Source organism: Rhipicephalus sanguineus, chromosome 4 (genome assembly GCF_013339695.2).
Source record: "Rhipicephalus sanguineus isolate Rsan-2018 chromosome 4, BIME_Rsan_1.4, whole genome shotgun sequence".
Taxonomy (NCBI): Eukaryota; Metazoa; Arthropoda; class Arachnida; order Ixodida; family Ixodidae; genus Rhipicephalus; species Rhipicephalus sanguineus.
Genome location: NC_051179.1, coordinates 144,240,535 through 144,297,288, shown reverse-complemented (window position 1 = coordinate 144,297,288; position 56,754 = coordinate 144,240,535). Strand labels below are relative to the sequence as shown.

Below are 56,754 nucleotides of genomic sequence, written 5' to 3'. Positions count from 1 at the left end.
TCGTTGCACTGACGAAGAGGCTGGTCCTGATGAAAGGAAGTAGGAAGATGACCACGGGTACGGCGAGCGTCGCGACTCCCACGAAGCAGAAGGTTGACACTGTGCACATGCACCCGCGAGAGTGCTGCCTACGGCGATGCGCTTCCAAAACAGATATGGAAGTCTCGTCGTAGCCTCCTCTTGCCGCGACGTCTGCGTCCGGTCGAACGGGGACGAGCTGCTCCTCGTACCCCCTGACGTTGTCAGCGACCGGAGGGATCGGATGCGCGGCGTCGTACCTGCGGTGCAGTCGTGCTTCTGGTGTCGGCGTTCGAGCGCCCTGCTGTGCGCCATCTGCTGCGACCGATGGGGCTGGTGGACGCCTATGACCTCTTGCTGATTCTCTGTTCATCTCAAGTATCACTGATACGCCGTCGGCGGTTTGCTTTGGTCTGCAATCTTCATTGGTTGGTTGATCCTAGAGGAATGGCACAACCCACCACGGGGGATCGGCCACGAATCGTGCGGCAGTAGGATGTGTGAGTGAAAAAAAAAAAAAAAAGAGGGGGGGGGAGAAAAAAAAAGGATAATTCTCAAGAGATAATTTTAGGTAAGCGAAAATGTTATTTGTGTTCGCGGTTTCCCAATTGAATGCTAAAGAGATAGAAAAAAAAAATGGAAGAGAAAGAGTTAGTTAAATAAAAGCATTAAATAAATAATGAACGATAAATGAAATAAATAAATCACCGGTGTGTACTAGATATTGACACGGCTGTATAGATAAAAGACAATGACGATGGGGAGGTTTTAGAGACTCTAGCTAGTGGGGCAGGAGGTTTCAAGAAAGAAAGACAAAGAAGACGTTCGGCTGTACAGCTGCTTTTGAACACGCTGTCTCTCTGTTGCAAGTTGTTCTTGTCCTTTGTTCGCGTTGCACCGCGACACTGGTGGAGGTGCTGGACCGCAACCCTGCCTGATGCTCCACACTCCCACTGGGAGCCGTTCATCCAGCCCGGACGCACCTGCCGCAACTCCCGTGCATCGCTTCAGTCGTCGGCTGCGAGGCCTCGCTCCCGAGCTCACCCCCTCGCAGGAACCCGCCCCAAGCCGCCGCTCACCCCTACCAATGGCCAACCCCAGCCCTCAACAAGTACTCCAAGGCTGCGGTTCTCACAACCCATCTCAGGTAACACTTTTTCAACCACTGGTGCCTGATCGGTTTGGAGGTGGCGCACATGAAGACGTTGAAGACTGGCTTGAGCACTATGAACGTGTTGCCAAGATTAACCAGTGGTCTGCTGAGCAGAAGCTCTCCCGTGCCTATTTCTACCTTGACGACAGCGCTCGTACGTGGTACGAAAACAGAGAAGGCAGTCTGTCAACATGGAGCAACTTTCAACAGCAGATGATTGACACCTTTGCCAATGTCGACCGACGGGACCGTGCCCAGCAACTACTAGAGTTACGGGTTCAAAAACCCAATGAATCAGTCGCGATGTTTGCCGAGGACATGGCCCGTCTCTTTCGTAGAGCCGACCCGCAGATGACTGATGATAAGAAGTTGCGCTACCTCATGCGCGGCGTAAAAGAGCAGTTGTTCGCTGGACTTCTGCGCAACCCGCCAAGCACCGTAGCGGACTTTATCAAGGAAGCTACGGCTATCGAGCGGGCACTTCACCAACGATGCCGGCAGTACGATCGCTTGTCCAGCAGCGCCCAAATTCATGCCGCCGCCATGACATTTGACAATCATGACTCCTTGCGTGACTTGATAAGAGAGATTAGCGAGTTTTAGTATAGCGGGAAACGCTTACGTTAGCGTTAGCGTGTGCCTAAACGCTAACGCTAAAACGGAACGCGCTGCGTGTCAACTGGTGGTCTTTTAGTACAGCGGAAGGCATTCCCGCTAACGCTAACGCAAGCACATACGGCGCAATCTAGACATAAAAACACTAAATGCACTGTAGAATCCACAAAAGCGCCACCAAGTGGAGCTGATCCAAAGTCACCACTGTTGCGTCTCCATGTCGCGTTTGCAGAAGTGCTGAGTTCTGACACATTGGTATTCTAGGCACTATAGTTTCTGTCGACAAGCCGCGTTCGAGAATTCTTCAAGACCCCTATTACCTGGCCTTTTTAAGCTGGGACGCATCACGCGTGACATTCATGCACTGCCGCGAAAGGCATGAAGGGAAGCGACGCCGGACATGTATGTGCTTGACTTGTGGCTGTATCTTGGAAAGAGGTGACTAAAGACAGCGTCGCCATCTCTGCGCTGCTACAGAAAACATGAGCGTACCTTGCAAACAAATCTTGCTAAGCCTTCTGCAGCGCAAATCCACTTTGTATCTGAAAAACGGAGCTATTTTATCGGCAGTGCACGGTTGGCGAAGCCTCATTACTCAAGTCTAAATCAAATACGAACATTATTAGGGAATGAATAAGTTTAGTAATGCAGGACGACGGCTACAAAGATTCGAAGTGGACGGCTCTCGCTTCAACAGGCACCGCCATCTTGCCCTACGTACGGGATCTCTTGCGTGCGTTAGCGTTGAACGCTATATTCCAGAAATAGCGTTCGTACGTAAGAGCTCGGGCTACGTTTACGTTCTGCTCATGCGCAGTTAGGAGCACGCAACGCTAACGCTAACGCTAAATCCTTGCGTTTGCTGTTATCCGCTATACTAAAACTCGCTATTGTTCGGGAGGAACTGCAGAAGTTACGGACGCCGGTAGTGGAAACACCCATGGCGTCTGTAGTTGAAGTCGTCCGCGACGAAATCCGCCAAGCATTCTCGGCGGCTGACACTGCTCACGAGCAGCGTCCCATGAGTTACGCAGCCGCCCTTCGGCGCTCCCCACCCGTCCCGCCGTCGTACCACCAGGCGTCTGCAGCCATTCCTTGTTCACCGCCGCAAGAGGACACACCGAGGTGCCCTGCCGTCCAGCCGCCATACGACCAGCCGTCTGCTGGCATGCCACGGCCTTCGTTCCAAGAGGAGTCGTTGCGACGTCCACAGCTTCGCAAGACAGACGCCTGGCGCACTGTAGATAGGCGTCCACTTTGCTTCAACTGCGGAGGTGTAGGCCACATTTCCCGTCATTGCTGGCACCGAGTCGATTCGTTTCGCCCTCTCAGGCCATGGTCTGACAGTCGGCGCGCCAACGACGACTACGTATGGCGCCGCGACGACGCTTCTTCTCAAGGACCTCCATTGTCACGGCCCCATTTCGCCGACCGCCGTACCGACAATGACGAGAGCATGCCTGATTACCAGTCGGGCTTGGGACATCGACCACGGTCTCCGTCTCCGGCCAACTCGCCTTCATCGCACCGCCGCACTTTTTCTGACCTCAGAGGACGGAGGTCACCCAGCCCACGCCGGGGAAACTGAAGGCGGCGACCTCCGGGGGTAAGGTTGCAGGCCGTCAAGACGCCGAAAAAAAGCCCCCATTACTGTCACCACAGGACGCCGTAAAGCCGACAAGACGTAACGCCGACGAAACTGTCACCGCAGACCTTACCGTTTTTGTGGACGGACAGCAAGTGACAGCCTTAGTCGACACTGGTGCCGACTTTTCTATTATAAGTGAAGACCTCGCCGTACGCCTCAAGAAAGTAAAGACGCCGTGGAAGGGACCTCACCTAAGGACTGCAGGCGGCCAGTTACTTATGCCTATAGGAATGTGCACAGCGAGGATCGACATCGGTGGTTCTTCTTTCGTGGCGGCGTTCGTTGTTCTCACCTCATGTTGCAAAGAGCTAATTATTGGGATGGATTTCTTGAGAGAATATGGCGCCGTCATCAACATCCCGGACAGTTTAATTACGTTCCAGAACAGCCCTGATATAGTCGAGTGTTCAGAGGCGAGAAATACCCCTTTGCGTCTAACTGACGATGACGTGGTCGTCCCGCCACGGTCATGCACTCTTGTTTCGGTGGCAGGGGACGCACTGTTTGACGGCGAAGGCATTGCCGACCAAATCAGCTCGCTGCTATTTAGCCATGGCATTTCAGTTGCACGAGCTATTGTCAATATCACTGCTGGACGCACGAACTTACTCCTCACCAACTTTAGTGCTGAGCGCCGGCATCTTCCGAAGGGCACAGCCGTCGCCTACTTCGACAATATTGTAGAAGTAGAAGGCTGTTTATCGGTACTGGACGTATCGCCTAAACAAGAATCAGTACCCGTTCTTGACGTTGGCACTACTTTGCCAAAGGACGAGCGAAAGCGACTTGTTGAGTTGCTAGCCAAATTCCAAGACTGCTTTTCATCTACATCACAAGTTGGTCGCACGCCGCTAACCAAGCATCGAATAATTACCGAAGACACAGCGAGACCTATTCACCAGAATCCTTATCGCGTGGCTCTGAAGGAACGTGAAGTGATACAGCAACAAGTAGCGAAAATGCTTGAAGACGACGTGATTCAGCCATCGCAGAGTCCCTGGGCGTCACCTGTAGTGCTAGTCAAGAAAAAGGACGGCACCCTGCGTTTTTGCGTGGACTACAGGAAGCTGAATCAGGTGACCAAGAAAGATGTGTACCCACTTCCACGTATCGATGACTCCCTTGACAGACTTCGACACGCTCGCTACTTTTCTTCAATGGACTTGAGGAGCGGATACTGGCAAATTGAGGTAGACCCGAGAGACCGGGAGAAAACCGCTTTTGTGACGCCAGATGGCTTATACGAATTTAAAGTTCTGCCATTCGGTTTGTGCTCAGCGCCCGCTACTTTTCAAAGGCTCATGGATACCGTACTTTCAGGGTTGAAGTGGAAAACCTGTTTAGTTTACCTTGACGACGTCATAGTGTTTTCGGCAACTTTTGACGAGCACCTGAGAAGGCTGGAAGTTGTTTTACGAGCCATACGGTCTGCGGGCCTCACGTTGAAGCCAGAGAAATGTCACTTTTGTTTTGAAGAACTGCAGTTTCTTGGTCACGTCGTCAGCCACGCAGGTGTTCGGCCCGATCCTGAAAAAATTGCCGCCGTTGCACAGTTCCCGGCACCGTCCGATAAGAAGGCTGTCAGACGCTTTCTGGGCCTTTGTGCCTATTATCGACGGTTTATCGCAGACTTCGCACGCATCGCGTCACCTTTGACTCGCCTGACGAGAGACGACGTTGCCTTCGAGTGGAACGCCGAACAGGAAGCTGCGTTTAATGATCTGCGCCAACGTCTTCAAACACCCCCAGTGCTAGCCCACTTCGACGAGGAAGCCCCCACGATGCTTCACACTGACGCTAGCAATGTAGGTCTGGGAGCTGTGCTAGTGCAGCGGCAGGAGGACACAGAAAGAGTGATTGCCTACGCAAGCAGAACGCTCACACGCGCAGAGGCTAATTATTCGACAACAGAGAAAGAATGCCTCGCCGTGGTATGGGCAGTTATGAAATTTCGCCCGTATTTGTATGGCCGCCCCTTCAAAGTTATTAGCGACCATCATTCACTTTGTTGGTTGACTAATCTCAAAGATCCCACCGGCCGATTAGCGCGTTGGAGTCTCAGGCTGCAAGAGTTTGATATGACGGTCATACACAAGTCAGGGAAGCGACATATGGACGCCGACTGCCTGTCCCGATCACCAATACAGTCGGCTTCTCTATCTGATGAGGATGAAGCTCCATTTCTTGGTGTCCTCGGCACTTCCACCATCGTCCAACAACAACGTGATGACCCCGAGTTGCTTGGTTTAATTAATTACTTAGACGGACGGTCTCAGAGTGCACCAAGAGTTTTTGCAAGAACATTGTCGTCGTTTTGTCTACGAAACAGCATCCTTTATAAAAGAAACTTTTCATCGATCGGATCTCCCTATTTGCTCGTCATTCCTGCAACCCTTCGTACTGAAGTGCTTCAAGCATGCCACAACGAGGTGACTTCTGGCCACTTAGGCTACACCCGCACGTTGGCAAGAGTTCGGCAAAGATACTTCTGGCCAAGACTCCCGACATCCGTGAAGCACCACATTCGTACTTGCCTCGACTGCCAGCGGCGCAAGTCGCCTCCGACGAAACCAGCCGGTCTGCTGCAACCTGTTCAAGTCCCACGAATGCCGTTTGACCAGATCGGAATGGATATTTTGGGTCCACTTCCTACTTCTACTGCAGGGAACCGCTGGGTTATCGTCGCAACGGATTATCTGACCCGGTACGCCGAAACAAAGGCTATCCAAAGAAGCACAGCAGCGGAGGTCGCGAGATTTTTCATCGAAAATGTTGTACTGCGGCATGGTGCACCAAGCGTCGTGATAACAGACCGTGGAACCGCATTCACGGCAGCCCTTTTAGACGACGTCTTGATGCTAAGTGGAACGACTCACCGTAAGACCACCGCCTACCACCCGCAAACAAACGGGCTAACAGAGCGCCTAAACAAGACGATCGAAGACATGCTTTCGATGTACGTGGATGTCCAACACAAAAATTGGGACGAAATCTTGCCCTATATCACGTTCGCATACAATACAGCTAAACAAGAAACGACTCGCATGACTCCATTCAGCCTCGTTCACGGACGGGAGGTACGGACGATGTTGGATGCGATGTTACTACACGAATGGGACGACACTGACACGGACGCCGATATGTTTACTCAACGCGCAGAAGAAGCTAGGCAGCTCGCACGCTTGAGGATCCGCCAGCAACAAGACTACGACGCAGGCCGCTATAATGCCCACCGCAGGACAGTAACCTACGAAACCGGCGACAGAGTGTGGGTTTGGACGCCCATACGAAAACGTGGACTCTCCGAGAAACTGTTAAGGCGATACTTCGGACCATATCGAGTATCGCGACAGCTGAGTGACGTCACCTACGAGGTCGTCCCTGACAGTCCCTATTGCACGAGACGTCGCCAGCACCGGCCTGAACTTGTGCATGTAGTACGCATGAAGCCGTATGTGAGCGACTGACTGTGCGTTCCCATAAAACGGTGGTCCTCGTTTAGCATCGGGGCGATGCTCTTTTAAGAAGAGGCAAGTGACACGGCTGTATAGATAAAAGACAATGACGATGGGGAGGTTTTAGAGACTCTAGCTAGTGGGGCAGGAGGTTTCAAGAAAGAAAGACAAAGAAGACGTTCGGCTGTACAGCTGCTTTTGAACACGCTGTCTCTCTGTTGCAAGTTGTTCTTGTCCTTTGTTCGCGTTGCACCGCGACAATATATTAGCATGGCAGTCTTTTTGATTCGTTTATATAGTTAATTACTGCCTCACATATGTCCCTGTTGCAGTGACCCAGTGCCGACGCCCCCAGGGAGAGTAATGCCGTTACGGAAAGCTCAAGCCCAAGTTTTCGGAAAGGAGGTTCAAGAAATCTTTGCCTTAGATGTTGATATCTGCGACATTCTGTGAAAAAAATGCTCTATGGTTTCTGCTTGCGAACAATAACAACATTGAGGGGAAGGAACAAAACCAGGCCTGTGTAAGTAAAAATTTAAAGAGGGAATTCTGCATCGCAATCTAGTTAACGTAACTTCTAATTGTCTTGTGCCACACCATGAACTATGCCATGGAAACCTAAGGTGCTGAAAGTCTGCCCCGTTTAGAACAGAAGATCGTGTGTGTTCCTCTCGAATACAAAAATATCGAAATCGTGCGATAGTATTTTGGGAGGAGGGTCTTAGAACCTTCAAGACCGGGCCCTGAATTGATGCCGCCGCCAATGTGTCCGCTGCTTCATTTAGAGTTATTCCAGTATGACCTGGTACCCAAACCAAACGGACAATACGTACATGATTGGGCATATATGTATATAATTCTGACAGGCAGCTCGATGACTTTGGTACTGTCAAAGCAGTGCAAACTGACAAAGAGTCGGTCAATATAACCACTGAAGAAATAGATGCTGGGAGTTTGCGCAATGCCAGAATAATTGCCATTAATTCTGCCTGGAATATTGGCGTAAAATCGGGCAGTCGAAGAGAAAAGGACCAGTTTAAAGCTGTTGAATAAATGCCCACTCCTGCCTTCTCATCTGCAACGGAGGCATCTGTGGCTATGACTGAACTTATCCGTAGACTCTTAAGGTGGTCGCTCAACAAGCCGTTTAAATATCTAATAGGCAATAGTTTAGCATTTTTTGGAAATATATCATCAAATTCTATTATTGTTTTATGATTGAGTACACTTGGGAAACTTATTTCGCGCATTGTTACTTGTAACGGCTCCAACAGCTGCTGTACGAAAATTATTTGAGGGCGATGTAACCGAGACCACTCACAATAAAAAAATCTGGACGGTTCGCAAAGAAATATATATTGCGAGCGTCTCTGTGGGGAGGCATAGATGTTTAGAAATGTCTGGACTGTTAGAATACGAAACCTAGTTTGCAGAGACGGCAGGTATGTTTCATGGTAAAGGATATTATTAGCTACAAACTTAGGAAGACCTAAACATATCCGTAATGCCTCACGTTCTATAGTTAGGAGAGGGCGTAATTTATAAGCGGGTCCCCCACAGAATAACACACATCCAAACTCTAATATTGGTCGGATGTACATGCTATATATCATTAACAATGTTTTTCTACGCATTCCAAAACGGACGCCGCTGATTCGCCTTAACAAACCAAGTGCACGTAATCCTTTGGATGCAATATATTCAATATGTGGGCTCCAATTAAGATTGGTAGTGTATACTATGCCTAAATATTTTAATGAATCTACCTGTGGAATAAAATCCTGCCCATACATCAGTGCGATTCGCACAGGAGCTGTCAACGGGAACGTGAGAAGAGCACTCTTGTTAACATTAAGAGACATGTGCAGGTCACTAAGCCATACTTCAATCTCATTCATATATGATTGTAGAATATTATATAGCAAGTGTATATCATTAGAAGCTGAAAAGAATGCAATGTCGTCCGCGTATACATACACTTGCACGTCATTGTGAGAAGGAATAGAGCTTAGTAATATATTAAATAAAATAGGCGAGAGAACCGATCCTTGAGGAACTCCCCTTGTTTGTTTGTAGTGTTTAGAAGATAAACCGTTCTGCGAGCAATAAAATGTGCGTCCGCTTAAAAAATGTTGTATCCATGCAATTATATACTCAGGAACGTTAACATTTCGGAGTTTATTAATCAAGATGGCGTGCTCTACACTGTCATACGCCTTAGCAATATCTAAGGTTACCAGTGCGGCGTACTGCTTTTTGTGCCGAGCAAGTTTAATTCTGCTTTCTAGATCAACATGTGCACACCATATAGAGCACCCAGGTCTGAATCCAATTTGGGAATCACTCAATATGTGATTTTCTTCTACCCATTCTTCAATATGCCTATATAAAACCCGCTCTATTAGTTTTACAAGGTTTGAAGTGAGCGAAATAGGTCTAATATTGTCGATTGCATAGCCAGCGCCCTGTTTTTTAAGTAGTGGAATTACTTTGGCGACTTTCCACTCGGGATGAATCCATGCGTTTTCTATAGAAAAATTTATAAAGTTAAGAATGTCGCTGGGAGACAAATCAAACAAAATTTTATCATGCCTGTAGTTATATTGTCAGGACCTGGAGATGAAGCTGGCAGTGACTTTACTATTTCTGATATCTCTTCTAATGTGGTTGCCTTATATTCATTAGCTTTTCCTGTAACTGACAAATGATAGGGTAATAACGATGCAAAGCGATCTTCCAATCCCTTCCCAATTGCCTCCAATGACTGCAACAATTCTGCGGGTGATAAACAAACCGATTCTATATTTATTGGTGGCGGAACAATCTTTCTGCATCGCAGAAACCTAAAGAGTGCTTTCTTATTTTTGGTCTCTGACATATAGCTGTAATGTTTGGAGTTATAATCTTCTTTTGCTTTTTCAACCGTTTGTTTAAACGTGGCAGCAGTATATTTATAGTCTTTCCAATTACGTGGGCACTGGTTGTAGAGTAACTTCTTCCAAGCTGCTTTTCGTCGCCTATAGTCGCGATCACAGTCTGTGTTCCACCATGGTGAGTGCGTTCTATTTTTAGTTGATTGCATTCTCAATTCGGCTTTTTTCCTACTGTCACCTAATAGCTGACATAAATGAATTGCCTTTACCTGATCACTTAATCCTGTCTGTTTATTTAAGCCTGATCGTAGTGAATCTTTAAATTTGCTGTAATTAACATAATTTCGAACATGTTTGGTTAACGAAGTAAGTGGGCACACTATTTCAAATAATATTGGTAGGTGATCACTGTTTGTGGCCGATGTGATGGCAGACCAGGACGAAATAATGCAACTCGAGCTTGAAAAGGTCAAGTCTATCACAGACCTTGATAGGCCAGATACATAAGTTGGAGTTCTGTAATTCGCGCAATGAACGTCATTCAAGCTGGTCCATTCTAACAACCGTTTACCACACGCATCGGATCGGTAACCCCACGAAATGTGGTGTGAATTGAAATCTCCTGCTATGATTATATTCTTTCTACATACGGCTACTGCGGAATCAAGTAAAGTAGTGTTCAGAACACCTGTAGGGAAATAAACATTCACTATAGAAAATGGTGTATATCCAGGAATAGCTACGTCCAATGCCAAAATTTCACTTTCTGCCGACGTTGACCGATATGAAATTTTCGCTCTATGGCCAAATTTCGTAGAGATGAAAAACGCTAGGCCCCCTCTACCAGAAGGGCGATCCAACCGAAAACAGTGATAATTATTTAGATTAAAACTTTTTTCTGTAGATAACCAGGTTTCTTGCAATAGAATTAAATCAGGAGTAAGTTCTGCACAAAGTTTTAACAGGTCAGTTGCTGCAGCAAGAAGTGAGCGGCAATTCCACTGAAGTACTTTTAATGACCCTATGTTGAAGGTAGGCCGGCGGTCTCAACTGCTTTCTGAAGAATGTTGTCTTTCAAGAAATCATCCTTCGTTAGTGGACTATTATCCTGACATTTTTTTGTCTTCAATCTATGTAGAAGAACAGATTTCGGGGAGTGGGGGGTAGCTCGACGTTTAGCGGCTCTAGTGTCCAAATCCATACTTTCACTACTTTGTGAAGTGGTCTCGGAGTTATTACCATCCTCCTGTTCTAAACTAAATGTGGGAGAATCAGTGTAGGCAAAACTGCCAGACGCAGTTTCTGTCGTGATTTTTTCATTTATGCCCTCATGGATGGTTTTTTCATTTATGCCCACATGAATACCTGTATCAGGAGATGCTCGCCCTGCAACCTGCAAAATTTGTGACATCTGAGCCGACAAAACTTGTCCGATTGTCTCTGAAAGATTTGAAAAAATTGTGTTCAGTGCTTTCGACATAGCCTTTTCGACAGCAGCTGCCACGACTTCCCCTATAGATGCATCCATGGCTTTAGAATGCCGAGCAGCAGCTTCAGCATATCCACAGGATCTCTCTAATACGATAGCCCGAGCTTCACGGCGTGAGCATCGCTGCCTGTCTATGATTTCTAAAATTTGAAGCTCTTGAGCTCTCGCCAGGCAGTTTGCATGATCAGCAGGGTGCGAACCTTGACAAAGACAGCATCTTTCGCTTTGGGAATTACATGTTCTAGTGTCATGGTCTTCTCCGCATATGCGGCACCTAGGAGATGATCGGCAGCCCTTAATGGTATGACCATAATGCCAACACTGAACGCATTGCAGTAGACGTGGAGTAAGTGCTTCAACTCTATAAATTAAGGGCCATGCCTTAATCTCTGTGGGCCTATTTATGCCTGCAAATGTCACAATGACCGACTCTGTGGGGACTCTCTGATTATCAGAGACGCGAGAGCATCGGTACACTGATGTTGCCCCGGCCGCTGAAAACATTTCCAAAACCTCTGAAGCGCACAGGCTCGAGTCAACTCCGCGGACTAAGCCTTTAACGCAAGCGAGATGAGCAGGAATAAATGGGCTCACCGGATGGGATGCAAACGTTGAGCACTTTAAGAGGTCAGAAACACAGGCCTGGTCCGGAGAGCAACACAGAACTCCGCCCCTGCCAAACTGTCGGACATCGGTGATGTTTTGGTAGTGTGGGGTAGCTTTCCGCAACTCCTCCTGAATTACCTTTGGGTTTTTGACACGGATTAATCCCCCGTTGGTCGGCACTAGTGCTACTGGCACGCTGTGAATACCACTGCGCAAAAAAGCCTCTATAGGCATGTCATCATTGGGAAGAGAGGCCGTCCAGAGGAAAGACCTCTGGCCAGGGGAGGAGAGAGACATTAGGTACTCACAGTACGATCAGGTCAGTAAAAAGGGGAAAAAATAGAACGAAAACTCACAAATACACTGCCGCCCGACACGCGACCGACACCCCGACAACAGATCGCACCAAACCACCAGGCAGAAAAATCACTGCTGCGAGAGCGTCGAACAACCGGCCCTTGCGGCTGCCGAGGAACAGTGTTGCGAGAAGCCAATTCTTCTTCTTCTTCTTCTCCGTTCCAGTGGCTTTATCTAAACAAGATGGTTGGTTGGTTGGGTCCTAGAGAAATGGCTCAATCCACTACGGGGGATCGGCCACGAAGCGTGCGGCAGCAGAATTTGTGAAAGTAAAGAGAAAAAAAAAATAAACAGAAGGATTGACCAATAAATGGGCGTGTTATCTTTCTTTTTCATTAAGCCGTGAAAGTTTCATATTCCAATGTGTGAAAGAAAGGGAAAATTGGCATCCGCCTCTTTGTAGCAGACAGCCACAAGGAAATCCTTAAGGATCTCATGCGATTCATCAATTCAGGCTTAGACAAAGATGCAAAGGTGGACAAGGCCGCGGACATAGACGTGCGCCACAGATATAGGTGAACGAGAACAAGGGTGCGAGCACAGACAAGGGCACACGCAAAGCACAAGAAACAGAAAGCATGTATAATGTGGCCCCAGAAACACAGCGCACCTAAACTAACTTCTGTGAGCCGGAATGCAATGACACTCAATTTTCTAGTCTCAAATCGTGACGATGCTAAACGTGCGCAGGGTTCCCTATCAATGGGGGGCAAAGGTTCATCGCAGCGCCCCCCCCACCCTAATAAGTGAATGTACGGGGCAGATTTTGCGCCCTCCTCTTAGGTGACTAGAAGGGTCAATGTACAGGCAGATTTAGCGCCCCCCCCCCTTAGGTGATTAGGGGGGGTGCCCCCCCCCTTGCTCCCCCCCCCCTGTGCGCACGCCTATGGTGACAATGCAAGGAAAGAGAACAGCGTGTGCCACTGCGGCCGTGTGTTCTCACCTTTTCCCAATGGCTCATTCTAAAGAGAGATATATTTCCATTTTCTTAACTGCTTCAATTCGCCAGCCAATAAGCACGGTGGTTCAGGGAGCATTGCGGATGCGCCTAGTCCTTAATTGACCAGCCACATGCACGTCTTTGTTCCTGGCAAAGAGCGAACATCCCGGATAGATGCAACACAGTGGAAATTGCAACGGTTGACATTAGCGTTCGACAACGACCAACGCGTTGGATTACTTAGCAGTGCAGAATTTTGCTAGATTAGACGTGACGCGGAAAAATAACTGGATTAACTTGGTCCTGTGTATTACCTGGGCAGGAGGGAAATAATTGCAGGTGAACGCTGGGCTACACACTTGACGACAGTGTAAGTGAAGACAACCGTGACGTAATCTGCGCTGAAAAACTGCCCTCCGCGAACAAAGCCGCCACCACAGGAAGCCCTGGGATGCTATTCTGGACACTGTCAAATTTCGCCATATTGTCAAATTTAGTAATGGCGACACTTTAAGCCAATCAGAAAGGCCGTAGCAACTCTCTGGGCCAATCAGAGTTGATTAATGGCGGAATCTGACAACATGGCGGAATTTGACTATGTCCAGAATAGCATCCCCTATAGCGGCGCATGGTTAGCTGACACGCCGGTAGCGCGAATGAAGCCTAATTATAAAGTTAAACCTCCTACGCAGAGCAGCAATCACTGCCCGGCATGCCCGGTGGCATGACGTGAAATATCCATAAAGTTATGGCGTCCCCGGGAACGACAGCCTGAGTACATGTATGCTCGCAGAAATCCCGTCGTCCACCAGCGTCGACTAGTTTGCGCTATGTCTTCGCTTGACGAGTGGCCCAGATACAGAGCGCAGTGGGACTCCCGATGTCACATCAACGTACACAGAGCTTTTGCCGTTTAAAATGACGCATTGTCGGCGTGGACACACATAATTTTCTGTGTTTCTAAGCAGAACACAATCTATGTTTAGTAGTAAATGCATTACCGTGCCCTGCGCCTTACGGAATTCTAATAAAATACAGTCGGTTTGCCCCCGGAATCTTTGTTAGATAACAGATCTTGACAAAATTCAACAATTTGCGTGCTGCTTGACAACCGCTTTCGGAACCTTTGTTGATCATTTGTTAAGAAATTTTTCATTATTCCGGAGAAGAAAATGTGTCCCTGCTCCTGCCCACTATAGAACTTAGAAGAACTGGTCTGTAAGTTCCAATATACTTTTGCTACCCCCCCCCTCCCCCTGTGGAGTAGAACGATGAACAGTCTTCTCTTCCTGTCAACAGGTAGGAGGCCTGTCAAGAAGGATCGCTTATAAATTATGCGCAAGTACAGCGAAATTAGTTCAGCACAGCGTCTCAATATACTCGCAGAAATTCTGTCAAGCGAATTGCTTTTGTTTCATGTATTCACTTCAACAGCTTTTCGATGCCAATTACGCTAAGCTTGATCGCGTTCACTGGGGATACGCTATTGGCGTAGTATCAAGAGGTATATTCCTGTATTGGCGAAAGGACAGACAGACAGACAGACAGACAGACAGACAGACAGACAGACAGACAGACAGACAGACAGACAGACAGACAGACAGACAGACAGACAGACTTCAGACTGACTGACTTCAGACTGACTGACTGACTGACTGACTGGCTGACTGACTGACTGACTGACTGACAGACAGACAGACAGACAGACAGACAGACAGACAGACAGACAGACAGACAGACAGACAGACAGACAGACAGACAGACAGACAGATAGATAGATAGATAGATAGATAGATAGATAGATAGATAGATAGATAGATAGATAGATAGATAGATAGATAGATAGATAGATAGATAGATAGATAGACAGACAGACAGACAGATAGATAGATAGATAGATAGATAGATAGATAGATAGATAGATAGATAGATAGATAGATAGATAGATAGATAGATAGATAGATAGATAGATAGATAGATAGATAGATAGATAGATAACTTTACTGTGGTCCTGAAGGAATCCCCCCCCCCCCATTTTATAGGGGGAGAATCGTGGACCGCTCCCACCTGGGGACGGGGAGGCCTAGCCTCACCGCCGCGTCATATATTCAAGATAATTGTTTAAGCAATGCACCTTGTCTGTGGCATCTATAACAGTTTGGTTACTATATATGAGACCTATGTGACATCAGATGGCGCGCAGTCGGTGCTGAAGGCGACTTCTTGGGCTCTTACTGTGAACCGATCTTGTGCGTCTGAAGAGCTGGCCAGCACGCTCTGACACCTGTGTGAGACCACAAGCTTCTGGGGTTCTTAGATGACTCCCAAAGGAGATTCCGTGCAGACATTGCTTCTTTTATTGCGTTACGCCACGAAACTGCGAGTGAAGCCGTAAATGCAAACTTCGTTCTTGAGATAAATACAGAGTCACGACTCTACGCCAGGAAATAAATACCAGCATGGGCACGACAACCATATCCTATGCAAGTAATCCTTGCGTAGCTCATGTTCAACGCACCGCAGCTATCGTTTGTTCGATGCGGGTGCATTAAAAGAAATTAAGCCGACACTTCTTTATTCTCCGTATTCCTTTAATGCCCGGAAGTATATAATGTACCGGTGTGTACGTACGTATTTCCTAAATAGGCGAAAAAGAGAGTCCTTATAAATACGCAGAGGCTACGTGACAGCCCAGTATTCTTCTATCACCATCACAGTTATTCCTAGGTAAATACAAAGTGGGAAAAAAATATAAAAAAATCTCGTATTTCTGGAAGCACGCCTAACATGAAGCATAATTATTTACACCGTAGGACAAAAAAGTATTAGCAGATCGATGAACATTGGGGTCTCGATGACGCTTTGGCTTCGAGCTTGGGTGAGGGCCGACTACGATGGACCTGGTCCGTTGGCGAGCCAAGGGCCCCGGCTACAAATGGCCCGCCTGGTCCGTTGAAGATCCTGCGTCAAGGGTAAGAAGGAAGGAATGGTTGCAATTCCTTGCTAATGATTCAGGAGAGAACACAGCGCACTGGCGCTCGATTCATAGCGTCTCTAAAAAGATATATAAGAAAGGCAAGGCTATTCCGAATGTTCGAAAATTGAAGCAACTCTCTTCACAAATCATGTAATCTACACACCGCTTGTTACCGGGCTAATGCCGAGTTTTAACACTACGTTTAACGCTCGAACCATCATGTTCATAATGTTCCTTGTTCTGGTAATATATTATAAAAATGAATTACAACTACGCCTATGTCGTAAAGCAAATGCCAACGATGGCACGTTATTTGTGACCGTCGTTTGACTGATCACATTTCGCGAAGTCATAGGTGACCTCTTAATGTCAAACTAGCTGTCGCAATTAATACCCGCATCGATTTTAATCACGTAATCACAAGTAATTTGTCAAGCCAAGAATGCAAAGGATCGGTCATACACCGAACACATGAGTTTGCGCACTTGCTCGCGCGAAACTCAATGCCGTCATAGAGCGTAACACCGTTCAGCACATGAATGTGTCATGGTAGACGCACAAAAGCACGAACATTCGAAAAAGTGCAGTTAACAACAGTGCTCCGACAAAGAAATGCCGATAAGTACTCAAGTATGCGAGCATATTAAGTTATTGCATTTACGTCTTCTGTTTTGTCTTCTCTCCGCGCTGTGAATTCACTAAGCGTTCATTCTGTATATAGCGCTACCTCTGGCACCAGGGGCGTAGCCAGAATTTTTTTTTGTTTTTTGTTTTTTTTGGGGGGGGGGGTCAACCATACTTTATGTATGTTCGTGCGTGCGTTTGTATGTGCGCGTGTATATATACGCAAGCAAAACTGAAATATTTCGGCGGTTTTGAACCCCCCCCCCCCTGGCTACGCCCCTTTCTGGCACAAATATTCGTAGTGTGTGAACTGCTGTCAGTGCGAATACGGATCACGGTATAATAGAAAGAAAACGATGACACCATATTTGTTATGACACATTAGGTGACATCACTACTTTCTACCGAATTACGTACATCCAATACACAGGAAGGAAAAGCGAGGCGCTGAGACAGACAGTGCCGGCATTTCCTGTCCAGAGTGAAACCCCACTCACAGGAAACGGTCCCCGCACTGCAGTCGTCCGACAAAAGGCTCCACCGCAAGCGCGTGGCTTCTCTTACCGCTACTTACCCTCGATATTGCGACAAAGGGAAGTCGCTTGCTAGGTGGAGGTGTAGATGTATGCGTGTGCATGTGGAAGCACGCGTTAATATTTGCGCGTGTTTTGTGTGAGTGTAACGACGAACGACAGTAAACTTACCTACTTTGTAAAGCTAGTAAATAAGTAAACAAAAGACATTATGCCGGACATTCTGTTCGTCTAGCGGTAAATACACTAAAACATCACAATATTCTTGAATTCTTAAGTCATGTGCATTCTCGGTACAGCACATGCTACGTACACTAACTCAATCTGGGTCGTTGCTATAGACGTCAGACTCTGCCCAGGCGGCGCTGCGAAAAACACCGCCACCAGCGCCCTCATCCCAGCCCAGGCGCTAACTGGGTAGTACAAAGAGAGCCGCCGGCAAGCGAACGTGCGTAGGCCACAATAGAACCCCCCCCTTTCTTTCGTTGGTGCAGAGGCGCGGTTCCCTGAAAACCAAGGACCTAGAAAGCTCCTTCCGCCAATCCACGCTCCGAAAAACTAGGAAGCTCGTCAAAGCGAACTGCGGATACAATGCAAAAGAATTTCGTTATTCCGGCGCGCTGCAACTCGCAAGTACAAGCGAGCATCGCACGACATCGAGTTCGAGGCAAGCCCTCAGACGTCCGTTCTCTAGCGCCTAAATGCGTTAAAATCGGGTATACACGTAGCCAAAGCGATGAAGTACATACACGATCAATTTGCTTAGCTGCTGGAGCTTTAAAGGAGAGCGTTCAGGAGTCAACGGTCGCTTGAATTGCAAGAATGAAGAGAAGAGACCCGTAAGCATTTGCACAGGGCGTCGTTCAGCTCTGGAAACGTGCGAAACACGAAGACGAAAAAAAAAGAAAACAAGAAGGCGGTGAGCCAGTCGGCGAGGCGTGCGCTTTGGAGAAGGCAGGGGTGCTTATCTGCTCGCGTGAACTCTGCAAGGCCATCGTGGCGTGCCAGTAGAGAGAATGCGAGTGGCTGGACTCCGCGGTCACTGCCGAACGCCAAGGAGACAACGAATGTTTAGCAAAATTAGATATCTCGTCTGTGACCATACGCGAGAGATGTTGCACACACGGTAGGGAAGAGCTCGCGCGCTTTTTCTTGCAAAGTGACACCGCCTTTAGTGAGCACATCGTAATAATCTGATTAGCAACCCAAATCCTGCTGCCTGATTAACTGCTGACCCCAACATTGCCAACTTCAAGAACGTGTACTAACACTATGCTATGTCATCCCGCGGACACCTTTCCGTCGTAATGCCTCATGGCCTTGAAAGCGTGTATAATAAATAAAAGATAGATAAATAAATAAATAAATAAATAAATAAATAAATAAATAAATATTCGTATATAAATATATAAGTAGAGCATATTCTGAATGAGCCAAGGAATGAATACAGTAAGATTTAGAAACACTAAAGAAGGACGTCCGGGATGGAAAAAGAAAAGTTTATATACATGGCGTCACATTGACGAATTAGCCGCATCCTCTGACGCCTGATTATAGAAGTAGGGCCGTGGTCTTCGTTTCCACTGCTAATAATCAACCTATTACTGCTGTTTCTAAGAATTCGTTCAGGTTAGCTGAATCCATATCGTCTGATATGGTGTTCACAGGCTGGCAAACTCACTCATGAGTCGACTCACTCAGTCTCACTCAGACCGGGCCGTGAGTCTGAGTGAATTCGTGTGAATAATATTTTGGTGAGTTCGAGTCCGAGTGAGTCCAGCTGAGGGCAATTTTAGTGAGTCTGAGTGAGTCCGATTGAGAAAAATATTAGTGAGCCTGAGTCCGAGTGAGCTCTAAACGCGAAAGATACTTCTTGAGAGAGTCTGAGTGAGCTCCACCTTTCGTCGCCGACCTACGGTCCTATCTATTCACATTCAGCATTACTATCAGCCTAATATCGGCTTACGTTTATACTCAAGTTCATTCAAACCTACCTCAACGCCCTAGCATTCATGCGTCTCCTAAATATTTACTGATCGGAAGCGTGAGTTAGGGGGCCGGGGTGCCATGACCTCCCCTTCTCCAATCTGTTTAACTGGAAGTTCTTACTAAAAAAAATGTTTCATGTGAGTCGCGTATTTCATAGAAATATCCTTACTGGATTGAGACCACTCAAAACTGATAAGTGATCTAAAGGTACAAGATCAAAAGGCGTATCGTAGAGCGCCAATTATGTGAGGTACTGGCGTTAAAGAGCATTGACACCGTGATCGAAAAAGCAAATTTTACCCTAACGGACTCGTGAGTCGGCTCACTCAGGCTCACTCGGACTCAGGTCAACCCATGAGTTTTAGTCTGAGTCAGACCGGCTGACTAATATGTTGGTGAGGTTTAAGCGAAATTTCGATTGGCGCTTAAAACTGGATTATACTGTTTATCCTGACCATATATGCTGATGACCGCGTGAATGACACGACGAATGTCGACACGTCGCGTGGAGTAGTCGTAGTTGGAGCAGAGCAACGGGACGAAAAACGTGGTAATAACGCCCTCAAATGTGAAAGGTGGCTGCAACTGACATTCTGACTTTACCGCACAGTGGCCGCGCAGACCAAGTATATATCGATCGGAAAGACCCGTACACGGGCCGACAGGCCTCCGGGGCACCGGAACGTTAGCAGCCCACGCCGTGCCGTGTAGCAGATCACGTTCGGAGGCGTCTCGCTCGAACACGCACGACGGTGGGCCGGTTTGAGTCGGATACCGCATTAACCAAAGGCGGCAGCGCAGTTTTGTATTCGTTCGTCGCTGGGGGATACGTTCCGATACACGGGTGACCTTACTGCTTGCAGCGATTACCATAAGCTGGCAAACTTAATGATGATGATGATGACCAGCGGTTATCTTGCCAACGTGCTACATGCCCTGCCCATGCCCATTTATTATTCTTGATTTCGACTATGTCCTTAACACCCGTTTGCTCCCTAACCCACTCTGCTCTCTTCTTGTCCCTTAAGGTTACACCTATCATTTTCCTTTTCACTGATCGCCGCGTCTTCGTCAATTTAAGTTGAATCGTCTTTGGAAGCCTCAAGGTTTCTGCTCCGTGGGTAATTACCGGTAAGACGATGATGTTAATGATTATGGGTATAGATATAACACACGTGTATGCTGCCTTGGACATCCTTACAGTGAGGCATGATATGCATTCTATGAACAAGGGTAATAAGTATTAATTACCCTAGTTGCCACGCATGAACGTTGTGACATTACAGTGGAAGTAGCCAAGGCATTCCGAGTAACAAAACAGTTGAGCCATCCAAAAGGAACCATGACTCGGCACAATACGATACAGTACGCGCTATCACGTGCTTAAGGGACACTAAAGTGATTTTTTTCCCTTTAGTGTGCTCTTTAACACTAGCAAGAGCACAAATTTCGACGTGAGAAGACGCTTGGTAAACTAGCAAACTCGCAAAAATAAATCCCAGGTCGCGACGCCACGATGAACTTCCGTTTCGCCTTTCCTGACGCCGTCTACTAAGGTCCACATGGTTATTAATCGGTAAAAATGTGGTTCATTGTCCTCCCATGGGCCAAGTATCAGGAAATGTTGTTGAGTATATTTGGCCGATATACGAAAAAAAAGCACTGTGAAATCTGCGACGTCGCGTCGATGCCGATGTGCAGGAACTTTGGCGGCAACTTTAAAAGTGAAATTTGACCTTCATTTTATCTTCTTTTAACAGACTTATGAAGGTGACATTAACGAGTGTAAGTTTTTCGAAACGATAGTTTATCAGTCTAAGCTGATTCATAGTTTCACTATAGCGTCCCTTTTAAGAACTGACGTCTGCTCCCTATTTCAACTGATAATGCGCTTTTTTTTTTATGGTACCTAGAGAAACCTACCGCAATTTCCAAGTAAGCGGCCCAAATCGCGGCGAGCTGGTTTCGACGTCATCTCTCCTGTCCTACAGCGGAGACCGCTCCTCTCCTCGGAGGCTAATCTCTTAAGCACGCATGCGCACGCACAAACTTATGCGTGCTTACTACACGAGTCGCTGCGAAGTACTTCCTCGCCTTGAGTTGAAGAAGGGCACGGTGCTGCACAGACAGCGGTAAGATGACGTGCACGTTCAAAGGGCGCCTTACGTAGGCTTATCAGCGTCCAAGCAACTCGAAGTCCCCTTCTTCTCGCTTACAAGTGGAAATTCACACAGCGATAAGATAAGGGGAAAGACGTACGCGCTGTCACACGCTGTAACGTTTCATCGACTGCGCCCCCCCCCCCTCTCTTATCTCTGCACAAGCATAAGCACACATGTGGCGTACACTAGCGAGAAAAAAAGAGAGCCAATGCTTCAAGATCGTGTTTTTATAGCCACATTAAAGGAATGAACGTACATACTGATCTGCGGCGAATAACTCAGACGCGTTCGACAGAAGGCACCGCTTCGTGTAGCTCTCTTGGACGACGGGACAATGGACCGCTTGACACGAAGCACTTGACGTCGCGTATATCAATCCCGGCGCGAACTCGTACGGGATGTCGGCGATACGCTCAGCGCAATGATTGGCCCTTGGCCATCGCTGTAGTCAAGCGAAGGCACCTTCGTAAAAATACGACTACCGCGCGGAGCAGCAGTTGCCTCACAAGCGAGACCTATGGAATTCATAATAATGAACGACTGCAGTTGAAGCCATCCGATTGCTAAATATGATACAAACAGCTAAAAGTGCTGAAGTTGTCGCATCTTCCGCAGGAACTTTGTGAGCTCGTACTGTATGCGTTGGTAACCGCAAGAACTGTCTAGACCAAGGCTCTCAAGCGCGCAGCCGGCGGGCCGCATGCGGCCTGCACATGACTGTCTTTGTCCCATATTTTCTTTATTTTCTTCATAATTATGTTCATGAGCTACAGAGTCATGACTGATCTAAAGCATTTTTGTCGTGAGGCACCTCGAGCGGCCTCCATTAGTTGAGACGTAACCATGAAACAGCCCTGTATTTCAGAATCGGCGCCCAGATTTGAGGCCTTTTTGAGATCGGTATCGATATCTTGTTGGAATCCTGGCGCCGGATCCCCTTCAGAAATGGCCCATATATAAGATATGGGAATGTCTTTCAAATGGCAACGTTAGTTGACTTTGTGTACAAGACACCCCTCCCCCCTCCCTCTTCCGCTCTTACCTTCTTCACTGTCCCGGCCCTTGCAATACTAAATGTCATGCCTGCGGCCCGCTACCTGGGGTGAGTTTGAAACACCTGATCTAGACGAAGGGGTGCCAAAGCATGAGGCACATACATTGCTGTACCACCGTATCCTTGTCATCCGCAGTATTTTCGAAGGCCATCTTCGGTGCCCATGGTTACGCTTTCTGCTACTCAGAGTTATCATGGGATGCTTGCTTCACAACCTGACGAAAGTGCCGCGAATGAGATGCTCGCAATACCCACGCAACAGCGGGTGTCTCATACAAGACTGCGAGCCTCACTACGTCCACCGCCACCCTGAACAGGCAAAAAAAAGAAAAGAAAACAAAACAAAGAAACCCACAAGTCAAAAAGCAATAACGAAGCATATAAACTGATAATAAATACTTTTCCGCCAAGAACTCAGGGCTAACAGTAAGACTCTTAAAACAGCAAATAGGCGCTCGTTTCACATTTTCAATACGTTATAGTTGAGCAAAGCCGTTACAAAAGAAGCCAGCGGTACTGCCCACTGATAGATCTTCGGAACAATGTAGACCTACATGTCGGGGTCTGAGTTCTTTCGCCTCTGCGAGTGACTTGTCTAGCGGGACGAAAACGTTGAATATTGAAGCGACTGCCTCGAGGCAATCGTAGAATTGTGGTTGGATAGGGAAGTCACATGTTTCCTTCTTGTCGCAAATTTTTGAAAGGTTGCAACACTCGCATGTGCAATACCAGCATTGCTATACATATTACGGATGACCGGGCAGAAATCCGTAGTAGTCATCCTTACTTCTTTGGGCAGTATGCAGCAGGGACTTGCTCGCTTTCGTATTCTAGAGATATCTAGGTCAATGCGGTAGTGTATATAAATCCGCGAGCCTGTGCAATTGTTGACACAGCTGGTACAATATAGAAAGGAGGAAGTTGAACAGAGGCCCCTTTGGACTTATTACTCGCTTTGGCTTGATATCTTCGCCTCACCACTCAAGAGGGCGTGGCATTATTGCCCTCAACCGCTGTTACAATGCCGAGTCCAGAAATTTTGTGCCAGAGATCCTTCTGCGCTCGTTACACGCCAACTGCACGGCTGCATGAAGACCAGCAAACGAACCTTCGAGAGCGTGAGCCGTCGGGACAGCTGTAGTTGTTTATTTACGGGTATCTACAGTTGGCCTTGTCCTTTATGTCAAAACAGATGCAGCCGCTTTCTGCGTGCCAAGTCCGCTGCAGGTGCAGACACGTTGGACTTTAAATATTTGGGTGTACCTTTTCGCGTACAACTTTTCAGCTGTCTGAAGGACATTGGGTTTAGGATTGAATGTACGCGTTAATACGAGGAAATAGTTCTTTAAAGGATTAAGACCGGATAACTGTAGGCAACAAGCACTTCTTTCTCAGTGGGACGAATCATGTGGCTGAGGTAGTTACTATGCTCCCGGCCACAGGCCTTTATCGTTTCTCCCTCTAAGCTTCGAACCATTGTTGAGAATAACCAAAACAGCAATTACAAAATCAGCTTTTCCCATTATGCTGCATCACAAGCAGGAAGAAAGCTTGCTTCCCTCACAATGCAACGTAGAGCTCACTGATAAATAGCCAAACTGGTTAAACAGCGAATGCCCAGCGAATGACTCTGCACAAGAAATGATACAGAAATAGAGACTGTTCACTTAGGGCCGTAAATAGTCACATGCTGTCGCTTCCTGCTCATTTTCGATCACTGCAAAGCGTTCTAAACGGCGATCGGTTTTCACAAGGTTCAAAAAGTCCCAGTTATAAACTGGAGGGCGAGATATTTATCTCCACGGCAAATGCTAGAGAAATACGTGAAATATCGCCGCTTTTAGTTTCATCCACCATATAAATTGCAGTAAAAGCTAGCTTCATGGTTAAAATAACAAGCGTTGTACACCCGTGAACAAGCAAAGAAAAAGGCTTCACTGGACGACGACGAAGACTCCGCGTTACAACGCTAGCGTGATGAGAAGCGCCTGCAGCTGGTAGAGAACGCTTCGTGCTGCCTCCCACGTCACCACGTCTCAGAAACGCTGATAGCGCGAACGAACGCAAGAGATGCTCAGATGAACAGCACGCACAGAGAGCCGGCCACGGTGGTGTAGTGGTTATGGTGCTCGACTGCTGACCCGAAGATCGCGGAATCGAATCCCGGCCGCATTTTCGACGGAGGCGAAAATGCTTGAGGCCCGTGTACTTTGATTTAGGTGCACGTGAAAGTACCCCGGGTGGTCGACATTTCCGGAGCCCTCCACTAAAGCGTCCCTCATAATCCTATTGTGGTTTTGGGACCTTGAACCCCTGCAATTATTATTATTAGCGCGCACAAAGAAGCTGCCATTTCGGCTTGTCCTCAGTGTATGTACACTCGACCACAAAATCTTACGGACCACGCGAGCGCGTGCCAAACTGCCTGCTTGCAACCACCTAGCCGTGCGTCACCAACCGTCAACAACAGCGCTTAGCTGGAAATGCGTCGTCTTGTTATTCACTGGTATATGTCAATTTTCCGCTGCAGCGCAGCGCATTGTTCGTTGTTTTCACGCAAAGCGCTCCTCTGGTGTAAGGCTGTGACACCTCTACGCTGATTGCAACATCACAGCAATCACGGCGTGCGTGGAGCGGGGTACGGCTGCGTGGATATCAGTTTGTACGAAGGGTTGCGACTGACAACAGTTACACAGATATACGGCTCTGAGACAAAAGCACGCAGCCATGGCTTCCGAAGGGCGCGTCGCGTTAAAAAAGATGAACATAGAAAAACATGTGTGCTCAGTCAGAAAATAAACAGGCCTTCGATTTAAGGAGGAATGCGTCTTCGGCGACGCGCTGTACTGTCGATTGCCGCTGACGTAGCGGTAATGTATCGAAAAGGCTGTTGGACACGCGCTCGCGTGATGCATGAGGAGGAGGATACAACGTTTATTAATGAGAAGAAGAAAGAAAAATAAATAAAAATAAAAGGAGGGGAAATTTAAAGGGTGGGTTCCCCATTCCAGGACACCAGTGGCCGCCGCTGCTCGCCCGGCTTGATCCAGGAGACCCCTTTGGGTCTTCAGGTCAGTTCGGGCGAGGACGGCCACCCAAGGCTCCCCCAGCATCGTGAGTATCAGAGGCGACTGTGCCTCCATAGGTTTGCTCTGACATTCCCATGTGACGTGCTGCAGCGTCGGTGCGACTCGCACCACGGACATTGGTTCGGATGCATGAGCTTTTGCAGTGGACGGTACACAGCGTTCTAGAAAGCGGAAGCTAGGCTTCCAGCTTTTACAAAGAACGGCTAAGGACCCGCGTGCTGTGAAACAGGGGAGGCCAGCCATGAGAATGCTGGAATACTTGTCCCGATCAGCTGGGTACCGAACTGGCGGATCTGTGCCTGTCATGGAACGAAGTGTCATAGAAAGTCATCGTCCGGCACAAGTACTTCAAGGTGACATGGTGATCATTGAACAGCAGCTTTAGTCATTGCATAGATTGAACCAAAATTTCCTCAAGAAGACAGTTTAGATAAACGAGAAGAAAAGTCAGCGCAAATAAGCTTTCTGATGCTCAAGGTAGAGTTACCTGCCCTCTGTGGGAACGTACTGACCGAGTGAGAAAACTGGTTGCGCGCATTCTCCCACTAAAATGATTATTAAATACGCAGTAAAAATGTTTGGTTAAAGTTAAGTGCCGTAATCTTGTTGGCTAGATGTCATGCTGCGATCAAAATGAAGAGGTATAGAAAAGTATAGTAAGTAGGTGACATCGCAAAACCATGAGTGGTTGAATTTTAGAAGGCATTCATCATAAATTACTATCCGGCCTTTTTTTTCTTACAGTTCACTTGTTCCCTTCGCCAATATTACGCCCATACTAGGCGTAGAACATTTCTGAGAGCAGTCCGCCACGGTGGATCAGTGGTTACGGATCTCGGCGAAGGTCGCGGGTTCGATTCCGAGCCCCGGGGGTCGCATCTCGACGGAGGCGAAATAATAGGGGCCCGTGTACTGTGCGATGTCAGTGCACGTTAAAGAACACCAGCTGGTCAAAATTTCCGGTGCCCTCCGCTACGGCATCCCTCATAATCCTATCGTGGTTTTGGGACGTAAAACCCGAGATATTATTTTTAATTCTGAGAACAACTCTGGCGTTCGTTCTGCGTGCAAATGTGAACGCAGATCTCTTGAAATACATGACTAATAATTCCCTGTGCAGTTAAAAAGTGCGTCGGCACAAATGAGTAAGCACGTCCTGCACGTTAAGATTACGCACTTTTCATGCAGAAATACCTGCGTAGATTAGCTGCAGACAAGTGCGCAAATGGCACAAAAGAGCGTGGTTGCCGAACGGGCGTCTATACACCTTTACGCTGGATCCGATTGCCGCCGCTGTCATGCTTCCTTTCTCTTTCAGGTGTCGAGTAACCGATCACACGAGCGCAAAGGCACACCGTTCTTCCGCAACTGCTCGCCACGTGAAAGAATAGGCCTCCCGGTGTGTGTGCTGACGTCGATACCATCTCCCCTCCGGTTACCCAGAGCTCTGCAGGTATTGTTTTCATGGAGGATGAAATTCGTTATTCCTGTTTCAGAAATGTAGAACACTTTCCGTGTGGCTGCGTATCACCGCATCGTAGGACAATGCAAGAGCGCCTGAAGCTCATCTGTCGCGCCACATTTGACAGTATACCATGTAGGGCAATCCGCTGCTGTAAGTAGTGGGCGGAATCAGAAGACGCGGCTGCCCTTCGCTGACGATACAATTGGATATGGGATCTGCTAACTCAGAGAAAAAGGACAGCTCGGCCTAAATTCGCTTTCATTTGCTACACTTCGGAACACTAGGTTCAGGACGTACAAAATACCTGCACAAAGACGTCGGCAAGCTTGGTAGCCGCATACGCTGTCGAACAGGCAAAATGTACCCAGCTTTTCTTTGCTAGACGTGTCACTGAATAGAACGCATTACTAGCGAATTGCTCGCTCGTGACGCTGCTGTACTGATATTTCGATAGAGTTTCTATTTTGGGGCCATTATTGCTCTACGTCTTTGTCTGTCTGGTCTATTCCTTTCTACTATGTTCTCTTTTGATATGCACAATCACTTATGACGATTGTAATCTTACATAATCACTGACTCACTTCAACTGCCTCCTCATGCGTGCAGTATTGTGAAAGTAAGTAGGCAGTGCAACTATTGATGTAGGATGCCATTACTGGTTCGAGCGGCTCTCCATCTACCTTGTGTAGTGGATCATCCACCCCTGAACTGCGTATTTAGGAAGGAGAATAGAATCTAGGAAACAGAAACCGTACAAATAATTCGCATGTCTCTCGTAAACGCTCATGCGAAACATGCGCGATCGTAAAAGAAATCCAAATGTAAAAACTTTTCGGTGAAATATGGCAGAGTAGGTAAGCATGCCCCTCCGGTTTTTAATAATAATTGTTTGTTATGCATAAGCAATTTCATGAAAATACACCCTCGTCGCTGACGATGTTCAAGAGTACACTTCAAATGACTAACGATGTAGCGAATTGGTCTTAGCCTTGTTCCCGAGAGAACCTTTCGGTATTGTTCCTGAATTAGTTTTGTCGACTGCGACGCTTACTTTATGAAAATTTTTCGTGCAGTTCTACATTGCATAGCTAGGCGGTAACCACGGACGGGACAACTTTTTTTTTTCTTTAATGAAATTTTCTCCGACCAAGTCTATTGGCACAGAATTCATTTGCTCAATGTGTTTTGCTAAAGAGGTCCTCTTTAGCATGGAGCATAATATGCGCGCGAGATGTGCGTGCCATGAAACACTGCATCCTGCCAGTTCCGGTTTCGCTGAAAGCTGACATGCAGACGATAAAGTGTGTGTGTGTGTGTGTGCGCGTGCGTGCGTGCGTGCGTGTGTTCATTCTTATCCGCAGCGTAACATCGGAGCACATGTGCTCGTAAACGGAACCTCAGGTGTGTTACTCCCCCCTAAGCGATAGCCCAAAAGGGCATTAACCTGGTCTGCAGGCCGCATTTTAACGCGATTGTGTGAATGCAAATAGCGGAAAAAAAGACAACTAAGAATACGTGCAGACGCGAACCTATTGCACACGATCACCAAAAACTTACCGATCACTGTAACCCACAGATAACCGTTCCTGCGGTTTTGTTCATGTCGGCGCATTATGTACACTTGAAGGAGCACTGACACAAAAATCTTGCACCGTGTTTTTTTTTTTTGTTGTTGTTGTTGTTGCAATAGGTAGCTTATGGCCCTCTTATCACGGCTGGAAAACTCGTATATTCGAGTGCGCGACCGTTAACTAGACATTTCAAGAGCGCCCAGTCGCAGTTTCGGTTTCAAAGCGCACCGAGCTAGGCAGCAGCAGTTCCGGTTTTCGGGTAAACACAGCCGGCCACGTGACCACACAAAGTTCGTCTGCTGCGCCTGCACATGCTGTGCAATGTCGTCGCCATCGTCATCGTCGTCCGAAGACGACGATTTTTCGCAGGCAGAAGTAGCCGCCTTGTTAGACGTGACCATTTCTGCCCGTGAGGGCCATCTACGGGAAGTCTGCATGTGCACGGTTGCGGCGAAACGTGATCGCGATGGGCAAAAGTCAACCACACAACATAACCCCGGCATATTCACACCTATCGTGGAGTCAGTGCCGCAGTATCAACAGAGGTGGTGCGTAACATCTGCCAACGAGCACGACGAGCGAACAGCGAAACAGAGCGCTCACAGCACCCGCAAGGCCGCAGGTACCGCAAAGCGCGTGCCAGCAACCAGCCAACACAAACTCGTGACGTAGGCTTTGTTCACGCGAAAACCGTGTTGATGTCGACGTGGCGAGGTGCTCCGCATCTCGCTCAGTCGCGCGGCGTGCACTTTAAAACTGGCTTTAAATATGTTACAGGCTATATTTGCCCTTGATATTTCGTCGATTTCGTGTGTGAACCCAAATAAATCTATCTCACTCCTTAATTCGCCTTCGAAATTTTATTGTCAGTACTCTTTTAACGTTTTATTTCAATTCTTCTGCGCATAGACGCAGCGGAACTGAAATAAGTAGCCACAAGCCGAAGAGGATACAAGTATCCAGCTGCGAAGACGACGAGCCGGTCGTTGACGCGGAGACCGCCATCCCGCTGCGCCGATCCAAACCGGTCACGGTACTTAATCATGCCAGATTACGCGTGCGAGACGGCGGTTTGAAGACGGTGATAAAGCTTTTTCTCTTGAAGCACCACCGCGACTGTCGAGAACCGCAGGTGGTTCCTAACTATTACGCGGTGCATGACCCCGCCGCTTAGGAGCTTTGCCCGACCTCGAAATAACGTGCGTTTCCTTTCCCGGCGCGCTCTAGCGGAACATCCGCTTGAGAAGCAATATGCAATTCAAATAACGAGCGTAGGTTGACGCTACGACTTGGCAGCGCGCGTCGACTATCTTTAGCTGCGTATCTTTATCTATATCTTTAGCTACCCCGTAAACGCATACCAAGCCTCACCAAATACCCGATAACCAGCAAGTGAAGTGGTCCGAGAGCTGTGGAAAACGACATTCTGCCACGCAGAATGTCGTATATATATATATATATATATATAATATATATATATATATATATATATATATATATATATATATATATATATATATATATATATATATATATATATATATATATAACGCTAAGCTACCTTTCAAGTCAAATGAAATCAAGTCATATCACATCAAACGTTTATTTATTGTGCATAGTACCTTTACAACGTGACGATGTGACTATTGAGCATAAATACGAGTAATGCGAGGGTGGCATTGTAGAGCGAATTACAAGTATGAATTACTAGCTGGAATGCTAATTAATTTAAGTTTTTTAATTACTGTCCCAAATGATGTCTTTAACCATCTTAATATGCCTGTGTCTACAGAAGAAGCAATTGTGAAGGTGTCGAAGAAATATCGCCTTTCCCCGATTTTTCAGCATTTTGGACGCATTTTTTTAAACACACTGTATATGCAAATACAGTTTTCGAAACGTTAAAAGAGGGCACCGTTTTCTTTTTTTTTTTGCCACACGCAAGTAGGCGCAGCTCAGAGCTCGTGTAGCAATATGGGGAACGCCCTTCAATTACCTTGAAAGAACAAACGGACTTGAAACGACTACTGATTCGGGCTAAAGCCTAAATAACTGCTGGTCACGTACAACCATGCCTAGTCGTTACGCAGGCCGCTGAATGCCTCCAGGAAAACCGCTTTTGCGGTGAAAAGGCTCAATGTCAGTGATGACGTCTCTACGGAAAATGCACATGAGCATTTAGTGAAATACTTATATGCTCATAGGAATCCCTCCGCGTTCTCGTTCGTCTGACTGAACGCCATCAGGTCGCGGTGCCGCTGTCTGTGTACTCCCGGTGACGTCTGCCGTATCACTGTGTTTTGCAGGGAAAAAATACTTTTAGTGAATACGTATAGCAAGGAAGCCTGAGCAAGTTGACTCGCGCTCATACTTCATAAGAAGCTTTTCCTCACCCGCCCAGGTGCTCTAGTGGTTATGGTGCTCGACTGCTGGCCTAAAGGTCGCGGGTTCGATCCCGGCCGCGGCGGTCGCATTTCGATGGAGGCGAAATGGTAGAGGCCCGTGTACTTAGATTTAGGTGCACGTTAAAGAACACAAGATGGTCGAAATTTCCGGAGCCCTCGACTACGGCGTCTCTCATAATCATATCAAGGTTTTGGGACGTAAAACCCCAGATATTATTATTATTATTAACTCAACGTAGTGGCCGTCACACAGAGCTCTAAAGCCAGTTCGTGAAGCAGAAATCCACACAGGCTCAACAAAAGGTAAATAAGAACAATGAAAAAAATATATACGTTGTGAAATAAATAAAGGGATTCACAATAAGTCAAGCAAACGTGCACTAGAAAAGAAAAGCGCCACCCGTATTATCATAGTACTTGCGTTTCACGTAGCCTACAGCTGCACCCTTCCAACGCTGAGCTACCTTTCAAGTCAAATGAAATCAAATCACATCGTATGAAACGTTTATTTATTTTGCATAGTGGCGTTACAACGTGAAGGATATAAAGAAGAGGGTCCCAAGGTCAGGAGACCGTACCAAAAGCATAGTGACGCAGCCTCGGTTCTTAAATCTATCATCATCGTTAACAGGCCCCTGAGGGACCTTTTCGTAAAGGCTATAGAAGCGTTTCGAACTCGAGCTCCCAGAGCGTTCGTGAATGGGTGAGCGCCGTTTCCCGGCTGCCTTGCGAGGACTGGCGCCGGAAAGGCGGCTCCCCGCATATTGTAGGCGTCGCGAAATTACCATCCGGGTGCGTCACGCCGGTAGAAAACAATGACGCTATTTATGAAACAAAGGAAAACAGTTCTCATATTTCTTTGTGCGCTCTGTACGGCGCGGCAGGTGCGCGGAGCGTGTGACCTTGCACCTCCGCGGCGTCGGCCGGCGTGGTCGCCTTTGGAAAGAAGTCGACGGCGCAAACAGCTGCGTCTATATACGTACGGAGTCTTGTAGATCGTTAAAGCGCGCGCATGCGAGACGCATTCTGCGTTCTCCGTGCCTACTGCAAACGTACGTGGAGAACAGTGAAGGAGTTGAAAACGGTCACCGTCATGCAGGGAGATGCATGCGCGTAAAAAAAGACATGCTGTTCAGCGGGAGCACTAAATTATCTAAGTCGACATCTCGGAGTTTCCTCTTAATATAGGCACGTTCGAGTGGTATATCTGCGCGTGTTCTTTTCCCTTTTTTGTTTATTTCGTGAGGCGGATGCTTAGTTGTTGATAGTCGTTTGCTTGTTTGAGGCTTCACACTTTTCCGAGTCAGCTGGGGAAGAGAAAAAGCACACTGATGTTGACAATTACGCGTGAACCTATCCAAAGCAGCGCCCCAACGCAGTGCCACGTGTTAGGTTATTTTTCCCAAGAAAATATGAAACAATGATTGAATAAATGAATTGAACCTTTATTTCATGGTAAAGGACAGCTCTCGGCCGCAGTTTGGTGTTAGGTGGGGAATGGATTGTTGGGCGAACAACGTCCGGATGTTAAACTTAAAAGATAATACTCCCTTTCTAACCCCCTTGGCAGGATGGAGTACTAATACGCGCGGTAGCCCCTCCACTTTCAACCAGTGACAGTAAAGATAAGTATTCCCAACATCGTACCCTCGCTGATTATCCTTATCACTCTTTACAGCGCTTGCTTTGGCGGAACGCTCCGCTGCGTAAATCATCGTATGACACTGCGTTGTCAGTGCGTGAACCATGCCAAGGAACGTTAAATACTGCGTCGCCGTGGCTACTGCACCGCAGTTAAGTCAAGCAGAGAAAAAGGAAAACCATTTGGATGCAGCTGCAACATACGGGGGGGTGGGGGGGCTTTTCAACTGTAGCAATATTCGCAGTGATTTATTAAGGCGAAAGCCTTAGATGCCTCATCAAGCGCGAAAATTGACGGTCCGCGTCCCGCGTCGGCAGCGTCGGGGATAAGACGACGAGTGATGCAAAAAAAGTCATCACGTAATGACGTGATCATGACGTCTCCGACGTCGCGCGACGTAACGTCACATGATGACGTCATCACATGAGATCGCAGCTTGGTCAAACGTGGGCCGATCAAGGAGGCAGTGCAAAACCAGGTGAGGTGCCTCCGATCCTGGAGGCTGCGAAAAACCACGTTAGGTGCAGAAAGCTTTCGGAGGGTGGCGGGGCATGATCAATAAGGGGAAAGACCCTTGATATAATAAGGGTAAAGGTAAGGGTAAAGCCCTTTCAAGCGGTAAAGCCCCTTGAATAAGGGTAAAGCCCCCTTGATCAAGGGGCTATAAATAAGGGACCCTGCGAGTGTTGTCGGTTCTTTTCATATATTTTCTGTTGAAACTCACGTTGTTATGCTTTACAAAGCGTCCGTAAGTGTTATTGTAGTGCATGAGACCCATAACATTTTACGTGGGAAGTCACGTTACCTGACGATGTCCTCTTATATGACTGAACGGTAACAACGCATTCGTAACAAATAGGCGATACTTTACAATAAGGCCCTTTCTCTTTTATAAAAGCGCTGTTGTCAACAGTGTGATCGACTATTCAGTTTTTTAAATAGGTGAGTAGCCTTAGATCAGACGTTACGGTGTTGAAGGGCTACGCATAAAAATCGACGCTCCGTTCTTGGCCAGAGCAGATGTGACGATTAAAAAAGCTACCTATAATTTAGGTGCTCTGCGTCACTTAATACAACTTTACGCTTGCAACTGTGACACACGCACGCGCACGCACACGCACGCACGCACACGCACGCACACACACGGCAGCTTCGGCCTAATTGTTTTTAAATGTGCGGTTTTACGTGCCGAAATCACGCGACAGTTCATGCTAGGTGAACTGACCATCCTTGTCGATTAGGCACCAGCAATTCAACACCCAGCCGACCTTTGTGCACCATCCCACAGTCAGCGTAATCATTCGTCGCCATATGACCCGTGGCCGCAAGAGATAACCCACACTGTTATCAACGCGAGCGGGAGCCGGTCTCGTGTCGAGCCGCGACAACAAAGGTCACGTTTCTAAACACGGACGAGACGCGTGGTCTCGTTCGACTGCATGTGGCATCAGCTGTCGCAACACACGGATGATGCACGTGACTACGCGAGTAGCCCCCCGTTAGCGGAAAACCCCGCTAGTGATAAAAAAAAAAACCCACAGCAAGCCCGACTGGGCAGAAGATTGCAAAACACACACGACTTTCCGATGTTTACGAGAATAGTTTTCCTCTCTTATCGATGGAATGTACCGAATGTGTTGTGAGCGAACGAGCAGTCGTGCGGAGTAGAGCCGTGTACCAAAGGCGCGAAAGGATATGTGCAGGATTCTGCCGTGATGAACCACGCAGAGTTCGTGGCCCTCTTCTCGCCTTCCACTTTTCCTTCTTTCCGTATTATACTTCCTCGTGGTCGTTAACAGAGCGACCATCCGTGTGCATTTGCTTATGACAAAGCATCTGCGTCAGCGGTCCTAGTTTCAGACTGCATTATTTTGCGGACAAATCTGGGTGCCAAGGAATGGTCAGATTTTTTTTTCCTGCGTAGCACAGTTCGGAAACAAAAAAAAAATAATTCCATGCCACAGCGCTTTGTCGAACGAGAGGGAAGGGATATACAACACGAAATAGTCATATCGTCTCGTTAATATAAAAAAATTACACCATCTCCCGCTAAAGGGGACCATGAGGCGATGCGAAGCCGGAGCACTTGCACGATAACGTTCCGTTGGCGTTCATTGGGCATGCTACCGACCTCGCGTCGTGGAGCGCGAAGAGGAACGCTACGCGCGTCGTGTCTTCCCTCTGGCCTGGCCGCTAATTCTCACAGGGCGAGCGGGTAACGCGGTCGACAGGCGCGCGAGAGTGGGGGAGCGTAGGAGAGGGGAGATAGGGGGAAGGGACGCGCATGCGCTGACGTTCATCGCGGCGTTGCGCAGGAGAAAATGAGACGCGTGAGAGGGGGGAGCGCAGGAGGGACAGGAGAGAGAGGAGGATGCGCATGCACAGCAAGGGTGGTAACGCCGCACACCACCACCACCACCACCACCACCACCGGATTGAACTCGGCCATAAGATGCTTCGCATCTAATATATTTCTTTTCATACAGAGCAAAACAACGCTGCGGACGGTGCACCTGTAGTGCAGCCACTGTCCTTGCTTTTTGTATACGAACTGCTTTGCGGACAAATTACGTCATTTAGTACATCTGCAGCTTGCGGACGTAAGGTGACGTCACGGCATGTACGTGCTATTTGTGCACCTTTGGGCTTCACGGGTGCACCTTACTGCGCTCTATTGCCGAGTAAAAGGAGGACACTGTCGCCAAGACGCATCGCTCCGCTCGTTAAGTGCAAAGTAGGTTTAGATGTGCGCGAGCTTCCGCTAGACAAGAGCATTATAAGTGGCCACACTTACGATATGGCGTATGCCCATTCGTGTGTATCCATCTTTCATGAACTGCGCACTATAGTTCTTTTAATGCGAGCACTGCGGGAAGCCTCTCCGCCATTCCTGTACAGCTGCTGCTGTATGTACAAATCGACGGATTACCGACACAAGATATCCTCTCGACTCACTTCCAGAGATGCTCACGGAATAATACGCAAGCGCGAACACACGTACGCACGCACACTCCACGTCCATAACATATATTTGTGGTGACTGCAGTCAACTTCGTGACATGCATGTGCGCGGCTCCCCAGCAAGTACTCCATCACTGCCAGAGGCCTCGTTAGAAGCATGGAGTATAGAAGCCTGTTTATGAGCCCGCCTCAAGACATCCTGGTAATGTTGGTGTAAGCCCCAGTTACAGTCAGTGAACACATCTGCGCCTACTGTATCCTAGTACAGGACGAAAAATATGATAAGGTCTTCGTGAAGGTTTCTCATTGCATCAGTTGCCGAAATGACCACGAGCGTCGCGAGCAGCGCGTCGAATGTAAAGGTCACTGGAACGGGAGAAAGTACCGCGAACCGGTCCCTGCCCGCGGCCATATTTTGGTCCAGCGCGGCCGCAGCTGCGGCGGCGCGGGTGTTGAAATTCACGCGGAGTGACGTACTTTTAACGAATTGCTTGCGCTCCTTGCAGCCCCGAATGAAGCTAGGCGCTGTTCTCATAACTGATTCAGAAAGAATTGCAGCAGTTTTCCACTTGCCTACACGCGCACGCACAGCGTAAAAACCGCGATAAATAAATGAAAACTGCGCGGCATTTACCGCGCTCGTTGTCGGTATTTATTAAATGCGAAGCATTTCTAGCGAACTTCTGCGACTTTGAACATAGCTAGCTATCTATCTATCTATCAGATCTATCTATCTATCTATCTATCTATCTATCTATCTATCTATCTATCTATCTATCTATCTATCTATCTATCTATCTATCTATCTCTATCTATCTATCTATATATCTATCTATCTATCTATACTATCTATCTATCTATCTAATATCTATCGATCGATCGATCGATCCAGCCATCCATCCATCATCCATCCATCCATCCATCCATCCATCCATCCATCCATCCATCCATCCATCCGCCGACGACTTTGTGCTCTCCTGGCCGTTTCGTTAAATGTACACCAAATTTGGTATGGCATAACATGACAGTATGAAGAATACAAATTACAGTGATGACATGAAATAAATGATATGCATGCCATGTACGGCATGATTACATGCCACGCTCATGGTGCGCTCGCGGCCGCTTCGCTAGCTTGATACACACCAAAATTAGTATGGCGTGACAAGAGTGTTGACGAACACAAGTTACTGGTTATAACGTGCAAATCATGACAGGTTATCCCAGGTAAAAGATGATTTACATGATATGGTCTCGGGGCACTCGCGGTTGTTTAATGAATGCATATATACCAAAATGGATATGACGAGATATTTCTGTTGACAAACGTTAGTGACAGGTGGTAACATGTAAATCATGCCTTACATGATAGCGTGCCAATGTTTCGTGTTACCACCTGTTATTTAGTTGGCCATACAGTCACGTCATGCAATACCGATTTTGGTGCGTATCAAGCCAGCGAACCGGCCGCGACAGTATCATGAGCATGGCATGTGAATCAGCCTTCATGACATGCGTGCCATTATTTTCATGTTACCACCTGTTATTTATGTTCATCATACATTCACGTCACGCAATACCGATTTTGGTGCATATGAGGCCAGCGAACCGGCAGCAAGTGAACCATGAGCATAGCATGTAAATCATGCCTTAGATGACACGCGTGCCATTATTTCATGCTACCACCTGTTATTTATGTTCGTCATACAGCCACGTCACGCATACCAATCTGTAGCAGTCAGTTTTCATGATGCGCTGATCATTATATCTGAGTCCAAAGGCGTCAATTTTACGCCAAACATAATTAAGAGCTGCCCGGCAATGTTACTGTGCATGAACTTTTTGCGGCTACCACGCGAAACAAGCTGCGCTAGTATAGGCGCCTTTATATACGCCGGCAGATTCTCTGTTTTTCAATAAGAGTTTTCTCTCTCTCTCTCTCTCTCGCTCTCTAGTGCAGGGGAGACGCAAACATTCCCCGAAACAACATATGCGAATTCTCAATGAAACGCTTGCCTCACAAAGTCGGGTACTATTCCTGGCAACAAACTTTCACGCCGTATTCTGTGCAGCCACACAGCCCGTCGCTTGGCATCTTTTTCCCGCTGGGAATAGCAAAGAGGGATTTGCCGTTCCCGCGGCTGCTGCACCCAGGCATTCTTGGATGCCTCGACGGCTTGCGATGAAGTGTCAAAACGATACGGGATGTCGTAACTTCCTGCACTCTTTTCTGAGGCTATAAGAACAATCGCACTCCAAAAGCGCCGTGCGGTCCGGCGGGCCGGGAGACACTGCGAGGCGAGCGAGCTGTACCATTGTGTGTGGCGAAGCCGCCGAAAGGGCAGGGGCGGCGAAGAGAAAAGGAACGCGGTACTTTTCCCGTTACAGTGACTTTAGTCGAATGTAAGCTTGCGATGGGCGTAGCATGACTGCTGCATGAAAAAGCGCGACACGTAAAAGCGAAGAAAACATGACGCGCGCGACAAGCGTTCGAGAGACTAAGTATCTGAGAAAAACCACAAACAACCGAGTAACACAACAACGGGAAACTAACTGCTCGACGAATCCGTCACTGGCTGCGCCAGCAGTTTCGCTTTCTTTTCATTCGACCCCCACGGCGAACGGGAGCGAGCGGGCGAGGGAGAAATTGACATTTCCGGGGTTAGAAGCGTGGGACGGGACCGTGAAGGCTGCTGTCGAGAAGGCAACACGTGCCACGCGATGCGTGAAGGCTGTTCAGTGCCGCTTCTTCCCGTCAAACGCCGAACGGAGCCTCGCGCTCGCGGACGCGTGCCAAGGAGGGAGAGCACGCGCTGTACAAACGAGAGCCAAGACAAGCCAATCCAGGATCTGAACGCGAAAGGGGCTGGGACATAGAAAAAGGACGAAATCACGTCCGCTTACTCACAGTAAAGTTTAACGTTGAACGAAAGCGACAGTATCTAGGATGCAGCTCATTGTTAAAGGGGAGTGAGGTCAAACTTTAGAAAGTGTTGTGTATAAAGTGACGAACTGTCTTGTGGAATATATTATCATCTATCCAGTATACAGCAGTCATAGCTGGTCGTCTCACTGTAGCGAAGGCCGCCTTGCAGTAGCAGACGTGAGCGTTCCGATTGGAACCATTGACATGACCATATAGGATGGCATGCATCTGTCCGCATCAATGGGACAGAGTACATATACACAAAAGGTATTATGCCTTAAGAGAAAGCCTATATATCAAAGTAAAAAAAGAAGTCCTTCGTTAGAATGTTTTATTAATAGTTCATTTATGTAGAATACTACTGTGAATTTCGACATCATACGTTCCTTAATAAACGAGAATACGAAGGTGAAACATTCATTTTCGAATCTCGCGTCGACACGTCCGCAAGAGAATGTAACAGTGACGTCACAGATTTAAAGAACGTTCTTGCAACTTAGCCCTGAATGGCTCTGTAAATTTTCCCGAAACATGCCAGTCTAAGTATTTCGCCTTGTTATACGCAATGTAGCTCATTTCTACCCATGAAGAGTTATGCGGAGTCATGAAGAGTTATGCACACGCCGACAAAATGGTGACATCACGAGAGTTGGCGCGAGAACCTCAGTGGGCGATGTCGCAGCCTATACATTATATTTTTCATGTTCTCTTTCTAACCAAGCGCAAGCTTCTCGCGCTAAGATCGAGTGCAGATCTTGTATTGCGAAGGGGTTATTTATTATTGCAATGCGTATTGATTTTCTGGTTATAGTCCCCTTTATTATACTAAATGCGGCGGTTACTTCGCTGGAAGTTTAGCTGGAACGGCCTGTTGAAACTTTTAGTGCATTACACTTATGTGCAGATATAAGGGCACCATGCCGGATGATATAGCTGCAAATTTAGGAGACATTGTGCACTTCTCAGGGGAAGTAAATCGCAGCTGCCACGCAAAGCTGTATCTGACACAGCAATAGACCGCGCTCTAAAGTTTTACAATTTACATAGGAGGGCCAAGGTTGCAAAAAGAACAAATGAAGAACTGACAGCATCGCCTCCAGAGTTAAGCAGTGGCAGCGATTACGAGTTGTAACTCAACCATAAGAGATACGAAAGTCCCGAATTTTATTCCGGGGCGAAGGTATCTAAAGTAAAGCTTACTTAATTTACTTATGTTATGCGGGCTCCTTTTTAATCGGAACGGAAATTAATCCTAACCGAAGTAGAAGGAGACTGGAAGTGAGGAAAGCGAGAGAAAAAAGCACTCGCGTGTGACCTGACTTTCATATTGGAATTCATGTTACTGTTTGTCGCTCTTTAATTATATCGGAAGATTTAGTACGACGGGTGTACGTCGTAAATGAAATGCTTTATGGTTATTGTTTGCACGGCTGCCATTACTGGAAGACAATTCGTACGTGATGCATGTAGTACGCGACCGGTGTAGTTGGTCTTGGTTCCCGATGTATAAGAGCGTACACAAGGACGCAGATTGATTGCTCATTCTCAGGAAACTCAGGTAGATGCCATAAAACCTGGCTGACGCCACGTCACACACAACTAAGAAATCAAGATGGCGATATGCCTCGAATGGCCTTGGGAAAAAAAAAAACGAGTTGGCGATCCAAGTGAACACTTCGCATAACAAAAGTCACATCGAGACATAATAATGAATTACCAAGTAATTCAGGGGATACGACAGGTGGTCGCCGTGCTTCTCGCCAGTAAAGTGTAGTGTTTCGTCTGCGTCGTTTGCCCACTTTGTCATTGTGACAGCTGACCAACTCAGCCATTTGACATTCCCATTGCAATTCTCTACAATCGCTCCACGTGCGAGGCATAATTAACTCGCACCACGTTTCGAAAACACGCTCGCCTTGAAAAACAAGTCCTGCTTATTATTATATGTTTTTTTTTTGCTCGACCTCATGGTATACACATCTGGACTATACACGCGGGAATGCATACCAATTTGAGTTTAGTGTGATCGCCGAGCTGGAGGCTTGCCGCAGGTTGATGGCTATGTAATGTGCAAGCTGGTATATTTTACCCTAATGCATGTGGAACGCTTGTTGCGCCTGTTTCAGCCAAGGATAAGCTTCACATGTTATGCTTACTGTAGACACCAGTAGCGGAGCCAGAAATTTTTTCCGGTGTGTGAGTGTGGGAGGGGAGGGGTTTAAGCCATGCTTTATGTATGTTCGTGCGTGGCTTTGTATGTGAGCCTTATGTATTGCCGTGCGCACTTCTTTTTATATTTTTATGTAACCGATCCGTTACACGTATCACCACTGCCTTGCGCAAATCGCGCCCGAGTGTCTGGGAACCTGCGATTGTTTTAGAACCTTCCGATAAGACTGTGCGCCGCACGCGAACGATACAGTTTATTCTGGAACTAACCCGGCCACCAACGATCACGCTGGAATCTTCGATGCCGCAGGTATAAAAGGCCGACGCGCTTTTATACCGCTTGGCAGATCACTCGACGGCCGACGCTGCTCTCGGCGCTATCCCTGTACAGCTTGAATTGCTTGTACTTTAACCCTTCATTTTCCCGGTACAAGTTCGCCCAAGTAAAGAGTTCCGTATTTTCCGAGTTCTACTGGAGTCTTCTTCACCGCCACGGCCACGTCACAATATACACATGCAAAATTGAAAAGAAATCAGGGGTGGGTTGTGTGAACCTTCCTGCGCAAGCCCCCCCCCCTCCCCCCACCTCTCCTTCCCCTCCTTCCCTTATATACACCCTTCGTGGTAGCTTAGCGGCTGAGGGGTTGCACTTTTGATAGACGAGCACGCGCCGGTCTGATTCGCGACCATGGCTACCTCATTGCGGTGGAGCCGAAGCGCATCAACTACAACAACAACAAAAAAACTGTGTACATAGCTTTAGGTACAGGTCAAAGAAGTCATCTCTAATCTGATCCCCCTCCCCTTTTTGTACAGCATGCCTCGTTAGGACAGTGTTGGTTTAGGTCGCGAAACCGGAACACTTTTTTATTTGTTGTAGATACTATGTGAGGACCATGTAGGTAAGTGTGGCGGAGTGTCATTTCGTGCTCTCCATCCCACGAAAGAAAAAAAATTCGGGGTGCGGCGGCACGGTGCCGGTGTGCCACCCCCTGGCTACGCCACTGCCCTATTGGCATCGATGGTAAGAAGAAACATTGAGCCTGCTTTTTTCTGTGTTCTATAGTCTCACTGGAGCTCATTGTAGACTGCGCCAGCACGAGAACGTGTTACTCGACAGTATCAGCAGTCCGATACGCGTCTGTGTCGGTATAGCGATAAATTATAACAGTCCGACGAATGAGCCTACCTTTCTTGTTATTGCTGTTTCAGACGGTCGCCGGCAAAACAATCGAGAGTGATGAACAAGCAGCGCGCACGAGTGACTCGAAGAGCACGCCTTGCCGTCGCCGAATATATCGGCATAGCGTGACCGAACTCGAGGACGACAGCTGCGGCGGGTGAAATTTCCAGAGGCGCCGGTTTCCGGGTTATGCCATTTGGGCGTTGCAGGCGACGCGCCCGCCAATGACTGCTGTGGGGCCGTATTCTGAGACGATCACTTTAGGAGTTATCGCTTTCCAGAGCGCGCTGAGTGGCTGGTTCAGGGTAACTCGTAAGTATAGTCGCTTCACCCATTGGACGAGCGATATCACACGTCACGCAAAGCGATACATCATTGGACACACGACATCATATACGTCACGCAATACGGCACTCTCACCGAAAGTGACCGTTTCACAATACGGTCCCTGGAGAACTTATTTGCCATTTATATGCGAGTGCACGGCGAACCTTCCCGCGATTTGTAAAGGAGCAGTGACCGGCGGCACCCTGGCCTGCCGTACTTATTGGCATGCCTTAACGTGGCACTAAAGTGAAACGATAAATTAGTTCCGGCTAATAAATTATACCGTGAAAACTCTAGTGTCGTTAATTTCACCGCCATGGGTTTATTATCGCAGGAGAAAATCGATGTCAAATGTGTCGCTGTTAAATTTCACGCTGAAATCTCCGATGGTGACGTCACGTATTTCAAATTTTGAGTGTTTTTTGTTTCGTATTTTGGCCACATTGGTTCAATGAAATTTCCTGAAACTTGGTATGTTAGGTCTCTGGCACACTCAGAAGACAACACACAATATTTTTACCTTTTAGGAACAACGTAGGCCCTAGTAGACGCCGTCAAAATTTTTGTCGCCACTGCGACTTGCACAGGAACTTCAAGGTGGCGTTCGCACCCGCATTTCCTATTTGCACGTTTTCTCGCTTGCGAAGCGTCTTTTCTCAGCAAGCATGATGTTTTTGGTATCATGAAAGGGTAAGTTACTAAGGCGAAATCAATTACTTTTCTTTTTAGTGTACCTTAAACAAGCATTTATTTCCCTCTCTTTTTTTCTTGTTTGATATTAAAAAAAACGTGATTTTCATAAGCAGCCTTGAAATATTCAATGCGGGTATTTGAAAACCCCATGCATGGATAAACATATCCCCTCGGATGGCCATGTCGTGTTATCTCTAAACAACAAGATTTGGAAGACCGCATATATTCACTCGCATTGTACCTACGTGCCCTCTGTGTCCGTGCAGCGCTTAAGCTTCCGTTATTACAGCAGGTATATTGCTCAGTGATGATATCTGGTGCAATCCCAAAATTTAATAAGAGAGTCAGAACAGCGTAGAAATGCGGTGAACGAAGTGACAGCGAAATTGTTGCCATTGCGAAAAACAGGCCGCAGCTGTCACTCAATCAGCTCCACACCCAACGTCCGCAGCTTTCAATGTATACCTAATTAATTTATTGAATTAGTGACTGATTACAGAATAAGCGTACGTCCTATAGAAGTTCAGGGCTCCGCACAAAAGTTTATTGCTTAGTTATCTTTATTTGGGACCCTAAATGCCTCCACCGCTTTCGCGATGCGGCCGCCATGACATGGACTTAAGTACGCGACGCTGTGACCCCACGACTATCCAAGGCCTAAGGGCAATGCGCTTTTTACATGCAGCTTGTCTTATGCGGATGACGTCTGTGACGTTGAAGACGTGGTAGTAACGGCGGATCGTTAATTAACGGGCAGACATTTGTGTCATGGCAGATGAACCTTGCCTTATTTAAGTTCTGGTTTAGAGACACATGAAAGATTGAGACGAAGAGTAAAGGGCAGCATGGTGTGAGCGTGCCCTGTTGTTTTTTGCTGTTTTTCTCCTTTCGTTTTTCTTTGCTGAATCTGCGTTAATATAAAACGCTTAAACACCGTTCTGTTACAACTCGCCGAACCTGCTGCTTTTGTAACCGTCATTACGATTGGAATGCTATCACAATTCAGAAAGTTCTTTCTGGTTAAAGGGACGGCAACTGGCCTTCACATATGAACAATGCATGGAATACTTCCACGGTATCGGCAAAATTTTGCTGAAAAGGGATGCTCCATTTTTTTTAATATGCCGTAAATATGCTAATGAAATCCCATTTCACGTGTTCTGTGTTGTCAGGATGACTGATTTCCGTTGATGAACGCTTGTGTTGTGAGGCTAGTTCTAACTGCATTAGAAGGTAGTCTGGTGTGGAGGTTCCATCTATTGCAACGAGGCCAAAGCGAACAACCAGCAGGATCGAAATACACATAACAGGCTAAACACCCTTGCGTATGCAACAAAGATGCGTATACCACTGTATGCATGTGATATCATCGGTTATCTCTGAATCAAGGAAAAGCCCCGTCCTCGCTTGTGGAGTTGCATAATGGGTTATACGGTCAAAGACCGGCGGCGCACACAACAGGCAGAAACGAGGAAACACTGCGAAATAGGGCCAGGCCTTGAACGTGCGTGAGAACAGACGCACAGGGAAGAAGATGCGTGAGGAATGTTTGACTAGGACACTCTAACCTGCAACACTCAAGCGGCAAAACAAAATGCCATGTGACCCGAATGACTGCCACTTGTGCCGGCCGAACTATTAAAATCGTGTCCCCTTCGGCCTTATAGCCGATCCATATTCACACAATGAATTTGTTCGCGAGTGTCTCTATACAGAGAATGTGGTGTTCAAAAGGGGCAGTCATGACGCCATTTAGCCTTCCTCGGTGAGGAGCCAAGAACCCGTAATATTTTTCGTATGTGAATTACGAAAGCTGTGGCACTAATCCATATTCTCATTGTTACTTCACTAGCGGCCATCATCCTGCGCAAAATAATCGTTTGAAAACACGGCAACTAAACCGCACGTTATTTGCATCCATGGGCGTACGTCAGAATACACCTTAAAGGGCCCCTCACCAGGTGACCTAACGAATTTTAGTTAGACATTGCAAGTTGTTGCGAGCCCAATAAAGAGCATTTTGCCACAAGAATTTTTCTAATCGGTCGGTTAGAAGCTGAGAAAAACAATAATTTGTAGCGGCGCGAAACCATGATGCGAGGAGGCGAGATGCAAACCCTTGCCCCTCGCCCCGTGTAGCCTTCGCAAGCCAAATCCCTTCCCTGCCCCCTTCGGCACGCGAGCAGAAGGATCACATAACGCATACGCATGAACACGTCATGCGCACAAAATGTCACGAGCGCATGACGTGCCCGAACCAGCCCGAGCCCCCGAGACGCGAGCGGTGTTGTGGCGGCGTTCTCTGCGCTTCATCTCTGCAAGTTATGCCGAATGCGCCCTCGCCGATCACTTGGCTTTTAACCTATTACTGAGCACGAGAGCTGCAACATTTGTACGGACGCGAGACTAGCGGTGTGCCGCATGAACATCTAGTTAGACGCGGGAGGATAAATGAGCCTAATGAGCGCTGGAACGCGGTAGAAAATTAGTTTCTTTGCAAAGTGTGGCGTCTGCACGATGCGCAAAGCGCGAGAACACGAACGCGTGCGAAACGGAGGTAGATTAGTCTCGAATCTCGCTGCGATTCGCAGTAAAAATTAAAAAAAGAAAACGCATACATTTCGTTAGTGTGTTTTATTATTGCTCTCAAGTTTTATAATCCATTCAAGCAACAAATTACACAAACTACACGTCGTGTCAAATAATTATCGCAGTGTCACGCGCTACTGTTGGCGACGTCAGAGCACAGTCGTCTACGTAGAGGAGCGACGTCACAGCACTACCATCTACGTAGGGCCATTCTCTCATGTACGTCATCCCCTCATTCTCTGGGCGCGCGGACGCGAGAAGAAGGGAAAGCAGCGTTCAGCATGAAATTTGACCCATTTACGCGGCGCGTAGCGTTGCAAATTTTGGCAGACGTAATCGTGAACGCCCAGTGCATGCATTGCGCTCGTTAGCTCAAAATTGTCAAACCTGGTGAGGGGCCCTTTAAGTGCGAGTTTGGCAGTAGGTTATTTTAATATTGCACGGCTCAGTGAATCACGTTCGTCCATTAAAAACTGCAATAACACTTGTCACTCCCACTTCTGTACATTTGATAAAGTTTATTAGAAAATATGGCGTTACTTTTTTCCCTACCTTTCTTTTTTTTTTCTAGCGTTATTTTTTTCCTACCCTCCTCTTTTTTCCCTTCTCTTCTGTAACCTTCCGCCACGTCTTTCAAGCACAAATAATGGTTCTTCACTCGTATTATATTGTATTATCTTCCTACTGAATTACGCTTTATTTATGTTGTACAACTTCTCATTGTAGCCTGCTGTAACCTATTCCCCTCTGTAATGCCTTGTTTGGCCCTGAGGGTACAATATAAAACAAAAGCAAAAAAAACAACAACTTGAGAGCTCCTTCTTGGAAGACCGACGACATGCCGCGCGGTCTATCTGCGCGACGATGTTTGCCGTGACTGTTTAAAGTCAACATTTGAAGGAACACAACACGTATCGCGGTGGCCATAATCTCAGCTTTTTTTCTTAAATCTCAAGAACCTTGGTGAAAGCGTGAGAAGAAAGCTATTCAACGTCTGCACGCTACGCGAAATAGGGGCATTTTCGGGGAAGGACAACTATTTAAGCGGTGAGTAGCGAAATTGTTTCCCCGCAGTCAGTGACCACGTAGCATTCATTGTTCTCAACACTCTAAAAAGAAGAACTCCTAGTTCGTGTCTCCACCAAGGGCTTGCGCACGCTGTTGCAGATCATGATGGCCGAATTGCAAGCATCGCAGGCACGGCGCACGAAATACAGGGGCGTGTCTGCGTATTCCTTGAAGAAAAGTTATTGCACTCACTGGTAAGAGCAGCGAAAACTTACGCGCTGATGGAAACTTATATAGCAATGTGAACGTGTTGTCCCGAGGTACCTTGGCTGAGACTTTCACATCACCAATTGACGCGACCAGCATTGTTAAGCAGAATTTCATACTGTCTGGAAGTGGTATCCCAGCCATAGGAGGTTCCTGTCATGCCTGTGCAAACATCGGTCATTCGAAGAAAAATATTTCGTTGGAAATTTTGACACACTGCTGCTGTCTAGATAGAGAACATTACAAGGACAATCGAAAAAAGAAAAACGAAGGAATTTTATTGCATGCGGATTCTCTACTATCTACAGCGAGAACTTATAGGGGTACTGACACGAAAATTTTCGGTTGTCGTTTGTCTTAATCAAATGAAAGGCCGAGTCTTCAAGAGCCTAGAAAAGGTAGTGCTAAGCGCGTGTGCACCCTTAAAAAGTAATCACAGTGTGTTTTTAAAAGCTTGTTTCGGTTCCTACTGTACCCTGACGTCAAAACACGGTATGAGCTTCTCGTCACGTGCACGCACAATATATAGTGACGTTTCCGTGGCTCCGTTAGTGAGGCACAAGCAGACATTTCGAATGTTTTGGTGACGCACAAGCGGCCATCTTGGAAGTTTTGGTACCTGACGTCATCACAAATAGCCAGGCTGCTGCGCGAAGTCACCAGAATTAGCACTGTAGCCTGACGTCAAGCTAGTGTCGGTGTCGGTAGGTGAGCCATAGAAAAATGTAATTTAATATCAAAATTCGCACTTGCTCAGAACCATCTCTGCACACACGAGATTTGCATGGCACAGTAAACATGTCTTCGAAAAGGGTAACAGTACCCCTTTAAGGCAAGTTTAACCTTCACCAATTGATGTAAACCAAAGGGTGTTTTCACGTACGGTACATGTTAAATATATTTTCACATCGCAGAGAGACAATAAAACGGAAGCGATTTCTCCGATTATTTTATCTGGCCTGTCTAAAGCGCTTCCATTGTGCCTGGAATGTTTCTTAAAGAATTGGTACAAGCATTGCATATAGGGTGGAACTGCAGATATTCGACGGCTCTATATAGACTGTGCTTTGTTCAAAATAAGCTCTCGTCTATTACTGTCTTCTCTTACGATGACAGTACAATGAGTGTTTTTGCTCGTAGGGAATTGTCATTTCTGCGACATATGCGGCACAAGGTCACTTCTGAATCGGAGACAAGTACTCACAAAAGCAACTTACGCTAGAATCACGGTGGTAAGTTCGGCGAGTGGGTTGAAGTTCATTTCGTTGAAAGAGCACGTTAAAATAGTAGAGAAAAAAATGGGCGTCCACATGGTCCTGTGCGCCTATCTTGTTGTCTCTAGTCCTATAACGCGCTGTGTCAACGAAATTGTCTTACGCTAGAATTTTCCGTAAGAGCAAATTACAGCCAATTGTGATAGTGGAGGCTGCTGGCGACGACGAAAATCACTTATGGACCGAATGTGTTGCGGACAAAATAAAGCTTGTAAAGACGGTTGAAGTATTCCATTAACACATATCCGCTATGGATTGTACGTAATAACGTTGTAATAACTGGAGGTGAAAATTTCTTTTGAAAAGGCGTAAAGATTTATGTGGCAACTCTACGAGCAAGCTGCCTCTAATGGCGATAAATGAATAATAGTTATAACGAACAAATTGTATCAATCAAGATGAAATCTCGTAGCGGTGCAGGATTTGGGATAGATGCCCCTCAGCTCTGAAGGCGACTGTCTTGAAGAAGTGGCACAGACACAATTTTTAGGCATTGCAAGTATTTTAGTTTCATTTTAATGTTTTCATCACCTAGCATCTGCAAGCCAGCGCCACGACAATTCATATTACCACGACGAGTCGAAGCAGTAAGCAAGGTTTGCGAACTCTGCGGCTGAAATCGCCGAAACTGCGTCCGTGTACTCTGGGTAACTGACAGCGGACGAGATAGCTTCTGATAGTACGTCACGAACGGTTCTCCCCGCGTCACGTAAGAGCGTGTTTACACGTCATTGTGAAACTGCGCACTCGATATGTCGCTTTTCTAGGGTTCTCGGCACCATTGTTTCTAGTGAAAGCAACAATAAGCACATTTCTTCATCTCGTTTGAATACTCCTTTATCCACTGATGTAAAAACATCCACGGCTGCAGAAAGTGAACATATCTGAATCATATGAATGTTTTGTAACGGCGGTGCACATCAAATGTAAAACATTTTGTATAAATTCTTCTTTTGGAATATTTCCAGGTGAATTAACAGCACTCTCTAGAACGCTATGTAAAGTCGACATGGAAGATTGTGTACATCGGGAAAGTTCCGACATCGAAAAATTAGATGTCAAACACGCGTTTCGGTGGTCGCGGAATGCGCATACTATGGGGCCCTTCCAGTCACTGACGAACACTATAGAAGAAGATAAAAGATGCCGTGCCGAAGCCACCCCAGAACGACGACGACAGGGAAGGCCATAACGACAGAGTTTCCTACAGTAAAACTTGACGCTTGTGCATCATTCAGACAACTCCCAAATGAAATTCTGCGTGAATTTTCTTTTTCTTTTAGCAAGTGCCGCGAAAGGCGACGCCGTGCACACTCGGAATGTCGAGCCATCAAAGGTTCACCAACCTCCGTCCGCGTCTCCCACCGACGAGAAGGCAGCGACCGTCCGTGCCGTTTTTTTTTTTTTCCCGCGTCGGTGTTATCTTCACCGGGCTGGAGAACGCGACAGCAGCGGAGGCAGCGCTAGCCCGACAGGCTCATCAGAGCCGGTACTTTCGGTCGAAGAAGGGCGACTCCCAGCGGAACGTGGTCTGGGGCCCGACCTTGTAGTTTTCGACGACGGCCCTGTACTTCCAGCGGCGCGGTATGCACAGCGGCGGCAGCACGATGAGCACGAACACCACGGACACGGTGCCGGGGAGCAGCAGAAGCCAGGTGAGTATGCGGAGCGCCCATGCCGAGCAGTTGGAGTTGATGAGCGTGTACGTGTTGGGCACGTAGGCACGCGTGTAGGGCAGCGCGGCGACGGGCGTCAGGAAGAAGGCGACCACGGCCAGTACGGCGAGCACGTCGCGCGCTATGGTCTTCAGAAGCGCGAGCAGGGAGCGGGCCACGGATGACGCCGATGCGGAGGCGGCGGCGGCCATGCTTGCCGCTACTGTAACCACCGACGAGCAGAGGCACGGGGCCGGCACTGTAGCTCTTCGACTCGTATGCGGTGACAGAGCACTGTCGGCGACAGCGGATGACAGGGAGCCGGCGAGCGGAGCGGCCTGCGAGCCGGCGGCGCCGGGTGACAGCGAGCAGGAGCAGACGACAGCGGAGGGCAGGGATACACCGCAGCCGGTTTGAGAGACCGCCGGCGATGAAGAGCGGCAGGGGCCGCTTCTGCTGCAACGCCGTCGGGTGAGGAAGAGGAGCAGAGGCCCGCAGAGGAAGAGGAGGAAGGAGCGCGGCAGAGGCTTCCCGACGACGGGGTGTGACTCACCGCGCCCCCGACGGGGGGAGACGGCAGCGGCAGACCAGATCGCCGTCGCCAGGGCTGCGCCGATGCGTCGGGCTGCGCGTATTCTGCCGGCTGGTGTGGCGGCAGCGAAGTCAGGAGGTGAACGAGCTCACGGAGCGGCGTCGTGACTATGCCCTATTCTTGTAGTCTGGCTCGTGCGCAATAACAGGAAGGCGCGTGTTGACTGCGTGCTGATGCGGAAAAAAAGAACGCGTTGCACGGCAGTAGTGAGCGGCGGTCGCTCCGGGAGGTGTTTAACACCGCTGATGCGGTCCTTGAACGTCGCTCGGTGATGAGGTCGTTCTCCCGAACTGCATCGTGAGGAGTGTAACGACGGGACGAAAACCAAAACGGGTTGTAGCATGGTGAGCACTAGTAAATATATACTCCAAATGTTCACCAAAAGGATGTCTAAGGCTTGACTGATGACGTGCAGTAATGTTGTTTCATGAGAAACGGAAACAGCTTCATTGATTCTGCCTGTTGGAAAGAATTCATGGCCGGCGCCAGCGGGGGGCGCTGGGAGGCAGCTGTCCCCTCCCCCAGAAATTGTCGCCTCTCCCCCTGTGTCCTCCGCCCACCCCCCCTCCCCAAGAGCAAACACATTCAAAACACAACGCATAATTACCCTGCTTTCTTGCCCCCCTGGAAGAACTGGCGTGTCGTGGGTGCGTCCCCCCCCCCCTTCCGAATAAAAAAAATCCTAGCGTCGCACTTGGGAAAGATGTGCCTGTACTGTTACTGTTAACCGTATGCTTGACTTATGAATTGAGGGGTTCATTCATTCATTCATTATATTTAGATGTAGCGAGGAGGCAACCAAACGTAATAAGGTAACGAGACGTGCACGGGGCCCAGGAAGTGAACGAGAAAAGGCAGGAATTGCACGGCGCGCGCAATGGACTACAAGCTCGGCGTGCCTACTGTCAGGTATTCAAATCTGTTACGTAGCATGTGCGTATATAAGTTCGCGTGGATTTCTGAGTCGGACATAGGCTAATCGAGGCTCCCAGGAGTTTTGCTTCCATAAGAGGCGGATAATCCAAGATTCTGTTCAATGCCACGCTGCAAAACCTTGGCGCTGCTCTTGAGGTCTGAACGGGGGGCAGAGATGAAGGATAAGTGCTTCACATCTCAAGTGAAAGAATATTGGCGAGCCAGCCATTACAGCATGACATTGACCGGCTTTAATGCAACACGGGGTACACGAAGGGCGTGGTCGAGGACGTCAGTGCATTAATTTTGGTTAATACGTACACGGAGCTCTCTTGCATTCTTCATTCCCACATCGATGCGCCTGTCTGTCAAGCACAATCGTTTCATTTTGTCTACCTCCAATGTGATCAGCCCGTTCCTGCCGCGCATACAAAGCAGGCAACTCAACGTACAGTTAAGTGTCGGCATAGTGTCTTTCAATAAAGGCCCATTTTCTCCCCCTCATGGTTGAGTGTTCATCATAGTCAGTCATGGCTATTAAGCAGTGCTCAATATATCGACAGTATCAATTCTCAAACTTAGGATGTCGACATGACACAGAAAATATGTTACGTGACCACGACCGAATAAGCAGCGGAATTACACAAACTGTTTGGTCTGAACTAAACTTGAAGGCATTCAAAATTTTATTATATCCCTTTGCGAACACTTTGTGACTGCTGAAATGCTGTTCAGGTAATTTTCAGAATTTTTCGCAATTATTTTCATTCATCAAGCGTCAGTGGCCGCAGCAGTTATCACCGTTCCACCACTGTTGCTCCACTGCGTTTCGTGGTCAAACCAGTGAACCAGTAGTTCTTGAGGCGCATTTTTTTGCTAGAATTCGTTTATTTTGAAAGATCGTTCGGGATCAACTGAACTAAAACGGCGTGTTTGTATATTTGAATACAGATAACGATGCAGCATAACTGCGGCTTCTGGGCTACGAGGAACCCAGTGCTTCTTCTATGGGCAGCTGAATAATGTATAGAGCGCACGCAAAATCGTCACTCGATCTCTGTGAGGCAGCGGCAGCCGATAAGCCTTGGACGACACCCAGGTCGCCGCCTGACCTCCACACGTAGATTCCTGGATCCTAGTAACGGCCGCTCCTAGTTTTCCCGAAGAAGACTGGCCTTTATATATTCCTTTGATTCATGCCATAAGGTCATGGCTGCTTAAAGAAAAAGACCGATAAAAAGATATCTTGGGCTAGAAGAACAAGCGCTCGCAGTCACATTTTAAGTACAGCGAGCTCTCAACATCCATGAAAACGTATTACAGGGGCACTTGATTCATTGTATCATTCGGTGCTTTACCGCCTGTATCACAGTCCTTGTAATGATGCCCCTTCCTGCCCTCTCGATAGGCGCCCTCGAGCAGAAGAATTGCAATAGCTGCGAGGACTGTTGCGGTTATGGCTGACGCGGATGCGAGAGCTTGCTCTCTCTGTGTCGTGCGGAAACGTTAGTACTTCCACAGAGCTTGAGTAACTGCGATAGCGCATATCTGAACGGAACGGAGACCGTATATTGCGAAATGTAGCAACGCGGTTGCCAAGGCCGCAGGTTTCCTTACTGTCGCCTATTGCGCGAGCGTATATAGACGAGCTGAATTCGGTGAAGGCTTTAAAGAGGCATCTCACTGCTACCGCTCGACATTTTGTTTGCCTTGCGTGCGCCCCATTGGGCTGACTATGGCTCCTGTCGACATCGACGACACGTGCTCGACGACCTCTTTCGTCGTCACACCTCGTCACACCAACGCAGCTTCGCTATTGCCGGAGTGTGAAGAGTATACCGCTTGCCTGCGAAGCCGATGTAGAGGAAAATTGACCTTTGAATTGGACAATTCAGTACAGTCGGTATACGAGCCATCCGCACTGTAAAAAATAAAAAAGAAAAGGAATGAAAAAGTCACGCAGCCACGCATTCGCTAAAGACGACTCGAAGGCGAAAGCCATCTTCATCTTCTTTTTCGTCTCAGTTGACTGTGTTGATCCCTCGCCCCTCCTCCCTCACCCGAAAACTTTCCGCATCTCACGTGGTTCTGCACACCCTTCGGGATTATCGGAGGCTTGCGAGCTCTTCGCACCTCGGGTGGTTTTGCAGTGGCTCCGGAATCGGCCCACCATTCACCAAGCGGCAGTTTCATGTGATGACGTCATAGTGACGTCACAATTTTCGCGATGTATGGCTCCATGATGACTCCATCTCATGATGATGAATTCTTGTACCACTCTGTGTTGACGCTACCGTCGCTGACGTTCGCTTTCCGCGTTTGATTTGGTATCTCGGGTTTTCGTATGAATAACGGTGGCGAGATGTAGACGGGCAGTACTGCGTAGTCGCAGTAGCGGAGTTCGGAACCAAACGAACAGTTGAAGTCGGGAAAGGCACTTTGTAAGAATACACCTTGTCGACTGTCCATATTAAAGTGCGCGCTGATTGGATATAAATCCGGAATTGGTGGACTGCGTCAGTCGTAACCGCTGCTACCGAGGTCGCTCGAACCGAAGCGCACTGAAATGGCCAGTCCGCTTCCTGGGCTCTGACGGAGTATCAACGATGCTGCCTTTTTTTCTTTTGCATAAGGCTGGGATTGTATTATGTGGGCTCTGATATGACAGTGACGCTCGTACATATAGTACATAGCGCCGAATGCATAATAATAATAATAATAATATCTGGGGTTTAACGTCCCAAAACCACTATATGATTATGAGAGACGCCGTAGTGGAGGGCTCCGGAAATTTCGACCACCTGGGGTTCTTTAACGTACACCTAAATCTAAGTACACGGGCCTCAAACATTTTCGCCTCCATCGAAAATGCAGCCGCCGCGGCCGGGATTCGATCCCGCGACTTTCGGGTCAGCAGTCGAGCGCCATAACCACTAGACCACCGTGGCGGGGCTAGCGCCGAATGCAGGCGGCATTGTTACGAGCTGTACGTTACTTAACCCTCTAATACGCAGCACATACAGCGCTGTGAAAGTTGCAAATTCTACATGTGTGACCTGGGTAGCCATACTTAAGTGCCAATAAAAGAACACTATCGTCCGTTTGTGCACGATGATTCAAGTGGGCGATGCGTGCGTATCGAATTAAATATCGGCAAATTTGCGTGTCATAGCCGGGCAACACGTGAACGCTGGAGAGCAAGCACGTGCAGTACCCACGAATTGAAACGCTGTTTTTTTTTTTTTAGTATAAATCTGCTATGAGCAATTGCTCGTGATATCCGCATCATGTCGCTGTCAATATGGCCACTAAAGGTAATTGTGGCGCTGATGTTTGAGTCAAAATTACGCCGATATGACACGCTGGAAGCGAGAGTACGTGCATATCTTATGCCTAAATTTTCGCGTTTCAATCCGTCAGTAGCGTGCTGTGATTCGAAGGAATTTCTGCCGATGTGAGAATTCATGTGTCTGCCCCTTCAAATTAGCTGAGCGTAGCTAGGCTTCAAAAGAAACGGCTACACCTATATCAAGATACTTTTATAACGTATGTATGTATGCATTAATTATTATTATTATAATAATTCCACATTTCCTAGCATGTGGAAAACTGCCCGTGTTTTCCCAGTATTTAAGTCGGGCTCTAAAACAGATGTTTCTAATTATCGCCCGATTTCTCTACTATGTGCCACATCAAAGATCTTCGAGCTGGCTCTTCACAAAATATTGTCTTTTAGTGTTAAAAGCTCATTGATTCCTAATCAACATGGTTTTCTCGCTGGCCGCTCAACTACCACAAATCTTGCTAGTTTCATGACGCAGATCTCCACACCTATTTCTCAGAGAGGACAGGTTGACGTACTCTACTGTGACCTGAGCAAGGCTTTTGACGTAGTCAGCCACACACTGCTTATGGTTAAACTTGCGCAATTTGATGTTGACTTGTCGGTTGTGAATCTCCTGCAGAGCTATCTGCTCAATAGATATTGTTATGTAGCGGTAAATGGCCAAACGTCTTCTTTGTATAAAGTGACTAGTGGGGTCCCTCAAGGGTCAGTATTAGGCCCACTCCTATTTTTAATTTACGTTAATGATGTTTCTTTTGCCATTCATAATTCTTCTTTCCTCTTGTATGCCGATGACATCAAGATTTTTAAGGAAATTCATTCAGTTAACGACTGTCGCTTGCTGCAGTCAGATTTGCGCTCTTTTTCCGAATGGTGCAACGCTAATAACCTTTCTCTGAATGCCTCGAAGACAAAATTCATGTCTATCACTCGCAAAACATCTAGCGTGTCATTTCAATACTCTGTCAATTCTGTGTCCTTGTGCAAGGTTTATGAGATCAGTGATCTTGGTGTTGTTGTTGATAGCACGTTAAACTTTTCTGCTCACGCTAAGCGTGTTGCTTTGCGGGGTCTTCGCACCCTAGGCTGTGTTTGCAGATTGTCTAGAGAATTCCGTTCTCCTATGCCCTTCCGAAAATTGTACACCGCGCTATGTCTTCCTCAACTGGAGTATGCGTCCGTGATATGGAATGGCATTGCTCAATCCAGCGGTAACACCATTGAACGAGTCCAGAAAAAATTCCTTAGCATATATAACCATCGCTTTGCTAAAAAATCTCGTTCAAATACTGCTGAATTATTATCATTGCCATCACTTCACTGCCGACGAAATCGTTCTGATCTCTTGTTTCTTTACAAGCTAGTCCACGGTATCATATCCTGCCCTGTACTTCTCAATTGTGTTAATTTTCGAATTCCGCGTAAGTTAACCAGAGAGAACAGACCGTTTCATGTACCCGCCTGCTTCTTCCAACACTCTACCGTTCACAGAATACAAAGTCTCTATAATGTTAATTTTCTCGATCTTGACATTTTTCATAGTCCACAATCATTGTTTTTATCCGAGCTTTGCACTGTTTTGACATAGTATGGCACAATGTACAAAGTCTTCCCTTCTCCGTCTTTCCGCATAGTTGTATATATGCAATCTAATTTTTCATTCCCCTTCAATATTTCTCGTGTTGTCTTATTTTACTCCTCCCCTTTTGTGTTCATTTCTCTTTGTCTACGTGTATTTGCTCTTTTTATTTCTGAAGACTGTCTGTATTGTATAGTTTATTTTTATTGTTTTTTTTTTGCGTGCGCCTGCACAAAGACCTTACGGTTGTTCCTGGGCACGTTAAATAAATGATTGATTGATTGATTGATTATTATTATTATTATTATTATTATTATTATTATTATTACTATTATTATTATTATTATTATTAGCAGTTTTTCCGCTGTGAAAGTTGCTCTAAACGCGTTCATGCGAAATGTGTAACCTGGCCTGATGAAGAGCTGCAACTCCTGAAGTCTGGATCGCGCTCATTTTGCTGCAATTTATGTGATCTGAGCCGTGCTTCTGGTAAGCCTAGCGAAAGCAACTCGTCGGGGTGCAGCGGTGAGCATTGCAGTTCTCAAACCGGTTCCCTCTCCACGTGTACCCCTCCGGGTGACGAACTCGCCGGGCTGCGCCGCCTC

The 56,754-nt window shown here is 47.4% G+C and overlaps 1 protein-coding gene across 1 annotated transcript; it reads right to left on the bottom strand.

Moving 5' to 3' along the window:
- Positions 1-15,738: 15,738 nt before the first annotated feature.
- Positions 15,739-53,417, bottom strand: LOC119391671 (uncharacterized). The gene is made up of 3 exons (XM_037659335.1): positions 53,285-53,417; positions 49,409-50,360; positions 15,739-16,115 (listed from the first exon to the last, which is right to left on the bottom strand). Exons 1-2 carry the CDS (start codon positions 53,415-53,417, stop codon positions 49,543-49,545), a joined length of 951 nt encoding a protein of 316 aa, XP_037515263.1. The 3' UTR covers positions 15,739-16,115; positions 49,409-49,542.
- Between the last annotated feature and the right edge of the window lie 3,337 nt (positions 53,418-56,754).

What these genes read in the sequence shown, in the direction of transcription:
- LOC119391671 (XM_037659335.1), bottom strand. Translation starts at nt 53,417, where the DNA reads ATGAAACTGCCGCTTGGTGAATGGTGGGCCGATTCCGGAGCCACTGCA. An exon ending in GAGATGCGGAAAGTTTTCGG is followed by an intron (nt 50,361 to 53,284) that starts GTGAGGGAGGAG and finishes CCGCCACACCAG; the next exon opens with CCGGCAGAATACGCGCAGCC.